The following is a 72,089-nucleotide window of genomic DNA, read 5'->3' on the forward strand; positions in this document are numbered from 1 at the left end:
TATCTATTTTGTTGAGAATTTTTATCATGAATGGATGTTGAATTTTGTCGAATGCTTTTTCAGCATCTATGGAGATGATCATGTGGTTTTGTCCTTCTTTTTGTTATGTGGTAGATGATGTTGATGGATTTTCGAATGTTGTACCATCCTTGCATCCCTGGGATGAATCCCACTTGGTCATGGTGTATGATCCTCTTGATGTATTTTTGAATTCAGTTTGCTAATATTTTGTTGAGTATTTTTGCATCTATGTTCATCAGGGATATTGGTCTGTAGTTTTCTTTTTTGATGGGGTCTTTGACTGGTTTTGGTATTAGGGTGATGTTGGCTTGATAGAATGAGTTTGGGAGTATTCTGTCCTCTTCTATTTTTTGGAAAACTTTAAGGAGAATGGGTGTTATGTCTTCTCTGTATGTCTGATAAAATTCCGAGGTAAATCCATCTGTCCCGGGGTTTTTTTTTTTTTTTGGTAGTTTTTTGATTACCGCTTCAATTTCATTGCTGGTAATTGGTCTGTTTAGATTTTCTGTTTCTTTCTGGGTCAGTCTTGGAAGGTTGTATTTTTCTAGAAGTTGTCCATTTCTCCTAGGTTTTCCTGCTTTTTAACATATAGGTTTTCAGAGTATTCTCTAATAATTCTTTGTATTTCTGTTGGGTCCGTCGTTATATTTCCTTTCTCATTTCTGATTCTGTTGATGTGTGTTGATTCTCTTTTTCTCTTAATAAGTCTGGCTAGAAGCTTATCTATTATGTTTATTTTCTGAAAGAACCAGCTCTTGGTTTCATTGATTTTTTCCTATTGTTTTATTCTTCTCAATTTTATTTATTTCTTCTCTGGTCTTTATTATGTCCCTCCTTCTGCTGGCCTTATGCCTCATTTGTTCTTCTTTTTCCAATTTTGGTAATTGTGATGTCAGACTGTTCAATTGGTTTTGTTCTTCCTTCTTTAAATATGCCTGGAATGCTATATACTTCCCTCTTAAGACTGCTTTTGCTGCATCTCACAGAATTTGGGGCTTTGTGTTGTTGTTGTCATTTGTTTCCATATATTGCTGGATCTCCATTTTAATTTGGTTGTTGATCCATTGATTATTTAGGAGCATGTTGCTAAACTTCCATGTGTTTGTGAGCCTTTTTGCTTTCTTTGTACAATTTATTTCTAGTTTTATAACTTTGTGGTCTGAAAAGTTGGTTGGTAGAATTTCAATCTTTTGGAGTTTACTGAGGCTCTTTTTGTGACCTAGTATGTGGTCTATTCTGGAGAATGTTCCATGTGCACTTGAGAAGAATGTGTATCCTGTTGCTTTTGGATGTAGAGTTCTATAGATGTCTGTTAGGTCCATATGTTCTAGTGTGTTGTTCAGTGCGTCTGTGTCCTTACTTATTTTCTGTCTGGTGCATCTGTCCTTTGGAGTGAGTGGTGTGTTAAAGTCTCCTAAAAGAATGCATTGCATTCTATTTCCTCCTTTAATTCTGTTATTATTTGTTTCACATATATTGGTGCTCCTGTATTGGGTGCATATATGTTTATAATGGTTATATCCTCTTGTTGGACTGAGCCCTTTATCATTATGTAATGTCCTTCTTCTCTTGTTGCTTTCTCTATTTTGGAGTCTATTTTGTCTGATACTAGTATTGCAACACCTGCTTTTTTCTCCCTGTTGTTTGCATGAAATATCTTTTTCCATCCCTTGACTTTGAGTCTGTGCATGTCTTTGGGTTTGAGGCGAGTCTCTTGTAAGCAGCACATAGATAGGTCCTGCTTTTTTATCCATTATATTACTCTGTGTCTTTTGATTGGTGCATTCAGTCCATTTACATTTAGGGTGATTATTGAAAGGTATGTACTTATTGCCAGTGCAGGCTTTAGATTTGCGGTTACCAAAGGTTCAAGGTTAGCGTCTTTGCTACCTTACTGTCTAACTTAACTCGCTTTTTGAGTTATTATAAACACAGTCTGATGATTATTTCTCTCCTTTCTTATTCCTCCTCCTCCATTCTTCATATGTTGGGAGTTTTGTTCTGTGCTCTTTTTAGGGGTGCTCCCATCTAGAGCAGTCCCTCTAAGATACCCTGTAGAGGTGGTTTGTGGGAGGCAAATCCCCTCAACTTTTGCTTGTCTGGGAATTGTTTAATCCCTCCTCATATTTAAATGATAGTTGTGCTGGATACAGTATCCTTGGTTCAAGGCCCTTCTGTTTCATTGCATTAAATATATCATGCCATTCTCTTCTGGCCTGTAAGGTTTCTGTTGAGAAGTCTGATGATAGCCTGATGGTTTTTCCTTTGTAGGTGACCTTTTTACTCTCTCTGGCTGCCTTTAATACTCTGTCCTTGTCCTTGATCTTTGCCATTTTAATTATTGTGTGTCTTCGTGTTGTCCTCTTTGGGTCCTGTCTCTCGAGAGTTCTGTGTGCCTCTGTAGTCTGAGCAACTATTTCCTCCCCCAGTTCGGGGAAGTTCTCAGCAATTATTTCTTCAAAGACACTTTCTATCCCTTTTGCTCTCTCTTCTTCTCCTGATACCCCTATAATGCAGATATTGGTCCTTTTGGATTGGTCGCACAGTTCTCTTAATAATCTTTCATCCTGGGGATCCTTTTATCTCTCTCTGTGTCAGCTTCTATGTGTTCCTGTTCTCTGGTTTCTATTCCATCAATGGCCTCTTGCATCTTATCCATTCTGCTTATAAATCCTTTCAGAGATTGTTTCATTTCTGTAATCTCCCTCTGGACTTCATCCCTTAGCTCTTGCATATTTCTCTGCAGCTCTGTCAGCATGTTTATGATTTTTATTTTGAATTATTTTTCAGGGAGACTGGTTAGGTCTGTCTCTGTAGCTCCTCTCTCAGGTGTTGTCTGAACTATCTTGGACTGGACTAAATTTTTTTGCCTTTTCATGGGGATAGCGGTGGCTGTAGGCAGGTTGTGGGTGTGTCAGCTGGGAGAAGAAAGTCCTTTCCTGCTTGCTGGATGTGTTGCCCTTCTCCGCTGCCTGTGATGGTTACCTACACTCCTGGAGCAGCCACTGGGTTAGTCCCCTACAGTGCTGTGGGCGGGGTCTCTGTCAGAGCTGTGCGGAGCCCTGCAGGGAGTGGAAGGCATGCGAGGTGCACTCCTCCAGCAGTGGCCTTGGGTCTGGCCCAAGTGGCTGTGCGTTGGGCTGGGATTCCAGCTGGCTGTTGGGAGCATGCCTGCTCCCTCTGGCTCCGCTGCAATTGCACGTGGGTCTCTCCCGCGTGGGCCTCTACTGGGCTCCTCTGGCTCCATTGCTGCGGGTGCATGCTAGCCACCCCCGGGCTGTTCAGTGGCCGCCACTGCGGGCTCGCATAAGCCTCTCCTGGTCCCTTCTGGCGTTGTTGGCACACACAATCTGCTTCTGGTCCCTTCTAGTGCTGCCACCCCCAGAATGTGCTGCCACTCTCCCGCTACTGGGCTGGTGTGTCGGGGTCTGCACCAGTTGGAGGAATGACTGGCAGGTTGCTTAATGCCATGAGGGGCTTCAGAGCTGACTGCCTCCCGGGGGTTTAGGGGGCCTAAGGTTCCCTGGGATTCCCAGGTGCTGGCTAAGTGTGTTGGGATGACTTTGTCTAGCTTTGAGGTCCCTGTCTCTTTAAGACTTGCAGAAAGCACTTGCTTTTCTTTTGTCTCAGGGGCACTGGTTGCGGGGACGTGCCCACAGGTTTTGCTTTTCCGTTTCTCTAATATCCAGCACCCCGTACACCTTGTGTCTGCGCTCTGGGTGTGGATTTCAAGAGCTGGTTGTTTAGCAGTCCTGGGCTTTCACTTCCTCCCTGTTCCAACTCCTTTCTTCCCACCAGTTTCTGGGGTGGGGGAGCATTTGGGTCCCGCCTGGCCATGGCTTGTATCTTACCCCCTTCGTGTGATGTTGAGTTCTCACAGATGTAGATATATCCTGGCTGTTGTACTGCATCCACTGGTGTCTCTTTTAGCAATAGTTGTATTTATTGTATTTTCATAAATATATATGTTTTGGGGAGGAGATTTCCTCTGAACTACTCACGCCGCCATCTTCCCGTGATCCTGTGCTTTCTTTTTGATCCAACCAAAAGTGATAGAGGATCCACATACGTGTTTCTCACCAGGCTGAATGGTATGGTATGAAGATACAAAGTAATTTATACATAATCACCTCATCAAAGATCTGTAGTGTCATTCTTTGGGGGAAAAAGGAAAAGAAAGAAGCAGGTGATAAATATTCTAACCAATAACTGCAAAAACAAGACAGTGATTGAGCAATGGCATGAAATGAAGCAGTGCTTACGGTGAGCTAATGAGTTAGCACAGAGTGGAAGTATGTCAGCTGAGGTTCTCCCGGAAGCGACACTGTGGTAGAAGTGGGATTACATGAGGTTTTGGAGGGAGGGAGAGTCCTGTGCATCATAAAGGGGAATGAATCAGGATTGGGTGAGAAAAGACCTCAGACCATGATCCACATATGACTCTGGTGATGGGAAGGAGGGAAGAAAAGCAGAATTGTCTTCGAAGGCTTCAGATCTGATAAAGATTGGTCCAACCCAGTGGGGGCTCTGGAGCAATGCTCCCCCCTGCAGAGAAGGCAGAGGTGGCCAGGATGCAGTACCCAAAGGTTTCTTAGTCACTGACTGCCTGGAGAGCCTGGCCTCTGCTACAGCTGTGGTTGATCCCAGAGGAACTGCATCCGTGCAGCTGAATATGAGGTTCTTTCTTCAAGGTAGACCCCAGCAGAGCACCTCAGATCTGCCACAGGAGGAGAGCTAGTGTTCTTAAAAAACACTTAAGAAATGTGGGGGTGGGTGGGGGGGCACAGGTGCCAGATGCAAACACAATAATGAAGACACAGGTGAAATCCTGGAGTTTCACTTACTCTGGTGAGGCAAGATGCATATGTGTAGTTCTAGATTTGAAAAAATCAGCATATAGTGATCTACCCAGAATGTTTTGTCAAAATTCAATGAGAAAATATCAGATTTTTTAGGGTGCATAAGGCATATCAGGCCCTCAATAAAAAAGCTGCTTTTTAAAAATATTAGGTATTATGGGAGTTTAGAGAAGCAACCAATAACATTCAATCTCAGAACGAGGTCAAAATTAAGGTAGAAATATCATAATAAATAGGGTTTAGATTAGGTACCTGAAAGGAAGAGCATTTCAAATAGAATAGATACTTGAGTAAAATGTACTCCTGTTGGGTGTTTAGAGGCAGGCAAACCCATCGGCTCACAGCATTGCCACCAAGAGAGTAGAGGGTAGCCTAATGTAAAGCTGTTCAGATGCCATGTGTGAAGGAGGATGTAAGGGCCAAGCCTTAAATAAAAGCCACTGTATGGAAGAAAGACCTGGTGTCTCAGGTCTAATAGATTCTAGGTGGACTAATTACGGACTGGGACTAGATATGTAATTTATGATACCCATCTTTTAATTTGCAAAATGGAGACAGCAGTTTATTCCTTTGTCCTTTCTCCACACATACAACACACACACACACACACACACACACACACACACACACACACACACACACACACAGACACTCACTCACTCACTCACTCACTCACTCACTCACTCATCTTTTAATCTTGTCCTAGAGGGTCAAACTGACAATATTTCTAATGTGTAGCACAATAAAGAAAGACAAAATGATATAAATAAGCAGTTCGGAATCTTAGGAGGGTTTTGAAATGGGGGAAGAACAGATTGGAAAACAGAGGAAAGAAGACAAATGTTGAAATAGCTCCCTAGCAACTCTCCCACAATGTACAACACATGCTGACGATGCAGTGCCCAGGTGAAGGAGATAGAATAAGTTAGTCACAGACAAGGTATGGACAAATTAGCACATTTTTTTCATTGGTCTTTAAAGTAGAAAATCAGCCATATGGAAATATAGTGAGTTTGAAACAGAGCACTAGAAGGGGAAGGAAGGCTTCTACTTAGTCAATGAGGGCATATGGGAAATCTCAGTTATTAGGATATGTACACAAAAATGGATGCTACCTCTGCAATCAGATGCAGTCCAGACAACATTCAAGTCCATTCCTATATTTAATCCTAGGAAACATTCTAAATGGTCTTGAGGAGCCACCTCACCATCACTGAGTTCCTCCTCCTTGGGCTGTGTGCGGACCCCAAAGTCCTGGTACTGTTCTGAGAGCTCTTCCTGGGCATCTGCCTAGCGACCATGATAGGCAGCCTGATGGCGTGATGATGTCCAGGACGGATCCCTGCCTCTTCACACCTGGGTACGTTTTCCTGAGTCACCTCTCCTCCCTGGATCTTTGCTTCTCTTCAATCACAATGCCCCAGCTTCAGGAAAACCTCTTCTAAAGGAAAATCACTTCAAAAGAGGGATGCCTGACTCAAGCCTTCCTTGTGCTTGACATCGGAGGGACAGACATCTTCCTGCTCTCTGCCATGGCTTATGACCCCTGTGCTGCTCTCTGCCAGCCTCTGCTCTATGGCCAGGTGATGAGCAGCCAGCTGTGTGTGAATCAGGTGTGGGCTTCACGGGGCCTGGGTTTTCTGCACACAGTTATTAACATCCCCCCCCCTGTGAACTTGAACTTCTGTGAGGCCCATACCACCTCTCACTACAGCTGCGAGCTGCTGTCCTTCCTCCCTTTGTCCTGCTTTGATATCTCCACCAACGTCACTGCGCTGGTTGGCTCCACATGCTGCATGGCTTTGGTACATTCTTCCTGATCTCCTACAAGCACACCGTGTCCACCATTCTGAGCATCAGCTCCACGACGGGCAGAAACAGGCCTTCTCCCCTGCTCCTCCCACCTCTCTGCAGTGAGCTTCTCCTGTGGATCTCATGCCAACCTCTGTTCACCTCTGGAGCTCACCTTCTCCATACAATACTGTGGTCACTCCTCTAGTAAATGCCCTCAACTTCAGCCTGAAAAACCAAGAAGTGAAGGCAGTCCTGAGAATAACCTTGGGGAAATGCCTGCAGCGGCACAGGGAGCTGGCCGCAGAGATGAGGAGCTGGGAAAGAACTGCGGGCTCCAGGTATCCAGTGAGTTGACACTAAAATCTGCCTGATGATCCACTGTTGTACATGCTGAAAGACACCACAGAAAAGCTTAAGAAAAAGGCACAAAGATTCTTTGAGGGTGGGGTCAGGATAGGAGAGAGTGGCTCAGATTAAATCCTGCTCAAAGGCAGATCAATAAAATTGATAACCAATATGGCCAAAAATTTTATTTCATCACAATTTATTCCTCTATTATTTCATTGACACTGAGTAAAAGTGTGTGTATAATGAAATTTTTAAAAGAATTAAGTGTACCTAGAGGCACTGAAAATCACAAGATTTTACCAAAGGGTTGATTCTCAAGGAAAGAAAAGTTATAGACGTGGGGGTTTGACCGTTGGCTGGGAAGCCCTTGCACATAGACAAAAGTGCGAAAATTCTGGAGAGAACAATGGTCAGTGAGTGACTTGGGTGATACTGAGAACTTTGTTCTATTACTTGGGAGATGGAACATGAGTGAAAATGTCACTCATTCTAGAGTAAGACAGGAAAATGTAGCCGTCCCTGACAATCCACTTCCTTTAAACACTGTTTTTTTCCACTTGAGAGTGCAAGGGTTCTCAGTCAATTGTTTTTGAGTAATTTCCTTTTTATGTGTTTGACCCTGGTTTTATGTGCAGAACATACTATATAAGTCACCAAATTTGTATTTTCTGAGAAAAATTTTCTAGACTATTTATGATTTTCCTTAAAATTAATTCTGTTTTAAAATATATCTTGCACACTTTTAATGTTATTTTCTGTATAGCAATAATGACAATAATACTGAATGTAAAGGATTAATAGATTTAAAACACTAAGTTTCATTTTTATTTTTTCATATGTAAAATATACGCACTGAAACATGCACTAATTCACAGCACATTTTTATATCCAATTTTTAAGAGTTATAATAAAGTATATATACTAAATGTTGATGATTATAAAAAAGAATTCCACCTTTTATATTTTGATGTATTTTCTTCCAACATTTGATGTACATAAAGATTTTAACGTCATCTCCCATTTGTTGAGCAGTCCCAACTCCATTGGATAGATGTATGAAACTATTTTGGGTTTTCACCATTTAACTGGGCTGTGTATTCTCCATTTCCAATTTTTAAAGACATACTAGGTAGGTCCTTAACGTTTTGATCACTGTTTAGTGAATATGTATTCTAGTTTAAGACATGTACTCCTGAAGTCTCGCTTCTCTCCTTCCCCAAATGCAGATTTCAGCTGGGATCTCACTATTTTGAAGAGGCTTATTATAGCCCAGAGACATACCCTCTACCACCTCTTTGAGGCCTGGTCCCTGTTCATGTACATGTATTCATGTATTCTAGTACCCTAATCTTTACAAAAGTAAAGAAATCCTTCCTTCCCCATGAGAAGAGAAGGAATGGCCTTCCACCACAAATACTAAATTCCCAATGAGGCCAATAAAATGAACCCCCTCCAACACTTGTTCTAATCCCAAACATTTTATACAGCTAGGAAAGGAGGGGTTTGGTGATAACTAATGGTAGCATCATAGCTTCTGCTAACTCTTACTACACTGTGAAAAGTGTGTCTGATGCCATAATTAGTAGACATTATCAAATGTAGGGTGTTTATGTTGTGGGAATTTAAACTGGTTCAGCCATTATGGAAAACAGTATGGACTTTCCTCAAAAAATTAGAAATAGATATACCATACAATCCAGCAATTCTACTTCTGGGTATATACCCAAAGGAAATGAAAACAGGGTATCAAAGAGAAATGTGGAATCCAAAGTTTATTGCAACATCATTCACAATAGCTAAGATATGAAACAACCTGAGCACCCACTAACAGATGAATGGGTAAGGAAGGTGTGGTATATATACAATGGGACATTATTCGGCCATGAGAAAGAAGAACATCCTGCCTTTGTAACAACATGGGTGGATCTTAAGTACCTTATGCTAAGTGAGATAGGTCAGAGAACAGTAAGTCCTGTATGATATGACTTATAATTGGAATCTAAAAAGCCAAACTCAGAAGAACAGAGTAAAATGGTAGTTACCAGGCATTGGGGTAGAGGGAGGATAGGAGAGATGTTGCTTAAGGGCACAACCTGCAACAAGAAGTAAGTAGGCCTAGAGACTAATGCACAGTATAGTGAATAAGGACAACAATGCTTTATTTTAATCATAAAACATGTAAAGACACTATAACTTAATTATTTCAACCATTAAAAGAAATTATAATTATGTAACATGATAGAGGTGCTGATTATCAGTACAACAGCAATCATATTACACTATATATCAAATTAACATGTTGTACACTTTAAATTTACACAGTGTTATGTGTCAAATATATTTCAATTTTTGAGAAATGAGCTGGATAGAGAACAGATTGGTGGTTGTCAGAGGTCAGGGGGTGGAAAGTGGGTGAAAGGGGTGAAGGGGGCCAAAAGGTGCAAATTTCCAGTTATAAAATAAATAAATCCTGGAGATGTAATGTACACATGGTGGCTACAGTTAATGATAATATATGGTATATTTGGAAGTTACTAAAAGAGTAGATGTTAATGTTCTCATCACAATGAAAAAAAAATTGCAAGTATGTGTGGTGATGGATATTAACCACATTTATTGTGGTGATCTTTTGGAAATATATACAAATATCAAATCATGTTGTACTACTGAAACAAATGTTGTATGTCACTTACATACCAATCCTTTTAACTATGTTACTTGTATTCCAAATATTCAAGCCTGACACAAAAAGTACAAGTCAATAAACAGAATCCAGGAGCAGATGACTTCACTGGTGAATTCTACCAAACATTTAAAGGAGAATTAGCATCAATTCTTCTCAAACTATTCCAAACAACAGATGAGGAGAAAACACTTCCAAATTCATTTTTCAAGGCTAGCATTATCTAATATTAAAACCAGTCAAGGACAGTACAAGAAAATAAAATGACAGGTTATATCTCTAATGAACATAGATAGCAAATCCTCAACAAATATTAAGAAATCAAATTCATCAATACAACAAGAGGATCATACACCATAATCCAGTGGGATTTATTCTCGAGTTATAAGGATGGCTCAACACTTGCAAATCAATCCATCATTAGCATATTAACAAAATGAAGGACAAAAAAATCATACGATTATCTCAATAGATGCAGAAACAGCCTTGGACAAAATTCAACCTCCATCCATAATAAAAAACTCTCATCAAAGTGGGTACAGAGGGAATGTACCTAAAGCAATAAAGGTCATATATGACAAACCACAGGTAACATCATACTCAACAGTGAAAAGCTAAAAGCTTTTCCTCTAAGATCAGGAGCAATACAAGAATACCCCGACTTGCCAGTCTTATTCATATAGTATTAGAAAACTTAGCCAGAGCAATTAGTTAAGAAAAAGAAATAGAAGGTATACAAATTGTACAGAAGAGTTAAAATTGTCCCTGTTTTTCCCTCCTGGAAAAAAACATAGGCAGTAAGCAACTTGACATTGATCTTGGTGATGATTTTTTGGATTTGACACAAAAGCAAAAGTTAACAAGAGGGACAATAAAAAAGAACTAAAAATCTTATGTACAGAAAAGGAAACCATCAACAGAATTCAAGTCAGCCTACTGAAAGGGAGAAAATATTTGCAACTCATATGATAATTATATTATGTATTATATATTGAGAACACTAAAGATTTCACCAAAAAAACCCCCTGTTGGAACTAATAAAGTAATTCAGCAAAGTTTTAGGATATAAAATCAATATAAAAATTAGTTGTACCTATATGCACTATTAACAAACTATCAGAAAGAGAAATTAAGAAAAGAATCCCATTTACAATTGACTCCAAAAAGAATACAATACTTAGGAATAAATTTAACCAAATAGATAAAAGACCTGTATACTGAAAACTATAAGACTTTGATTAAATAAATTGAAGAAAACAAAGATAAATAGAAAGATAATCCATATTCATGGAGTTGAAGAATATCATTACAATGTCCATAATACCTAAAGTAATCTACAGATTCAGTGCAATCTCCATCACAATTTCACTGGCGTTTTTCAAGGAAATAGAGCAAACAATCCTAAAATTGATATGGTGCCACAAAAAATACTGAATAGCCAAAGCAATCTTGAGAAAGAAGAATAAAGCCAGAAGCATCACTCTTCCTGATTCTAGACTACATTACAAAGTCTAGAGATAAAAATGTATGATACTGGCATAAAAACAGACACATGCATCAGTGGAACAGAATAGAGAGCTCAGAAATAAATCCATGCATATATAGTCAATTAATTTAGAGCAAAAGGACCATGCATATACAGTGCAGAGAGGACACTCTCTTAAATAAATGTTTGGGAAAACTGGAAAGCCACATACAAAGGAATGGAACTGGAATGCTGTTGCCCACCATACACTATAGTGAGTTCAAAATGAATTATGGACTTAAATGTAAAACATGGAATGATAAAACTCCTGGAATAAAGTTATAGGCAGTAAGCAACTTGACACTGGTGTTAGGGTGATTTTTTTGGATTTGACACAGAAGCAAAAATAAGCAAGTGGGACTACAAAGCTTAAAAAACCTAAAAATCTTATGTACAGCAAAGGAAACCATCAACATAATGACAAGTCAGCCTACTGAATGGGAGAAAATATTTGCAACTCATACATCTGATAAGGGGTTAATATCCATAATATATAAAGAAGTCATACAAGTCAATAGCAAAAAAAATAAACAGTCCAATTTGAAATGGGCGAAAGATGGGAATAGACATTTTCCAAGATAGACATACACATGAACAAGTGCACAAAAAATGCTCAACAACACTAATCATCAGGGAAATGCATATCAAAGCTACAATGAATATCATTTCAGACATGTTAGAATGGCTATCATCAGGAAGGCAAGCAATAACAAGTGTTGGCAAAGATGTGGGGAAAAGGGAATATTGTCTTCTTCTGGTGGGCATGCAAATTGGTTCAGCAACTATGGAAAACAGCATGAAGATTCCTCCAAAAATTAAAAAAAGAACTACCATATAATCTACTAATTCCACTTCAAGGTATATATTTAGAGAAAATAAAAGCAGAATATCAAAGAAATATACATACTTTCATGTTTATTACAGCATTATTCACAATAACTAAGATATGGAAACAACCTAAGAGTCCATCAATGGATAAATGAATAAAGGAAATGTGATACACACACACACACACACACACACACACACACACACACACACACACACACACACACACTCTATACACAATGGAATATTATTCAGCCATAGAAAGAAGGAAATCCTGACATTTAGACAACACAGATGAACCTCTAGGGCATTGTAGTATGTGAAATAAGACAATCAGGGAAAGAAAAATATTGTATGATATCACTTACATGTGAACTCTATAAAGCTCAACTCATAGAAACAGAGAGTAGATTAGTGGTTTCCAGATGATGGGTGGTACAAGAAATGGTGTAACCACTAGTCCCTTCTCTGTGTTCATGGATCTACTGCTCTTTTGTTCCTTCTGTTCTGCTTTGTTTTTATACTCTACAAATAAGTGGAATTGTTTTATATTTGTCTTTCTCTGCCTGGCTTATTTTACTGAGCATAATACCCTCCAGATCTATCCATGTTGTTGCAAATGGGAGGATTTCTTTTCTTTTTCTGGCTGAACAATATTCCATTGTTTATACATACCACCTCTTCTTTATCCATTCCTCTATAGATGGACACATAGGTTGCTTCTATATCTTGGCTATTGTAAATACTACAGCAATAAACATAGAGGTGCATATATCTAAATCAGGGATCTTGTTTTCTTCAGGTAAATTGCTAGAGTGGAATTACTAGATCAAATAGTATTTCTATTTTTAGATTTTTTAGGAACTTCCATATTGTTTTCCACAATGGTCTCATCAATTTCCATTCCCACCAGCAGTGTAGGAGGGTTCCCATTTTTCCTCACTCTCTCCAGCACTTGTTATTCCTTGTTTTTTGAATAGGGGCCACCTGAAATGATGTGAGGTGATATCTCATTGTGGTTTTAATTTGCATTTCCCTGATGATTAGCGATGTGGAGAATCTTTTTATGTGCCCGTTGGCCATCTGTATTTCTTCTTTGAGGAATGTCTGTTCAGTCCTCCACCCTGAACAGTAAATTTATTTGGGTATGATGGCCATTTTGATGTGTCACTTATATTTCAATAAAGCTGGACAAAAATTCCTTTCTTATTCATCCTTCCCCAGTCCCTACCAGTCTAATGGGAGTTTTCTTCTAGGCTTTAAACAAGTGCTTTAATTCAGGAATTTCAAATACTCCCTTGTGCCTCTTACTATTTAATTGGGTTATGTGGTTTTTAGGTGTTGAGGCATGTAAGTTCTTTATGTATTTTGGATGTTAACTCCTTACCAGATATATCATTTACAAATATATTCTCCCACACTGTAGAATGCTTCTTTGTTCTGCTTATGGTATCCTTTGCTGTAGAGAAGCTTTTTAGTTTGATGTAATCTCACTTGTTCATTTTTGATTTTTTTTCCCTTGCCAAGGAAATGTGTTCAGGAAAAAGTTACTCATGTTTATATCCAAGGAATTTTTGCCTATGTTTTCTTCTAAGAGTTTTATGGTTTCATGACTTACATTCAGGTCTTTGATTCATTTTGAGTTTACTTTTGGGTATGGAATTAGACAATTATCCAGTTTCATTCTCTTACATGTAGTTGTCCAGTTTTCCCAACACCAGTTGTTGAAGAGGCTGTCTTTTCCCCATTGCATATCCATGGCTGCTTTATTGTATATTAATTGACCATGTCTGTGTGAGTTTATATCTGGGCTCTCTAGTCTGTTCCATTGGTCTATGGGTCTGTTCTTGTGCCAGTACCAAATTGTCTTGATTACCATGGCTTTGTAGTAGAGCTTGAAGTCAGGGAGTATGATTCCCCCAGCTTTGTTCTTCTTTCTCAGGATTGATTTGGCTATTTGGGGTCTTTCGTGGTTCCATACAAATTTTAGAACTATTTGTTCTAATTCATTGAAGAATGCTGTTGGTATTTTGATAGGGATTGCATTGAATCTGTAAATTGCTTTTGGCAGGGTGGTCATTTTGATGTGTTACTTATATTTCAATAAAGTTGGATAAAGATTTCTTTCTTATTTTTCCCTCCCCAGTTCCTACCAGCTTAATGAGAGTTTCCTTCTAGACTTTAAACAATTGCTTTAATTCAGGAATTTCAAATACTCCCCTGTGCCTCTTACTGTTTACCTTTCTAGTTAATGGGGAACTGTGTAATTAGTGGGCCCACAATTTGGCTTTGAGCTAGGGAATATGGGGCATTGGCCCAGCTTCCCCCCAGGCACCAAACTCATGGCCTCATACGCACAGACGGCCTCCTGACTGGTTCTGTCAGATTGCTTTTTCTTTAAGTTATATTCTTAAAATAATATTCAGAATCACAGGGGAAATAAATGAAAAGATGACAGATTACTGGATCTGAGGTAATATGAGGATGTTTTAGTGAAATATAAGCCAGCACAAAATATGAGTTTCTTTAGAGAAATTATTCTTGCCCTTCCATGTAGTGGTCTGCATTGCAGAATGACACCACTCTAGGTTAAGGTATTCAGGAGATAATCTTGATATTGTGGTTTCCCCAGTATTTCTGAAGCTCAGACTATTCTAATGCCACGTACTTTTTGACAGTGAGAGAAAGCTATCTGCTATCAAAAGTCAGACTCCTGGGACATAGGTTCTCTTATGGGAGACTTTACCTATGATGTGTTTACCTGAATGGGAAATCCAGAACCCACAGCAGATGCCTCCTTCAGGAAAAGCCAGGGCTATGGTAATATCTTCCCACATATCTGATATTCCCATTTTTTTCCCTTGAAACTTCATATTTGTTTTAATTTTGCTGACTATCCTGTCTCTTGGTCCCATGTCCTGGAACTTCCTGACACATCCCACCAGTGCTAGATCCTGAGGCTCCTGTTCAAACCATTCTCCTTTCCTGTATTGTGCTGGAAACTTCCCACTCCCTGGTGGGCCATCTCCTTCCCCAGATAGGTCTCTGATGTCTCTGTTCCTGAAAACATTGCATTTGTGCCAGCTGCTTTGTACAGCTTCTGAGAAAGGTCTCTCTTCCCTCCCTCATAATCCTGAGGACAGCGGCATTTCACAGCCTGGGCAGAAATCCTCCTATGCATCAGGTTTCTAAATGATTGCAGAAGACCTACAGCTGAAATGGGATGAGGATTCAGAGGTAAATATTGGCTTGCTGAAGCTACTTATCTCACTGCCTGCACAGAACTTGTATTACTATTTTTTCTATTATTAAAACTACCTTCAGTTCTAGCCACCACTGTGATAATGTGAATATTGTAAAAGAGTAAAGGAGAGGACGGCTGTGAGAATAATTTCAAGTGGGTCGAGTTGACCTTTGGTCCCCTCCTGCTTCCAGCACTGATATCCTCCTCCTTAGTTCAAATTTCTCCCTCTTGCCTATAGGATGGGGTCATTGCATTCACGCGTGGAGAAACCTCAAGCCACCTTGGAAATTGACCTTCCAAATACTCCCTTCACTCACTTATTCCTTCCAAATATATCCAACAACCAGTGTGGGCAAGGGTTGACTAGGAAACTTCTGAAGTCCTCTTTGTCACATATTTTACCCTTTCAATCACCCCTTCTTTAATTTTAGTCTTTTGTTCTCACCCATGTTTAATTCTGACATCAGTTCCCCCATATGTAAGTATGAAATGAAGCCAATGTTTTTCATTCTAAGTAGTGAATGAAAGTTGAGATTTATTTTACATCTTAAAAATGACAAACTTCCCTGCTTAGAATATAATCTAGAATTGAATGGAAGACTTTGTGGACATTAAAGAAATCCCTGAAATCAGTCTGAGATCTCCTAAGGATGGTGTGAAAGTTTGAGCTCCTTCTTTGTGATACCCCCAAGATCATATGATAGAAATAGGTGCTGCCTTCATACAGACAAAATATGGATATCAGCACATGAAAGAAAAGTATTCTTCAGAAATGCTACACTGCTCTCGGATGAGACCCTGAACTCCCCAAAGACACTGTGTCAGTTTTCCCTTGTGAGTGTCAGTGGGAAAGTGGAAGCAATTTTCAGGAGAGTCCTATCCACAAATATTTGAAACTATCCAAATTCTTGAAGAGACTAAAACAAATGTATCATTTCACTTTGCTTGAGTAGATTCCAAGTAAAATGCTTGTTCTCAACAGTATTTACAATTTTACTCCTGCAGGATCCTCAAAAGTAAATTCTTCAGGCATTTATGCTTCACCACTACTGGATCTAGCTGAAGTCACACAAAGGTGAATGCTGCCCTGTTTATCCAGGCATACAGGTAACCTAGACTTGGGTCTAAGATGAACTTGAGCCTGCATTGATGGATTTGTTAACAGGATCAGTTTTTTAACTACACTTGGTGAGGAAATAGCAGGACATGACGTGAGGCTGGAAGGTAACTAAGGTTTGGGTCAGTGGAATGAAGGAGAACATCTGGAGAGAGGACCATGTAATCAAAGACACAAGTGAATAGGTCCTTCTAGTGCCAAAAGGGGCCAAAGGCTAAATACAGTTTACAGGCAGATGGGGAGGAACTCTGAATAAATCAGGCAGGTAAAGTGGTCTTTATTCCTTGGACCAGGCCTAGACATGGGTAAGAATTAGGGAAAACTATGGAATTTATTTCCTAATACTTCTATGGGTTCTCAACATGGCTCAATATCATATTTCTCAGGGATAAAGAGGGGATAGTTTCCATACCTAAATGCATCACAAAATTGCTGTAATAACACTTGGGGTAGTAAGTGAGAAGGCGCTCTGTACACAAAAAATTCTATTAAAGTTTATTATGGTGTTTAGGATATAAGAAGTCTTAGATTGCTTTGAACAAGAAGAATGAAGAGAAGAGAAATGGCTTAGAACAAGCACCCCATATATGTCATCTAATCATCTTTGAATATGACTGTAAGGATTTCTGAACTTTAGAGCACATGGTGAAAACTGAGTAACAATGTATGTGAGTGGGCCAGCAACATTATTTATCCAGTAAATCCCTGTGAAACAGGAATTGAATTCTCCAAAGTATGTGAAGACTGTGACATAAATTGGCAACTAACAGGAAAGGACAAAAACTTACTGAGATATAGTGAGGGCAGCTGTGAGATGTCTAAGCACTTCACCTAAACAGGGAGGGATGGATAAGTCAAGGTGAAACCCTATAGGTGGGAACAATGAGGCAACATCACCCTCTTTGTATTTTATTCCAAGGAAACATCCTCACAAATGGCCTTGAGGAACCACAGCACCATATCCGAGTTTGTTCTCACGGGGCTGTCTGATGACCCCCATGTCCAAGCCCTGCTCTTTGTGCTCTTCCTGGGGATTTACCTCCTGACCCTGATGGGGAACCTGACGCTGCTGCTGCTGATCAGGGCCGATTCCCGCCTCCACACGCCCATGTACTTCTTCCTGAGCAATCTGTCATTCCTGGACCTCTGCTTCTCCTCTGTCACTGTGCCAAAGCTGCTGAAGGACCTGCTGTCGGAGAAGAAAACCATCTCAGTGGAGGGCTGCCTGGCCCAGGTCTTCTTTGTGTTTCTCACTTCAGGGACTGAAGCCTGCCTGCTCTCAGTGATGGCCTATGACCGCTATGCCGCCATCTGCCACCCTCTGCTCTACGGCCAGGTGATGAGCAACCAGCTCTGTGTGAGGCTGGTGTGGGGCTCCTGGGGCCTGGCCTCTCTCAATGCACTTGTCATAGTGCTCTTGGGTGTTGACCTGGACTTCTGTGATGGCCATATCATCCACCATTATACCTGTGAGCTGCCTGCTCTTTTCCCCCTGTCTTGCTCTGATATCTCCATCACTAATATTATCCTGCTCTGCTCCAGCTTATTGCATGGGCTTGGAACCTTCCTCCCCATCTTCTTCTCCTACGCCCGTATTATCGCCACCATCCTGAGCATCAGCTCCACCACAGGCAGAAGCAAGGCCTTCTCCACCTGCTCGTCCCACCTCGTTGCTGTGATCCTGTTCTTTGGCTCGGGTTTTCTTTGTTATCTCATGCCTCCCTCTGGGTCCTCTTTGGATTTACTTCTCTCTGTACAGTACAGTGCTGTCACACCCATTTTGAATCCCCTCATCTACAGCCTAAAGAATGTGGAGGTAAAGGCAGCTGTGAAAAGGACACTGGGAGAATATCTATAAATCTGTAGGTGGTGAACAAAGACACAATTTATAGGCAAAATAGCAAAGATTGTGTTCTTTCATGTTTCCTCTTTTGTCCCTACCTCTTCCAACTGCAGTGTCAGATCATTTGGAAGAGAAATTTCCTAGAATGACTACACACCCAATTCTGTTATTCGAAGGTAGTAGCTCTTGATTTGGGCACTCTACATGGAAAGTCTATGCTCTGTTGGTTGGAAAAGAATGTAAGGACAATCTTCCATCAAGTGAATTGATAAGACACCATAATAATTATGGTGAAATGATACAAGGATCATCTCAGAAGATTCAGCACCTGACTATGAGGACTTGCAAAAAGGACTGTAAACAAGGGAAGAATTTGTTAAGTGGAAGTTAAGTTTTTCAAATTCAAACTACTTGTACATTTTTTTTACATCAAAATTTACTAAAAAAATCCTATGTCAACAAAGAAAAATTAAAACTCTACATAACATATTATGAACACAAGAACACTATATAATCAAGTTATAAAACATTACCAGTGCAGCCATTAGTAGAAACAAAATCAATTCTTAAATGAATAGATTAATAAACAAGAAAAAGTTTAAGTTTCTGAATGCTTAAATCAAAGTATTAGAAAGGTAGCAGACCTAACAAAAATAAGGAGGATAAAGGAACTAAAAGCGCAGAGCAATTAATTAGAAAACAGAAAACAGAATTAAGAAATAAAGCCAGTGTCTGGTTATTCAAAAAGTTCTATACAGTATAGATATGTAAAATATATTTAGAAAAAAAGAAATAAACTGATAATATAACTCTGATGTAAAGAATGAAAATTATAAGGAAATACTAAGATTCATCTCAATAAATTTAGAAAGTAGGATTTTGTTTCAGTTTAAAGAATATGTAACTCAATAATAAGAAAACTGAGCCATTATATGGTAAATAAGAACTGTCACCCCCAAAACCAAAGAATTAGCCCAAAAGGGCAACAAGCACTGGTAGTTTTTCAGCTGACTCTTACTTTAATATCATATGCTTGTTTTAGAGTACAGAATAATATGGAAAATTATCAATGTATTTCCTCAGCTAAAGTAACTCTGATTCAAAATCTGAAAAATTATCCTCTGATGATAGACAACAATTCTGAGAAAATATTAATCCATTGTGTCCAAAAGTATACTGAAAGAATAATAATCTAAATAATAATCCATGATTAAGTAAACATTATTATTAGTTTGATCCTCAAATTAATAGGTTAAAATGAGAATAATCATGTGTACCCTAAAAACTTCTTAATAGGCATAAACATAAAAGTCGACAAGTATCTTGATCTCAAATATTTAATAAAAAATTTTAAAAATATCTTGATCTCAAATATTTAATAAAAATTTTTAATGATTCTTTCTTTAAGTAAAACAGATTTAATGTTAATAATGTCAGCCAAATATTTCATGATTTAATATCAGGCTGGAGGAATTATAGTTAAACTAAGGAAAATAACACTATTACTCATATTACTTAACAAGATGATACAATTTCCCCCCAATGCAGTGAGGTGAGATTAAAATATGATATTTAAATTTGGAAGGGAAGGATCTACAAATATTTGAAGGTTGTAATGATTATCTACTTAAAAATCTAAGAAATCCCTGCTAGAAGTGAGAAGTTATATGTCTTCCAAGAGAGTTTAGTAAGGAAAAAGTTTTTAAATATTCCTACAATCAGCAGTTTTCAATATACCAACAACAATAGCTAAACAAAAATATGTATCTTGTAGAAAAAATCCATATGCTATGGAAAATCAATATAAAAACCTCAGATTAAACTTAAAAAACACTCACCGCCCATAGGAACAAAGCAACAAAACTGAATTAATTGACATTAAAGGTGCCTGAGTCAGTGGGGAATGTAATCATTAGGCATGCTTTCATCTTCAAGCAACCAAAATGTGATTGACAGTAACATAAACCACAAAAATACTTATCATTGATTTAATAAGAGGTCTGGAGATAGAGCGTCTCGGCATTGGTTCAGTAGCTCAACAGAATCACCAAGCATTCAGGCTCGTTCCACCCAGTGGCTGTGCCATCTCTACTGATTTTTGTGTCCCTGCTGCTGCTACTCTGGACATGACGTTCTTCAACAACTAAAGAGAAATGACAGGGACATACTAATTTTGCTTGCTCCTGAACTGTATAAAAATGGAATCACTCTAAATGGAAAATACCGAAAGTATTAAATCTTGACGAGGAGAGGGAGCATTGGACTCAATATACTCTTGTTCAGCCACTTCAGAAAACTGCCTGGCAGTATCTGTTAAATCAAAACCATACAACCAAATACTCTAAGGCCCAAGAGTTACACTCCTAGGCGTACACCCAAGAGCAATCATGTGTATATCCAGCAAAGACATTCCCATATTGCTAATGAGTACAGCCTGAAAACTGCAAATGACCTAAATGTCCATCAACTGGAGGATGGATAATAAATTGTAGTTCATTCATACAACATAATATTATAGTGCAATAAAAACAAGCTACAGATAACAGAAGCCAGACACATTTAATATGATTTCATTTATATAAAGTTCAAGACAAAAAAATTAATGAGTGATGTGAGGATAGTTGCTGCCAATGGGAAATGGGTTTACAAGAAAGAAGCACGAGGGAATATTCTAAGCTGATGAACGTTTCTGCATCCTGATCTGCGTGGTGGGTACACATGCGTACATATTGGAAAAAATCCATTGAGCACTACCTTTAAGATGAAGGCACCTTACACACTTGACTTGCATATTTTGTTTCAATATACAGGAAAACTTAACTGAAAGATCCATTCCCAGGCAGGTTTTCCCAGTTCCCATGGGTATGTATTATCCATGTGGTACAGCTGGCATGGTAAATAATCCCCATGCTCCCAAAGTAGGCAGCACTTCCCCTGACCAACTGTGCTGAGACTGACCCCAGCTACTGGTCTAGACACCACTGGGGCAGGTAAGGGAGGGTGAGGGACACTTCACTGGACAGCTGCCTCCAGTGAGAGGCTTCTGCATGGCATCAAAAAGAGGGAAAAACTGCTATACTCTCACCAGGGTTGGTAGGCCCATTCTGTGGGCCCTGATGATTCAAGGATTCGGGAACTGAAGCGTATCCACCCAGATGTACAAATCCCAAGTCTCGTGGTCTCACTCCTTTCCTATTAAGACTCTAAATATGGTATATTTGCTGAACTGTGAATTAAGCCTCCTTTTGAATTCAACTGCTCTAATAATCAGGTCCCAGGCCCTATTTTAAGCCCAGTCTACCTTTTGGTTACAGGAGAACTGTCTTCTCCTAAATTCTCATAAAGGCCTTCTGGCTCTCACACCACACCCTAGGCTAGTAATTTTCTGACCCAAGCCTGTTGTTTCTGTCCCTTAGCACACCAACTACATTTCACAATGGCAAACCAGAGGCACACTTCTTTTAATTGCCATTGTGCCCACATCTCTCAATTGCTAAAGATGTCGCACATGCCAGTGCGTCCCCCTCTGCCCGTATCTCACCCCAGTCTACCGCGGGTAAGAGCTGTGCGGCTGTGACGCGGGAACAAGGTGGGCAACAGTAACAGAGGCCTCAGGAAAGCAGTCCAGAGACTGACATTGTGAAGCTGGGCCTGTGAGCATTTGTTGGATAGGTTCCATCAACAGCTGCTACACTATGAAATGAAGTGTGAGAACGATAAATGTATAAAAATCCCAGGGAACATTCAGTCCAACATTGAGCACAAACAAATAAAGTATTTAAGAAAGTGAATAAGCATAGTAAGATGGTAAAGGTTTCCTCCATCAACAAGGAAAATGAGGCAACTGGAATGTACACCAAGGAATGTAAAGCAGAGGAGAGGGCCTGGTAGGCTTTCCTGCTACTGAAAGAGGGGATGGAGGGCTAAGGACGAGTTTGGCCTGGCAGACTACGTGCAGATTCCTTCACCCACCATACTCTTTGGAGGCAGGCGGTATCCAGGGACCCCTGTGTTCCCTGCTCCCTGACTGCTCCTCGCTCGCCTGCGAGGCCCCTGCATTTTGTGCAGCCTGAGGTGAGTCTGTGCTGCCTCCTGAAGGAACGCCTTGCCCCGGGTACCTGAGGAGGGGCCAAGGTGAAGCATGTTAATAGAGGGATTTATCAGGGTATTAAAACTTAACCCCTTTCTGCCCTGTGACCTGAAGAAAGCCTGAAATTATACATAAATGACATAAATAGCCATTCTGGGAGTCAACAAGAAAATAGACTTTTTTTACATCCCAGTGCAATGAATTAACCAAGTTAATAGTGTTGGCACTTCTTCCAGTAACACTTGGGGACAAACTCTTAAATTCTGGCCATAAAGTACAGAATAATGCTTTCTAATTCAACAATCATCTTCAGTCACCCTTTAACATATACGGTAAGACCTTTAAAACAAGTTAAAACACTGTTCACTGGTCCTCTTTCGAAAAAATGAAAGCCCAAGTCCAGCCCCCAGGCAACAATGTCCTGGGGCCGATTACCTTAGAAGTGCTCCCCTTCCTGGCCTCCCCAAAATCCTGTCTGATGGTGGAGAATGTGAAATTTCCATAAGGAAGGTATTTTGGGGTGACACACTGGTTGCTAAGTGGTGAGTTTATGGAGTATTTCATGAGAAAACAACGAATTTTCTATCAAAGAATGAAGTTAATGAGAGATGTGCAGGCTACAGCCTTCAAGCCACCCACCGGCTCCGTCAGGAGTGACCTGACAGGAAATGGAGTGCGTTTAGAGAAAGGTGCCAAGTTTTGTGGTAAATGCTGAGTGTGGGAAGGGAAGGAAATGGAGCAGGAGATCACGGTCCCACCTCTGATCTGTGTCTTCCTATGTACAATACCAGTGATTGTGGGCACAGAATTCAGTGGCTTTTACAAAGCACCGGGCTTTTCCACTATAACTCTGATGTATTGGATTAGACCCAGACCTCAAGTGGTTGGAATAATCAATATTTGTTATCAAATTATATATGCAATTTAGTATCACTTAATAAGATGTCCTCAAGGTCCATCCATGTAGTCACAATGGCAGGATTTCCTTCTACTCATGGCAGAATAATATTTTTTTATATATATACATAATAAAATATATATAAGATAGAATATATGTATCACATCAACTTTATCCATTCACCCCTTAACAAGAATGTAGGTTATTTCCATTCTTTGCCTATTGTGAATAATGCCACAATAAATATGGGAGTGCAAATATATCTCTTTGAGATCCTGTCTTTATTTCCTGTGGGTGTATACCCAGTAATGGGATTGCTGGATCATATGGTAGTTCTGATTTTATTTTTTCAAGGGACCTGCATACTGTTTCCCATTGTGGCTGCACCAATTTACATTACCACCAACAGTGTACAAGGGTTCCCTTGTCTCCACATCCTCACCCACACTTTGCTATCTTTTGTCTTCTTGAAAGCCATTCTAACAGCAGTGAGGTGATCCCTCACTGTGGTTGAACATAGTGATGTTGAACATCTATTCATGTACTTGTTGGTCATTTGGATGTCTTCTTTGGACAAATGTCCATTCAAATCCTGTGCCCATTTTTTAGTCAGACTGTTTGGTATTTTTGCTACTGAGTTGTATGAGTTCTTTACATATTTTGGATTTTAACCCCTATCTGATATATGTTTAACAATAATTTTCTCCCATTCTGTTGATTGCCTTTGCATTTTGTCATTTGTTGTCATTTGTTTCTTCTGCTGTGCAGATGCTTTTAAATTTGATGTAGCCCCATTTATTGATTTTTGCTTTTGTTGTTTGCGCTTGAGGTGTCAAATCCTAAAATCATTATCAAGACCAATGTCAAGGAGCTTCTTTCCTCCATTTTCTTCTAGGAGTTTTATGGTATCACTTCTTATATTAAAGTGTTTTTTCCATTTCAAAATAATTTTTTGTGAGTGACATAAGATGGGGGTGCAGTCACATTGTTCTGCATGTATTCATCCAGTTTTGTTGCAGAGACCATCCTTTCTCCATTGGGGGCTCTTGGCTCCCAGGGCCAAGTTCAGTTGACCGTATGTGCAGGGATTAAATATGGGCTCTCTATTTTGTTACATTGGTCTGTGTTATCTATTTTTATGCCAGTTCCACACTGGTTTAATTATTATAGATTTGCAGTATGGTTTGAAATCAGGAAGGATGATGTCCCTGGCTCTGTTCTTCCTCAGGATTGCTTAGGCTATTTGGGGTCCTCTGTGATTCCGTACAAATTTTAGGATATTTTTTCTATTGCTGTAAAGAATGACATTGGAATTTAAAAAGAGGTTCCATTGAATCTGTAGATGGCTTTGAGTAGTATGAACATTTTAATATATTAATTCTTCCAAGACATGAATGTAGGATGTCTTCCAATTTGTTTGGCTCTTCTTTGATTTCTTTCAACATCTTATAGTTTTCATTGTAGAGATCTTTCATTTCCTTGGTTGAATTTGTTCCTAGGTATTTGTTGTTTTTGTTGCTATAATGAATGGGGTAGGTTTTTTTATTTCTTTTTCAGATGTTTCATTATTAGTGCAGAGAAATGCAGAGAGTGAAATAGTGGTAACCAGGGGCTGGGGTTTGTGAGAATGGAGAGGTGTTGTTTAAAGGTACAAATTTGCACTTAGTTGAAAAATAATTCCTGGAGATCTAATGCACAGTATAGTGAATATAGATAACAATATTGTATTATAATCATCAAACTTGCTAAGAGACCAGATCTTAACCATTCTTACCACAAAAAAGAAATCATTATGTATGATAGAAGTACTAACTATAGCTACAATTGCAATCATATTATAATATGTATAATATATCAAGACAACATATTAAACACCTTAAATTTATACAATGTCATATGTCAAATATATTTCAATTAAAATTATTAATTTTAATTTTTTTTAAATGTGACCTTGAGTTAATAATTGGGCACACCTCAGCTCCCTTGTGAACTTCTAAAGGACATTTTTAGCCCCAAGGAGCCATCAGGAAAATGTACCTTTTCCAGCAGATTATATTTCTTAACTCCCTTTCTTATTCTTTTTTTATCCTATACAAACTTAATAGGAGTTCTTCTAGGTTTTAAATAATTGCTTTAATTCAGAAACTTGAAATGCTACTCTGGAGAGAAACCCCTGTGCCAGGAAGTTTAACTTTCTGGTTAACTGGAAATTGTGTGGTTAGTGAATCCAGAACTTGACTTCGGGCTGGGACTTTAGGGATACAGGGCAATGGCTCAGCTTTCCCTGGACACCCCACCCAGCTAATTGCTGCTTAAGAGCAGATGGCCTCCTGATTGGTTCTGGTACAGCGTTCTTTCTTTAAGCGACACTCTTAGAAGAGTCTTCAGAATCACAGAAGAAATAAATGCAGAGAAGGCACGTTGCTGCACCTGAGAACACGTGAGAGGTTTTTAAATTATTTGCCTGTATTTCAGCTTCTTTAGAGAAATTGTCTTGTCTTTCCATATAGTGATGTGCAGTGCAGAATGACACCACTCTAACATCTACTAACAAAGAGAAAATGCCTCCTGGTACACTGAGCTTCAGACTCCTGTGACACATGCTCTCTTAACTGGGAGACTCTAGCATGATGTTTCAACCCATGATGAGAAAGAGAACTCAAAAGTGACCCCTCCAGAAAAATCGAAAACATGGTAATGGCTTCCCTGATTCCTTTCTATTCCCTTATTTTCTTCATAGAATGATCTGCATTTATGTTCTCATCAGCTGGCCATCTTCTCCATTCCCCAACCTTTGCCACTTCATCATTCATTCCATTTATTGCCAAGCCTCAGGCTCCCACTCTATCCTCCCTGTCCCCTGATCTGGAGATGAAATCTTCCCATTCCCTGCATGTCATCTCCTGCCAGGATGGGGCCCAGAAATAGGCTCCTCCAAATGTTCCATTAACCCCAGCTGCCTGGGATGTTTTCTCAGAATGGCCCCTCTTCCTGCCTGTATAACCCTAAGGACAAGCACATCGTATAGCCTGATCTTATATCATCTCATGCTTTGGGATCCCAAAACTTATCAGAAAACTGACAGCTGGAATGAAAAGAAGACTTTGGAGATCAATATTGGGCCGTTGAAGCAACTCACTCCCCTACCTGCCCACAACTCCAATAAGAAACTGAAGTAAATATTTCATGTTATTTAAACTACCTGCAGATAGCCACTACTAAGCGAATATTATATGAGGGAGTACAGGACGGAACAGATTTGGTAATAATTCAGTTGGATCAGGTTGGTGCTGGTTCGCTCCTTTGCCAGCACTGGTATCCTTCTCACCAGTTCAGATCCTGCACCCATGAGTCCAGGGTCTGAATGTTGTTCCAGGATCCCTCAAGCCACCTTGAAGGCTGACCTATGACACACTTTATTTGTTTATTCATTTATTTATTCCAAGCATAGCTTTTAACAAAGAGTATGGGCAAGACTTTTCTAGGACACTTCTGAATCCTCCTATCACATCTTTTATCCTTTGCTGAGCTCAACTACCACTTCATTCATTTGTATTCCCTGGTCTCACTCATGTGAAAATCTGACATCAGACTCTCACACGTCAGGAAGAAATGAAGCCAATGACTTATGTTCCAAGTAGGGATGAGAGCTGAGATTCATTTTCCTGGCAAGGTCACCTAAATGAATTACAAGGCTTTACCATTTTTCATTCTAAAAAGTCTGTCCCCTCAGTTTAAAGTGATGTTTACGATGGGGAGGGAGGGTCCTTTCTCTGTAAATCACAGTAAATTGCTCCCTCAGGCACCCAAAATGTGAATGTAGGACCACAGAGAAAAAAAGATCCTCTAGGAAAACTACACTCAGAAATATGAGATTACAGAAATAGTCTCACTTAACCTGAGACCCACAGCTGCCCTGAAAAAGGTGGTCAGGTCTCCTTGCGAGTGACAGTGGAGAGAGGAAGCAACATATATCATAAAATATCCATGTAATTAAAATACATGAAAACATCTAAATTTTGTAAGAATAAGTCCAATTTATTGTTTCACTTGCTTGTGTACACTCCATGTGTAATGTTTTCTTTCAAAAGTATTTACAAATTTGTTTATGCAGGAACCTCATACTTAATTTCTCCAGCTGTTTCTGCTCCATTGTCACTGGATGTAAGCCAACATCCTGCAGGTACACAAAGGTGGGCATTTGTCTTTTTACCCCGGAACACAGGTAACTAACACTGGGGTCTAAGATGGGCCTAAGCTTTGGCTGATGAGTTTATTAATGGGATCAGAACTTAAGTTTTTCTTGATGAGTTAGCCTGGGGTCATATTTTGCTGGTCAGGCCTGAAGGACCACAAAGAGGTATTCTGTGATAAAGGAGTATTAAAACTTTTGTGAGTTCAGAACTCACCTAGGGTCCAATTGTGAACTGCTAAACAAAAACAGAACACCGCTAAGTCATCTTAAATATCCATGCCCCTCAGGAAACTTCATATACAACACTGGCTGACTACATGTGATCTTAACTACTTTTAAGATGTTGCTACTGTTAAGATGTGGTCTCTGTTCCCAATGAGCTTACAGTCTGGAGGGAAAAACAGAAATACACACTTAATATTGATGAGGAAAAAAACCATAATTCAGACTATGACATATGCTACCTGAGAACAGAAGCCCAGGGATTGAACAGAGGCTGTGGGTTAGAGGAGGGGCAGTCAGGACAAAGAACGTGGGAGCTGAGGTGGGTCAGGGGGCTCGTGCGATTTCAGATCCATAGATTAAAGTGGAGAACTTCTGAGTGGAGAATCTTATAAGCATAGATAAAGAAACAAACAGACCTTTCTGGTACCAAAAGTGGCCAGTTTGGTTGAAAGGTAGGTCGTGTGCAGACAAGGAAGAACTCTGGATGTCGGGTAGGAAAAGTGGTCTATGCACCAATGGATCTGGGCACTGATTTAGAAAAAGCTGTAGAGTTTATTTCCTGGGTTTCTACTGGTTGTCTACACGGCATTACAAAATCTCCCTGAATACTGGATTTCTCAAGAGTAAAGCACATATAAGATTGCCTGCCATGAAATCACATACAAAATTGTATATAAAATCAGTGTGAGAGATGTAGACACTGATAAAAAAAACTACTCTGAAAACAAAACAAGTCCTATTAAAATTTACTGGGCTGTTTAGAAAGTTAGAGGCCATTGGATGATTATAAACAAAAAGAGTAATGATTGGAAACCAGGGAGAGGAAAGAGAATGTGCTGCAAATATGTGTTATAATGTTTCCTAAAACCAAATGACTATAAGAATAAACTATAGTAAAATCCAGATGAAAATGAACTACCATGAATGTATAGGTGAGCCAGATGAATTTATTTTCCCAGTTACATTCCTGTAGAACAGGAATGGGAATCCATAAGCATGTGAAGACTGTAATCCAAGATAGCAACTGATAAACCATAATAAAACATCTTCCTCAGATTCAGTGAGAGTGACTTGGAGTGTCTCAGCACAGCCTCCAGACAGGGCGGGGGATGTGTGAGAAGATGGGTGATGCTCTGAAGGAGACAGGTGATCTCATCCTGTTTCTATCTTATTCCAGGGAAGCATCCTCACGAATGGCCTTGAGGAACCACACCACCAACTCCGAGTTTGTTCTCACGGGGCTGTCTGACGACCGCCACGTCCAGCCCCTGCTATTTGTGCTCTTCCTGGGGATTTACCTCCTGACCTTGATGGGGAACCTGACGCTGCTGCTGCTGATCAGGGCCGATTCCCGCCTCCACACGCCCATGTACTTCTTCCTGAGCAATCTGTCATTCCTGGACCTCTGCTTCTCCTCTGTCACTGTGCCAAAGCTGCTGAAGGACCTGCTGTCGGAGAAGAAAACCATCTCAGTGGAGGGCTGCCTGGCCCAGGTCTTCTTTGTGTTTCTTACTGCAGGAAATGAAGCCTGCCTGCTCTCAGTGATGGCCTATGACCGCTATGCCGCCATCTGCCACCCTCTGCTCTACGGCCAGGTGATGAGCAACCAGCTCTGTGTGAGGCTGGTGTGGGGCTCCTGGAGCCTGGCCTCTCTCAATGCACTTGTCATAGTGCTCTTGGGTGTTGACCTGGACTTCTGTGATGGCCATATCATCCACCACTACACCTGTGAGCTGCCCTCCCTCTTCCCTCTGTCTTGCTCTGATGTGTCTATGAATGTCAGCATCTTGTCCTTCTCTACTGTACTACTTGGGCTTGGAAACTTCCTCCCAATCTTCTTTTCCTATGCCCGTATAATACACAACACCCTGAGCATGAGCTCCACCACAGGCAGGAGCAAGGCCTTCTCCACCTGCTCCTCCCACCTCATGGCAGTGATCCTGTTCTTTGGCTCGGGTTTGATCCGCTACCTCATGCCTCCCTCTGGTTCCTCCCTGGATTTGCTCTCTTCTCTGCAGTACAGTGTGATCACACCCATGCTGAATCCCCTCATCTACAGCCTAAAGAACACAGAGGTGAAGGCAGCTGTGAGAAGATCATTGGAGAAATATTTGCAATACCTTAGGTGGTGAACTAAGATGCATTTACTCAATAAAATTGCAAGATTAAATTTCCTCTTATGTTCACTCCCCCTCCCACTCCATAGTGTCAAGTAGGGTGCACGAAAGATCCCGGGCTTCCCTGTGCACCCCAGTCTTTGTTCTTGCTTCCATAAATGTCGAGGTATTTATTTTTGACCTCCATTCTGTTGATTGGAAAAGAATGTGGAGACATTCCTCAGTAAGTACATTGATGAGATAACAAAAAAATCATGGTGAAAAGGTGAGATACACAGAGGTTTCTCAAAGACATAGAAGAAAATTCACAAAAATGACTACCTGACCACTTTAATAATAAAAGCTTCAGAAAGTCTGCCTGTATTTCATAAAAAATGATTAACATTAATCAATATTCAGCCACATGCTTCATGAGAAAATCAGATTGGAGGAATTGCAGTTCTAGTAAATAGCCACAGACAAATACCGTCACCCAAGTTACTTAACAGAACTACATAATTTCTCCCCAATACAGTAAGATACGGGTGAGATATGAAATTTAAATTTTGGTTGTGGAAAGAAAAATCTACTGTCGACTGAAATCAGCACAACTCTTATATGTAAGAAAGATAGAGTTTATTCGTAGTCTTACTGAGGGTTACGGCCAGTGAACTTACCTGGGAGGAGTTTTGGTGATATGCTCCAAAGCCCCTACATTTGGAAAAGCTTAAATACTTTCCTAGACCAGAGGATACATGCTGAAAAGAGGTTACATTTATCAATACATCAAGCAGTGTGGCTTGGACACATCTAGTTAGTGTCCTAAAAGATCATGCCACACCCATTCCAAAGCTATCTGTGTGAGGATGCAACGATAAAGGTCCCATTAGGTGGGTGTCCTCATCTTCCTTTGGGGATGGAGCGGACACATATGACAGATTATTTTATCAATGCTGATCAGAAAGTTCCTGACTGACTACATTTTGGGAGGAGGTTGAAACTGCTATTAGGTCATTTGTTAGGTCAAGAAAGCCAAAGAAATGCAGGAGTCCAGACTGATGACAGCAAGATTTAATAGAAGACTTGTAGTGAAGGGCTGATTCAGAAAGACTACAGCCCCAAAAAGAAAGTTTTGCGGTTTTATAGTAATCAGTCTTTAGCCAAGCGCCTTTCTCCAGGGATGTGGGCAGGATGCACGTGCAAGAATTTCCATCTCTTGGTTAGCAGAACTCGAGCCCCATGGATGTTCTCAGGGTCTGGTCCAAGTAGTTTCCAGCTACTCTCCAGGCCTGCCATTTCTCTAAGAATTAAACTGAAAATATCCAATTAGTTTTCTCCTTTCTGCCTTTTCAACAGTATTAAGCTCCGATTTGGTGACCTGGCCTAGCACGAGTGACATCATGGTGGGCCTGTGTCTTTCTTTTTAACACTACAAATATTGGCAATGATATAATTATCTAACAGCAAAGTCTGAATATTCTATCAGAAATGAAAAACACTTAGTACTCCAAGAGACTTTTATGATATCCAATCTTATATATTCATAAAATAAGTAGTTTCTATATAACAAAAATTGAATAAACACTAATTGAACAAACAATATGTATTTTCCTGCTTTTGCAAGAGCAATATCAAATCCTCAGGATTCAACCTTTCAATGAATAATGAATACCTAGAGCCTATATAAACAAAACAGCAAAAATGAAGTAGATGACAAAAAGATACTTAAAAATTAATGTAGGATATATTTATTAAGCGTGCATTCATGTTCAAGTGACAAAAAATGTGGTAAACATTAACAGAAATGAAAAGAAAAATCAGCCTAGGCTGGAGGTAGATGTTTCCAGAGTCGGCTGAGCAGCTCAGGAGAAACCCCAGTGAGTCAGGTTCCTTCTGTCCGTGTGCTCTGCCATCCTCATTCACTGATGTCCTCCTCAGCTTGGTTGCCGTGTAAGCCTGACAGTTGGGGCATTCTTTTTTCATTTTGTAATGAAGGGCCTGACGTTAGCTGTGATTGCCAAGGCGCCCATTATGAAGAGGCATCCACTTTAATGACTGACATCTCCAAGACCCACCTTGCCAGCCACTCAACTACAGAAAGAGCCGGGCCTCTGCATCACACTGAGGCTCCCGGTTTTTAGAGATCTTGGTCGATGTCAGTAACCAACCTTTTGGGACTTGTTTCTTTTTTTCCTCTTCCCTCCTTTAAATTCCTGCTGTTCCTGTTTTAAATTCACCAATAAAGAGTAAACCCTGGAAACCCTAGGCTCCACCCTCCATCCCAATTAAAGAGACCACACCCTAACCCCACCTCGATGTGTGGCCCCAGGGTGCTGTGTAATTTCTAGTCTTGGAAGTAATAAAAAAGTTAATTTTTTCAAAATTTCCTGATGGTTGTTGCTGAAGGGCATCTTGCCCCCCACAAAGGTCGGTCCAGCCTTAACCTTGGTTTGGGAAGGAGAGATGTCAGGGGGAAGCTCACACCCCCACCCGTCCCCGCCTCCCCACAACCGCTAAGAACCCCCAGGCATTTCTAACCTGGCTTTACTCAGTTCTAGGTACCATAGTCTTAGACAACACAAACAGATCCGAAAGATGGGAAACTACCCCTTTTGCTGTTCTTGAATTTTATATAAATGAAACCATCCTAAATGCTTAAAATTTTAAATAGTCAAAGTATTCAAGTCTTAATAGGGAACTAATATAATTGAACTCACAGACATTGGCATTGGGATGGTAAATTAGTTCAAAAACTTCTGAAATATTTTTGGCACTGTCTACCAAATCACATCTAAACGTATGATGAGGAATCTCCATGACCTCAAACTCTTGCTCTTCTCCAAGAGAACTTTTTGTTCAAGACAACCCTCCTTAAATTTCTTTCTAAAACTTAAGAAGAGCTGATTTTCCCTTTTTTAAAAAAAATCTTCATGCCTGCCTGTGTTTTGCCATAGCGTGTTTGTTCTGAATTTCATTCCTATGTATATATGAAGAGAAATAAGAATACTGTCCACCTTCAAAATAAAATGGCCCATTCTTTTACTAGCAAGACGAGTTTATTCAGGAATAACAACGGAATTTGGAACAGTTGCAGAACAAGCAGGTACACACAAGCCACAAAGGGGTCTGCGGCTGCAGCAGCAAGTCATATCGGCGCCCACTAGTGGCAGCACGGTGCGCAGCACCGGGCTTGGCCACCCCCATGGAGGAAGGAGCTCTCCAAGCTGTCTCCTGCAGGTGCGTCCGGTGGTTGTGCTGAGACAGGACTAAGAAGGCTGGGAGAGTCTTCCTCTGCCGACCAGAGAGCAAAGTCTGACACTGCTGGGCTGGGTAAGCTGCCGTGACAGCAGTGCCAGGGAAGCAACTCGGGGCTGAGCCACCAGTGAGTGGGAGGGAGCACCTGGGTCCTCAAGAGAGTGCCCAACCTTTTGGCCATGGGACGGCGGGGGAGGTATCATCTATCTGCCCTTTCTCCTGAGGACAGAGCTCCATCCAACGCTCGCCCTTCTGGCACCCTTCCCACTGCTGGCAAGTCTTTCCAACTGCTGCCTGTGTTTTGGGTGTCATCAGGACCAGCAGAGTATGCCTGTCTGCCACAAGCAGCTGGAGTCTCTGCCTCCCAGACTGTTCCAGCTGCCCCTGGTGTCCAGCCCCGCTAATCACCAGAACTCAGTGTAATGTGGACTCTGGGTGCTGGAGCAGATCTCAAGGGCCAGGTGTGCAGAGTCCCTGGGCTCCTATCCCCACCCCACTCTGTTCCTCTTCCTGTGCCTGCCCATTACCTTCAAACTACCTTCTGCAAAACTCGGACTTTTCTCCTACAAGATATTTGTCTGGAAGTCATCATTATGGACAGTTTTTTATCAATCGTAATCATGGTTGACTTTTTGTCAGTATCAATTCATCTTTCAAAACACTTTGTTAAAATGTATAACTGCCAAACTTTAGAATTTCACATAAGATAAACATGTACATTCTTACTTCAACATTTTGTTTATTTTTAATCTATTTTCTAGTTTTGATTTTTTGAGAAGATTTTACGCAATTTATCTATTCCTTTTATTGGCATGTTTTAGCGGGTTTTATAAAATTAGCACTATTCGTTTGTGATTTTTCTATGCTTAGGATACTTATGTCTTTATGATGTAGTGCGTCCTTTATACTTACACTATCTCCCTGATGACCACTGATAACATATCTTCTAAAACCGAATTTCTCTAATACTCATATACTCATTCCAACTTTGTTTTAGTAACTTGCATTGTTAATTCTTTTCATCCTTTATTTTTACTCTATGTGATAACAGATTTTTTTGTAAAGACTTTTTTAGAAAAAAAAATATTAGGTTCACAGCAACATTGAGAAGAGGGACAGATATATACCCTGCATCCGCACAGACACGGCCTCCCGCGCTACCTACAGCCCCAACAGATGGTACATTTGTTACAGGATGAACCTATAATCACACTTTATACTCATCCAGGGTCCATAGCTTTTAATGTATTTTTAGACATTTTGGAAAAATGTTCTGAAAACCATTTTTAAATCAAAAAGTTTTGCAAAAGTAGTACAGAAAGTGCCTGTGTACTATTGACCTAGGTCTCCTAAATGATACTGTTCTACACAGTCAGAACACAGTTATTAGCTAGGAGAGTGACAGTGACACAAAACCATTAAGCTTATTCTGATTTTACTACTTTTTACATGTAGTCTTCTCTTGAGGTGAGTTTATTTTTAACTACAACCACTACAATATTAGGAATGGCTAAAGTTAATAAAAGTACAATAACAGTATGGTCAGTGTTGCCGAGTAAATGAATCCCTCAGATATTTCAAGTAGGAATGTAAAATGGTACAGACATTCTGGAAAACAGATTGGAAAAAAATATTTTTATTAAGTTAAACTAACATTTACAACAAGCCACAGCAAATCCTCTCCTGCGTGTATGCTCTCATAAAGTGAAAACTTATATTCACTCAAAAACCTGCACATGTATGTTTGTAACAGTTTTAATTGTAATAGTCAATAACTGTAAATAACCTGATAATGTTCCCAGCCTGGTAGTGCATAGGCAAAACATAGAAAAGCCTTAAGATGGAACACAACTCAGTAAGGAAAAGAAGCATTCCTCCCTACCATTCTTCATATTGGTCTCATCAATACCTGAGTAGCTCTATGAATTTCTAAGATTCAGTTCTGTATCCAATATCTTAAGCAATTAGGAAGAACACTTACTGTCAAGTTACCAGAACATCTTGCTGTGGTAAACTAATTCTCCGCCATCCTCTGACTATGGTCAGCTCCTGAAATATTGGCGATATTTTCTAAATGTCCTTCTCACAGCTGCTCTCACCTCATTGTTCTTCAAGCTGTAGATGAGGGGATTCACTAAGGGAGTGACCACACTGTACTGGACAGAGAACAGTAACTCCAGGGGCGAACCTGAGGTTGGCGTGAGATAGCGAAGGAAAGGTGAGCCGTAAAACAGGAGGACAGCAGTGAGGTGGGAGGAGCAGGTGGAGAAGGCCTTGCTTCTGCCTGAGGAGGAGCTGATGCTCAGGATGGTGGAGACAAAAGGAGTATAGGAACAGACAGTTAGGACACAGGTTACAAGCCCATGCAGGAGGCTGGAGCAGAGCAGAATAGTAAAGTTGGTGGAGACATCAGAGCAGGACAGAGGGAAGAGAGAGGGCAGCTCACAGCTGTAGTGGGGGATGGACTGATCCTTACAGAAGTCCAAGCTCACAGCTGGAAGGATGTTGATGAGTGCGTCCAGAAATCCCAGGCCCCAGGAGCCCCACACTAGCCCATTACAGAGCTTGTTGGTTATCTTCTGGCCATAGAGCAGAGGGTGGCAGATGGCAACGTAGCGGTCATAGGCCATCACTGAGAGCAGGCAGCCTTCAGTGCCCCCTGAGTCAAACACAAAGAAGACTTGGGCCAGGCAACCCTGGACAGAGATGGTTTTCCTCTGAGACAGGAGGTTCTCCAGCAGCTTGGGCACTGTAGCCGAAGAGAAACAAAGGTCCAGGGAAGAGAGGTGACTCAGGAAGAAGTACATGGGGGTGTGGAGGTGGGAATCAGCCCTGATCACCAGCAGCAGCGTCAGGTTCCCCAGCAGGGTCTGGAGGTAAATCATTAGGAACAGCTCAAAGAGCAGGGGCTGGACACGGGGGTCTGCAGACAGCCCCAGGAGGATGAACTCGGTGATGGCGCTGTGGTTCCCCAGAGCCATTCAGTTCCTTTGTTCCTTTGGAATAAGACCAGGAAGTGGGCAGAGCTTTCAGTGCCCCTGCCAAAGTCCCAAGACATGCCCATCCTCTCCCTATAGAATGTTTTGTTTTAAGATTTTTAAACTCACTGGCTCCCTCAGGTATTTTTTCTCCCCCAACCATCCCTCCATCCACCTCACAGGTCATGAACTCCTATTATCAGTCCTCCTATATTTGAGCTCTTCTTATTGTCTGCTCTAAAAGCTATGCCCATCTTCTCTACCTTCTTCAACTGGGCCAGCTGCCCTCAGCACCATCATCTTTCACACACTCTAGTGTACTTCTGAGAGTGGCCTGCCCTCACCCCTTCTCTGCTGTTATCCCTCATTCAATTATTTGTTCAATGTCTCTCCATATCTAATTAGTGCGAAGAGCAAATTGTTTACTTAGATTTCATCATTTTTGAAAGTATTATGGCTGTTATATATATTGTCAGTTTTAATTCTCAGAATCAGATTGAGATGCCAGTGTGTGCAATAGTATGTGTGGATACGTGGACAGGAATTCAACTGCAATGAAAGAGACTGTCTATTTTACAGGTGAGAATATTGGAGGTGCCTGAAAGAAATCTAACTTCACACCTTAGTTGGTTTTGCATTTATGTGATGTCTCTATGCCCTCAGTCCCTGCCCATGGATGTCAAAATACCTCTCAGTCCCTGCCCATGGAATAATTTTGAACTTGCTGCTTGATTTTTAAGAGCCTCCATCATCTAAGATTAACTTCTTTCTCCTGTCAGAACTCCCGCCACTCCCCCAATGGCCTCACAGCCATCCCAAATGAGGCTCACCCAGAATAATCGCCATTGGCAATGGCTAAAATTCAGCCACTAGAGGTTCGTTCCATTAAAATAAGTGTGGCCCTACAGAAAAATTGGAGCAACACTTGGAGACACAGCACATGAATCTGGGTTCACATGTAACTCCTTCATGCACAGAAGATGTATATGTTTCCCAAGGCATCAGGCAGTGAGGTTTCCTTTTTGGAAAAGAAATACAACAATTGTTTGCTCCTTCATCCACTTAACTCAAAAAGTGCTAGAGACCCAGAAAGTGTTAATTAGTGATTGAATGAGTGAATTAATAGCAGACCTGAGGTCTGGGGGCTAAGGAAAGTGAGAACATCTCTTCTCCCAGGAAGGGCTGGACCGATTGACCAGAATGGGGACTTTCAGGGGGGCGGTGTGCATTCCTATGTTCATGGGGGCAGGGATCCATAAAGAGGAGAAATAGGAGGAAGCTGGTGCTAATAGAGTAGGGAAGACAAAGTTTCATGCAGTCGATTCCCCACCCCCAAACCTGCAGTGGCTCTTACCCTCTTTCCTGGTCCCTCCACCTCCTCCCTCAGCAGAGTCCATGGTTGAGGTCAGCAGTAGTGGTTTTCAATAACATTAGATTCTGGGTCTCAGAAAAGAGGATACACGTGGACCACCAGGAACCCACTATTGGTTCTTACATGTTCTACCCTCTTCTACTAAGAACGGAAGTTTAAAGGAATTTCATGCTGCCTAATCATCCAGGGCCTCAGGCCAGGCAGCTTTTGCACAGAAAACAAAGAGTCTCTGTTGCCAATGCTCAATGTCACTCAGGAAGGAGACGCGCGCTTCCTGGGCAGCTGAGCACAGAATCCCACCTGATGGAAGGCAGCAGTGTACTGAGGCAGAGAGAGATGGGCATCAGGAGGCACGGAGGGAAGAAGATTCTGGGTGAAAATACATACCTTTAGAGGCCAGGAGGAGACCTGAAGAGGAGAGAAGAACAGAGCCAGAAAAAGCTGGGAACATGGAAGGAAAAACCTTCAGAGAAGTATCTGACCCACTGAGTTGCCTATTTTTTCTAGTACAGAAGACATCCGTTTCTCTCTCCTGCCCCAGATGAACTTGTCTCAAGCCACTAAGTCTTCACACATAAGGGAACCAGTTCTTCTAAGAACAGCACAGATTATTTTCTTTCTCATAGAACACCACAAATGAGCAAGAAAACACCGTGGCCAAACTCTGGATATACTCGGGGGAAGATCTCCCTCATCCTCATCCCCGCAATACCTCTCCACAGGCCAGTCTCCACCCTGGGAGTGCAGATTCCTCTCACCTGATCCCAGGTCCTGCCTCGCAGACGTCTCTGCATTTATTTCTCACTGTGAATCTAAATACAGTACTACAGCTCTCTGCAAATGACTACTTTAGGATCCAGTCTTTTGGGATGGCATCTCTGTTTAGGAGGCCATGTGTTGACCACTGGAGCCTGGCATTTCAGAGACATCTTGCCAATGACGTCTGTTCCCTGAAGTCACAGCCTGAAGCCAGATCCAATTCAATGCCTGTGTAAAATTAACTTTCTAACCCACAGGGAGTTCTTTGGCATGGGGGACTTTTGGAGCTTCTGGGTTGACATCACAGCTTTAACCTTGGGTAACGCTCCTGAGGACCCGTTGCCCTTCAGAGAGGAGGCGGGGCTGGAAGAATTTCCCTGTGATACAAGATCTCATACATAGTAGCTGGATGCCCCATGTGTGAATTCCCTAGGAGCTGGCTGTGCACCCTCGTCGCATCCATATTATTGTCCTGTGGTCACATGAGCTGCATTTCTGAATATAAACAGCTTGATGCAAATGACTGAAGCAATGGATAACACGGAAATCTGTGTGTAGAGATTTTATGGGAGAAGTCAGTGAACCCTCAACCTACCCTCTGGTGCTGAAAAGGGCAGGTGGGAAACCAGCCTTTAAGCTAACACGCCTTTCAAGGAAAAGCCTTATCTTCAGGAATGAATTATCATCTTAAAAATATGCATCTTCATGGGCAGCAAAAATTATATTTTTAGATTTTTTTTTGACATGACTATTTGATGGCAGAAATGTCAAAATGTGTTGTTATGATTCAAATAATTAACACACATAGGACTAAGTGGCTGCATTACTTAAGAAAACAATGGAAGAAAGTTTTTTTAATGTTAACTAAAAAAGCATATGTTTCCTTCCCAATATATTCTTAGTCCTGTAAAATAAATTGGAGATTCTCAGTAACATAACATATGCTTGTACCTGGAAAATTTACCGTCTAGGCAGATCACTAAGTTTACTGACCCAGATCACTAAAATGTTATTCTTCAGGAGAATAAATTCTATCCCATTCTTCTGTTTAATGTCTGACTTTATCTCACTGTGTTGACTGAATGGATTAGTTCAAACATTTTTCTATAGGTGGTCCTTTAAAAAAATGCTATCCTGTTATCAATTTACATTATATGGTGCATATTAAGCTTTGAAGATGGGTACTACCTTTGTAAGCTGCTCTGCAAGTGGGATCTCCTATCTGATGATTTTGAAAACTTTCAAATGATTGAACTTGGTGACAGGATTGGCCTCGTCCAGCTGAGCCGGGTGAGTGACACACTGGCTCATAAGGACCTGTAACGGATGTTTGGAAAACTGACACAGTCTCCTTCTGAGTGAGCCCTTCCCACTTCCTGTTCCGGTCACTCAAGTACATATCTTGGGTCTAGATAGAAGAAATGACTGGTCCTAACTTATAACTTATGACAGAGCTAGGACCACATTTTCTTACATTATTTTTCTAATTTCCATTATGTTCCTTATGTGTAAAGAGCCAGGTACAGTACCTAGCTGCCTCTAAGCATTTAGATGTATAATTCTCTAATACACTTATATTATAAAGCTAGTTTCAAATTATGATGTTTTATTGTTTTTGGCAAAGATCATGCTGACTGACAATAGAGGAATTGGAAATAGTAGGTAAATATTTGAAACAGAATAAAGAGAGAACATGCAAAAGATAAAGATACATGTATATATAGATATAGATGTACACATACACACATACAATTTTTCAGCACATATGTTATCTTCCTCACACAAAAGCTATTTTCATCACAATTAAGATATTAAATTTTTACTGGAGCCAAAAGAATAAAAATCTGAACTTGTGACATCTCTCTACGATAGTAGGGTTTATAAAACTGTTTAATTTGGGGACTTGAATAAGCTCCCAATGAGCACACTGTCTTTATGGCTTAAAAATATGCTAATAAGAACTTAGTCAAGGGTCATAAGTAAATATTAGGGACTACAGTTTTATGTTGAAATAGAATTTTAACTATGATATTAAGAGAATTAAATCTCAGTTGTAGATGGTGTAGCATTTTACCTTAATAGCATTTTTACGTGCATTTATTAATAGCTATGCAATTGGCTTTAAAATTAGAGAACTTAATATAAAGAGGTATTTTCTGACTCATGTATGTGAAAGAAATTACTTTTCTTAAGTCCTCTGGTGCCAGGATATCTTCCTGGGCATCTATATAGCAAAGGACATTTCAATGCCCAGAATGAGCTACAAACACAATTGCGACAATGGTTATGGCAGAGTCCCTGGCCTACAGAGATTATAACAGTACAATGCGGATCATAGGTGTGGCAGAGCAGGGGTGAAGGAGCATGCTACCTACTGAAGGGCAGTGTGCAAATGGCAGTATTGATGCAGACAAGACACTGCTTATCCAACGTGCTGAAGATGAGCAGCCACATGGGCAATTTTAACAAAGTTTATATAGATGAAGAATCATGATTCCTGAATTTAGTTATTTGAAACTGAAATCAATTAGAGATGAGGCTCTAGACATACATTGAGGTTGATTTTCTGTGGTTGTATATGTCATGCTAAGTAACTTACATTCCTTATGAATTTAAGATCTTTGATTCTTTTTTCAGGAAATTTCTAGTAAGCACCAGAATAATTAAATAATAAGGATTTGAAGTTTGAAGGACATGGACATTTTTCTAGATATCATTGTATCACAGGCATAGAAGACAGATTTGAGTGGAGCAGAGCTGTGGGCAAGGAGATTGACTAGGAAGATGCCTATAACTAAATTATGAAATAATGAAGGTCTGAACTAGGGCTGTGTGAAAGGAAGATAAAACTAAGTAGTTGAGTTCTGTTATGGATTGAGTTTATTCTCCCCACCGCAACAAAGAATTGAAAGGCAGAGACCTAGTAGTGAAGAAGAGAGAAAGTTTTATTTGAATACACTCCAAGGGAGGAGCAGCCTAGAACCAAGGTAGACAAAGGCAAGAAAGGGAAGCTCACTGAACTCCTGCTCTGCATTGGGCAAATCCATCACCAACTCCTAAATCCAGGGCCATCTAGCATCTAGTGCCCACCTGAATCTGCACAGCATGGGAACTGAGTCCCACCACACCAGGATTTGGGAGAGCCACAGAGCACTAGATGAAGTGAGATTATGTTCTGAGAACTTCCCAAAGGCAAAGATTTTCAGGCAGGCTATGAAAGAGCATGATTGCACAGCTGCAGTCTTGTCTGGGCCACCCAGGTGGTGGGATCTTGCAAGCCCAAATCAGAGCTCCCAGCAGCCCCTCCCTGTTTAGCTGGAGTAGAACAGGGAGAGTAACACACATGAAGAAAGGGGAGTGCCGGCAACCTCAGAGAGGAGAGGTGACTGAGATCCTTAGGGTCTGAGGTTTCATAGGGCCTTTTTGGGTAGGAGTCTGCAGAAGTCATGACTTTTACAGGTATTTATAATTCTTTGAAGTTTTGTCTTAAGAATAAGGTTATTTAACTGACTGTGTTGGTTTGCACTTAAGCATTCTTTGTTTCCATAGGCTTATTTACACTTCTAAGGTCTGTCTCCTGCCCTGGTTACAAAGTTACTTGATTAAGGGGCTAGAAGAAGAGGAAGAACTGCATACAGAGTAAGTTAAAGAATAAGATGGGACATTTTGCAGGCTAAGTGGATTTTTCAATGGCATGATCTTATTGGTACAAGGAAGACATGCACTGAGCTCTCATACTTTTCTTTATCTGGGGATTATCAGGACATTCCAAGTCACTCAGGGCCTTTGAAACTTCAACTAATTAAGTCATTACCTCTGTGGGTCTTATCTGGATCTCTGCTTTATCTGGTTAATTCTTTGAGTCCCTTCTAGTGGGCTCTACAGGCTTTATTCTCTCACCACCCAGTCATGTCTATTTTTCTGCCTAAGAGTTCTATCCACTTTGGGATGCTTATGACAAATGAGAGAGGAGTCAGTTACAGTTTTAAACTGAAGGGATCTGATGGAGGCTAGTGCCATTGTGTATCACAAATATTATTTCCAGCAAAGTAGTGAACTTGAAATCTCAAAACACTACTGCTCCATAATTTCTAAATCTGCTTAATCAAATACAAAACTGAAAAAAACCTTTAAAGGAATTGTGTTAAGAAGCAAAGTTCAATCAAGTACATTTAAAGATCTAATTGTTACTAAGCAATTCACGAATGGGGTGCATCCTATCTAGCTAACAGAGGTGAGCACTGAGGAGCTGAACAAAATGGAAGATTTTTATAGGAAGGAGGATGGGGCAAGACATTATTAACAAAAGAAAAGGAAAGGTTTCAGGCAAGGTCACCTTCCTTTAAAGGAAACCCTGTAAAGAAAGAGATTTCCTTGTCTTTCTGGAGGTGGGAAATGAAAAGGGCCATGTGACAGATTAACTCATTAGTGCCAACCAGAATTTCCTGAAAAAAAATCAAACAAAAATCTTAAATGAATTGATAAGGAAAGCAAAAGAAATACTCTGAGGACACAGTTAATGTAAAAGGATCTGACCAGTGGAATAAGTATACACAAGGCATCTGATATCCTAGGGCACTTTGGACCTGAATAGTGTAACTCTGGAGAGAGGAAATCCCAGGGCAAAATACCTTTAAAACCAAAATCAGTCAAGGGAGAAATAAAGTTTAAAACCCATTTATTGGTTATAAACTGCAGTCAGGGGCTGTCTCTTTCCTGCTCTGTCAAAAGCAAGCAAGACCTCCCCCTACCCTCGGTTGCCAAGGAAATTATCCATTGATATGGAGATAAACCTTTCTCCACCCCTGAGGAACACCTGTTAGTACTCGGATGCACTAAATGCAGACAAGATATTCTGGAAATTTTCAATTCTACCTACAGATGTTTAGGGCAGAGGTTGGCAAAGTGGCCATGGACCAAATCTGGCTCACTGCCTGTGCTTTGTGAATAAAGTTGTATAAGAATGCTCCCAAGCTCATTCATTTACCTACTGTCTGTGGTTGCCTTTGCAGGAAAATGGCAGAGCTGAGTAGTGACAACAGGACCTGTATAGATCTCAAAGTCTGAAATATTTACTATCTGGCCCTTTACAGAAGAAATTTGCCAACCTCTGCTCTGAGCTGCATTGCCCAACATGGTAGCCACTAGCCTCAGGTGTTCATTTCAATGAAAAATAATTGAAATTAAATAAAATGAAATTTTCAACTCCTCATTTGAATTAGATATATTTCAAGTACTCAAGATGCTCCACACAACTTGTGGTGACTTTACTGTACAGGCCACATGTAGAACATCTCCATGATTATAGGAAGTTCTACCGGATAACACTGGTCAAAAACACAGGTGGTCAAGTAGCACTGGGCACAGAACCTTGGGTCCACATTGGGAGACACACAGGTTCCTTCCTCCTCCCCTTTCTTGTACTCCTTTCCCACCCAGTACCCTCAAATCACTTTCTACAGAATTCCCTTCCCACCACCTCCTTGAATTTTCAGAAGCTGAACAAATCATCTAGGAACAATTCAACAAGAGGACTTTTTCTTAAAGAAGAAAGTTTTTCTTAATCATCACCTCTTTTCCTGAGATAATCATTTCCACAGCATACACACAGCCTCGGTTATATACACAGAACTATGAATGTATGTGAACTTGTATATTCCAAGCAACACTGGTGCTTTTCAAAGCCTACTCTGGATATCTCATTCCGCACCTACTCCTTTTTTAGCTTTTGATTAGCCTATTGTTTTCCCCAGCTGTTATCCATTGCCTTAGGCAGCTGTATTTCCTAATTGCCTCTGACTTTCATCAACAGACATTCCCAAGGAAAATACTGTTCACACTTGACCACAAAGCATTGCAAGTGGGGTCTTTCAGGGTATAACCAGACAGCTAAAATAATGACTGTTGACCACAGTGGGGGTCTGGGTGGGTCTGAAGGAGAGCCAACCCCATTTCTCCAACTCCACAGGTTGCTGGCCTGCTGAATTTTACCATAATAAGGGATGTCACTTTTCACATCTACTGCAGAGCTGCAAAGGGTTAGATGAGAATAGGGCAAATCAAAACACCACAATGTCTCTGTTCTTACCAAGATTCAGCCAATTTTCTTCATTAAATATTACAAGAATAGCTTCAAACCTTGGGTTAATTTCCAGGGTTTTGAAAGAGCTGATTTTGACAAGTTTTGCCTATCCTCTTTGTTTTTATGAAAGAAAATTTTAGGAGGTCCTTACTCCACCATTTTAATAGGCTTTCCTCCTCAAGTATTTTGTGTATATTGCCTTTGAATTCCTTGACCTTGGTACATTTACTAAGTAGTTCTAATAGTTTGTAAACTTGTTTGGATTTTCTGGATACTCAATAAAGTCATCAGTAAATTAAAACCAGTTTTTGCTTTTTCCTTTTTCACTTCAATGCTCTCCAGTTTTTTTTCTTTCTTTCTTGAACTAAATATAGATGCCAGGACAATGTTGAATGGAACTGGCAGTGGTACAATTCTACTCTTGCTCTTATTTCAATGCTTCACAGTAAAGTATTATATTAACCAAAGTTTTGTTACAAATACCCTTCATGAAATAGCGGGGTTGTTTTCTATGACTAGTTTACTGAACGTGTTGGATTCCCCTGAGGAAGGCGCCACCCCAAATCACTCACCAAAGACGTTTCTTGATGCAACAAGCAAGAGGAATTTATTCAGAAGCCAACTAGCTGGGGTCCACGTCAGCCCGTCGCAGCGGGTCTCAACGAGGACCCCGAGCACACTAAGGCAGAAGGTTTTATAGCATTTTCAAAAGGGGTAAAATTTTCCATAATCACAATACAGGGTTTTTTTCTATAGGCTCATAAATCTTTTGCTGGCGCCACATCCTGGGGTCTGATTAGAGGAGATCACCTACGGAATGTCTAGGGTGGTTCTAGTAAGATAAGCTAGGCGTGTATGATTTACTGATTTACGGTTAGCTAACTAAAGGTCACTACAATTGACACAGAAAGGTCACTACAATTGACACAGGCTAACTAACTTGTTTTTCAAGATTCTAATGATTTTCCTTCTTTTGGGTTAGGGGGTGGTATTTAGGCCTTAAGATGGCTGTACTTATGCTAACTTTTGATTCTTCAGATCCTACATTTCCCCACTTCTCTTTTTGGGGCATTCCAATCATGGAATGTTTGTATCTTCTTGTGAGTTGAGTGAGTGGTATTGTTGCTTCAACATTAGTACATGAACGGCACTCACTCTTTCTCTAACAAAAGTTATTAACCGGTTTAACATGCAGGGTCCTAAAGTTAGAAGCAACACAAGGATGAGTAGGGGCCCAGCCAGAGTGGATATCAGGGTTGTAAACCACGGGGACCTGGTGAACCAAGATTCAAACAGTCCTTGGCCTGCTTCTCGCTCTCTCTTCCTCTGATCTAGCCTCTCTCTAAGTTTTGACATTGAATCTCTTACTATCCCGGAATGATCTGCATAAAAGCAGCATTCTTCTCTTAAAGCTGCACACAGTCCTCCTTCTTTTAGGAACAGTAGATCCAGCCCTCGTCTATTCTGTAAGACTACCTCAGAGAGGGAAGTTAGAGATTCTTCAAGTTTTGTAATGGATTGCTCTATTGTTTTTAGGTCTTCATCAATAGCAGTCCTTAGTCCTTCATAATGCTGGTTCCCTTGAACAATAGCAGCTGCCCCCGTTCCCACTCCGGCTGCAACTCCTATCCCTAACAACACGGCTAAGGTCAGCGAGACCGGCTCTCTTTTATATCTATGCCTAGGTTCAAATTCAGTTATGAATGAGAGATCATCATGATACATTAACCTGGGTATTAGCTGAACCATAATACAGAAATCGCGAGAGGAATTGAAGGCAGAAGTAGAGACACATGGGGTCACTCCAGTATTACAAGCCCACCATCCCTCGGGGGGAGGGACTAGATACTCATTTTTACCTGAGGGGGTTATAGCTACGGTTTCATTACACAAGGCTTTATGGGTGGGGGGGACTGTACCTGAACATTTTCCTTTTCCAGTTACTTCAGTTAGAGTTAGTTTCCGGTGGCTTCCCCAGCTACAGATCTCGTGACGGGTTGTTTTATTAAAATTGCCTAACAATCCTAATCCTTCATAATAAGGCGGCCCAGAAGAGAAACACAACCAACAGGATTCAGTAGTTTTAGGATTGGTGGTGTTTAAGGCCTGAAAAGCTCCTTCAAGGAGGTTAAGGAGGCGTCGTCCTGTGCTAGGGAAAGGGGCAACTTGACCAGGAGTGGAAACAGAGGGAGCAGCGGTAGAGTCTACAGGAGGGGCTGGGGTCTGCTCGGGGGCCGGGGCTGGGAGACGCGGCCAGTCCTGCAGGACAGTGTTGGGTCCCACTGGGATAGCCAGGAGAGTTTCTACTTTTAGCCTGAGCATAAATAAGACTCCATTGTCATACCCACTCTGGTACAGTCTTAGTCCCCAAGTAAGCCCCTTTTCCCAGTTTGCTGCCCTTTTTCCTGCATCTGTGAAGGAGATATCAATGAGATTGCAGGTGGGATGAGTCTTGCACTGGGCATGAGTGGCACCTCGTTGGATTTTTATAAGGCCTGGAGGGGGTCTCCCTGCGCTTCCTGTCAGCCAATGGCATGTCCCTGTCTGTTCACAACCCCAATTCTTACAGAAAAAATCTGTCTGCCCTCCACATTGTGAGACCTCGGCATCAGTTGAGGGGGCCGGGCATACATAAAAGCAGGCACTTTGAATTTCTTTCATAGTCCCAGAGCCCCAATGCACTATATAATCCCGAGTGCTACATCCGGGTACTCCAACTGTGTCCTCATACCTAGGGTCTTGCTTGAAAAGAGTGCATACGTCTACAGTGAGGGTAGGCCACCAGGTTCCCTTAGGGTGTTGTCCTGTTATCTGGACTACTATTTGGCGGGAAGCTGGGGTAATGATTTGCCATGTCAGTAACCTGGGCTCATGAGGGTTAGGGTTCTGGTGGGTTGGAGGTAGCAGAAACATCAGAATTACTAACAGCATAATTCTTTTTACACAAGCGAAGCTTAAGGGGGTTATCAGTCCGAGTTACTCGCCAGTCTGGGTCCGGGGGTGCCTTCTTTAGATGTGAAGCGTGTATCCAGGAAGAGACGCCGTCCACTTTTACAGCTGTGGGAGTAGTCAGGAGGACGACGAAAGGCCCCTTCCACCGTGGCTCGAGGTTTCCTGTCCGGTGCCTTCTTACATAGACAGGGTCTCCCACCTGGAACTGGTGAGGCACTGAGAGTTCCTCTGGCCGATAGGCTTCCTTGATGGAGGCCCACACCTCTTTCTGCACAGCTTCCAAAGCTCGTAACCTTTCAAGCAAAAACTTATTAGTTGCACACTCAGGGAATACATGAAGATGTGCTGACTGAAGCGGAGCTGGGGCCCCAAACATTATTTCAAAAGGCGTTAGTCCAAAGCGGCCGGGAGTGTTCCTGACTCTAAATAGGGCGAAGGGAAGGAGGACTAACCAATCACATAAGCCAGTCTCTATGGACAATTTAGTCAAGGTCTCTTTTAGAGTTCTGTTCATCCTTTCTACCTGTCCTGAGCTCTGGGGCCTGTATGCACAATGCAATTTCCAGTCCGTCCCCAGGATCTTGGCCAATCCCTGACTTACCTGGGCAACAAAAGCAGGGCCGTTGTCGGAGCCAATTACCTTTGGGATTCCAAACCTGGGAAATATTTCTTCAAGGATCTTTTTAGACACCGTCTGAGCTGTCTCAGTTTTGGTGGGGAACGCCTCTGTCCATCCTGAAAATGTGTCTAGAAAAACTAGAAGGTACTTATATCTATACTTGGCAGGCTTAATTTCAGTGAAGTCAACTTCCCAATAAGCTCCTGGGCAATCTCCTCGAAGTCTTTTCCCGGATATTGCTTGATTTTTGCTCACGTTTACTAATTGACAGGGAACACAATTTTTTACAATCTCATCAGCTAATTTTCCTAATTTAATAACATGATAAGGGGAGTCTCGAACTAAGGTCTTTAGGTTTTTTGCTCCCAAATGTGTCAGTTGATGTAATTGCCTTAAGTATTCTGCTGCCTCTCTCTGGGGCAGGACAACTTTCCCTTTTTCAGACTTGTATGTCTCTTGGGGCGAAGAATTTTTGAACCCTAATTTGTCTATACAAATGAGATCTTCAGGTGTGTACTGGAAGCTCTTGATGTGAGTGGCTTCCGGACACACTTGGAGGGGCAAAATGTTCATTCCCTGAGCCGCTTGCTTTGCGGCTTGGTCTGCTCTCCGGTTTCCTCGAGCTATTGGAGAGTCATTTTTCTGGTGTCCAGGGCAATGTATTATTGCTACTTCTTTAGGCCTATGGATGGCTTCTAGCAAATCTAAAATTTCTTGTTTGTTTTTAACATCTCTCCCGGCAGAAGTTAACAGCCCTCTCTGTCTATAAACAGCCCCGTGTATATGAGCAGTGGCAAAGGCGTATCTGCTGTCAGTGTAGACGTTAAGTCTCTTACCTTCTGCCATCCTTAGGGCCTGAGTCAGGGCGATGAGTTCTGCTCGCTGTGCAGAGGTGCCCGTTGGGAGTCCACTGGCCCATACAACTCGGTCATCATCTACTACTGCAGCTCCAGCCATTCTTTTACTATCCATGATGTAACTGCTCCCGTCCGTGTACCAAGTCAGGAGTCCTGTGCCCCTTAAGGGCTGGTCTTGCAAGTCCTGGCGGGTTCCTGTCTCTTCAGCCAGGATTTCCTGGCAGGTATGAAGCACTTCTTTCCCCAACTCGGGGAGCAGAGTGGCCGGGTTTAGGATGGCAGGGGGGGAAAACTCTACTCGATCACGATTCAGGAGTAAGGTTTGGTAGTGAGTCATTCTGGCATTCGACATCCATCTCTCGGGTGGCTGCCGAATTACACTCTCCAACGCATGTGGAGCAACCACAGTAAGTTTCTGTCCCAGTGTCAGTTTGTCAGAATCTTTAACTAGGAGGGCCACAGCCGCCACTACTCTCAAACAGGCAGGCCATCCACTACTTACTGGGTCTAATTTTTTTGACAAATAGGCGACAGGTCTCTTCCAAGGTCCCCATTGTTGGGTCAACACTCCCCGAGCTACTCCACTCCGTTCATCCACAAAAAGGACGAACGGCTTAGATACGTCTGGGAGGGCCAGAGCAGGTGCCGACAGGAGGGCCTTCTTGATCTCATCAAAGGCCTGTTGCTGTTGAGGTCCCCAAACAAACGGGGCTGCCCCTTTGGTCAGGGGGTACAGGGGGGCAGCTAAGGTGGCATATCCGGGTATCCATAATCTGCAGAACCCTGCTGTTCCCAGAAATTCGCGGACTTGGCGCGGAGTAGTAGGGACCGGGATCTGCGTCACAGTCTGCTTCCGGGCTTCAGTAAGCCACCTTTTCCCTTCTCTCAGGGAATACCCTAAATAAGTCACTTGTTGTTGGCAGATCTGTGCTTTTTTGGCAGATGCTCTATACCCCAGCCTAGCAAGTTCAGTCAAAAGGGCTTCAGTAGCCGCTTGGCAGACTTCCTGTGTAGGAGCGGCTATCAGTAAGTCATCAACATATTGTAACAAGGTTACCTGCGGGTTGGAGGCTCGGTAAAAGGCCAAGTCCTGGTGTAAAGCCTCGTCAAAGAGGGTAGGTGAGTTCTTGAATCCTTGTGGCAAGCGAGTCCAGGTCAATTGTCCAGTAGTTCCTGTGGAGGGGTCTTTCCACTCAAAGGCAAACAGCGGTTGGCTACTCTGATGCAGGCGCAAACAAAAGAAGGCGTCTTTTAAATCTAAGACTGTGTACCAAGTGTTTTCTGGGGCCAGAGAGCTTAGCAGGTTGTAAGGATTTGGCACAGTGGGATGAATGTCCTGTGTTCTCTTATTAACTTCTCTTAAATCTTGCACTGGTCGATAATCTCCTGTTCCCGCCTTCTTTACAGGCAGCAAGGGAGTGTTCCATGGGGATTTACATTTTACTAATATCCCCTGCTCTATGAGCCTCTGGATATGGGGCCTAATCCCATCTCTGGCCTCTTTACTCATTGGATATTGTCTCACAGTTACTGGTGAGGCTGAGGCTTTCAATTCTATGACTACCGGGGGCTGGTTTACAGCAAGTCCCATACCTGCCGTTTCTGCCCAGGCCCCTGGAAACTGGTTGAGCCACCTCTGATTAACTCGGGAGGGTTCTGGTTCTTTAAAAAGGCGGTACTCGTCTTCTAACTTTATGGACAGGATGCTTAGGCCCAAGGGTCTCTTTTTTCTGTCAGTTACTTGGGTATCTTCAGTCTGAAAGGATATTTGGGCCCCGACTTTGGTCAAGATGTCTCTTCCCAACAAGGGTGTAGGGCATTCTGGTATAACAAGGAATGAGTGGTTTACTTGTCCCACTCCTAAGTCTACTGTTCTTTGGGTAGTCCATGCATATTGTTTCTGACCCGTGGCCCCGAACACCCAAGACTTTTTACTAGAAAGGGGGCCTCTAGCTTGGGTCAGTACTGAATGTTGAGCACCGGTATCTACCAGAAACTCAACGGGTTGCCCCTCCACTTTCAGAGTTACCCTAGGCTCGGGGAGGGGCTCCGATCCCCGTCTTCCCTAATCTTCATCTTCTAGCAGGGACAACACTTTCTTCGGAGGTCCCCGTGGTGGTTTCTTAGGGCATTCTTTCACCCAATGCCCCTTTTCCTTGCAGTACGCACACTGATCTTTATCTAAAGGAGGTCGGTTGCCCAGGGACCCTGCCTTACTAGTTTTACCACTAGAGGGCGGTCGTCCCCTTACTTTCTACTATTGCGGCCAAGATCTTTGTTAAATTTTTCTCATGCTTTCTATCTCTCTTTTCTTCTTTACTTTCCCTCTCCTTCTCTTTCCTTAACTCTTTCTCTTCCTCAGTCTCTCTCTTATGATAAACTTTCTCTGCTTCTTTCACTAAATCTTTCAGCGACAAATCCTGTAAGCCTTCCAATCTCTGAAGTTTTTTCCTAATGTCGGGTGCCGATTGCCCGATAAAAGCAAGGGCCACTGAAGCACTATGCCCCTCAGAAGTGGGATCAAAGGGAGTATACCGCCTGAAGGCTTCTATCAGGCGTTCTAAGAATACTGCAGGTGCTTCAGTGGCTCCCTGGCTGACCTCTCTTACCTTGGCCAAATTGGTGGGACGTCTTGCGGCCCCACGGAGACCTGCCACCAGAGCCTGACGATAGATGGTTAGTCGCTCCCTACCTTCTGGAGAATTAAAGTCCCAGTTGGGTCTAGTCAACGGGAACCCCCTCTCTATGTCATGAGGGAGTTGCGAAGGCCGTCCGTCGGTTCCAGGCACATTCTTCCGTGCCTCCAGGAGAATCCTCTCTCTCTCTTCCGTGGTGAAGAGCACCTGTAAAAGCTGCTGACAGTCATCCCAGGTGGGCTGGTGGGAAAACATCAGAGACTCTACTAAACCAGTTAATTTCTGTGGCTCCTCTGAAAAGGGCGGGTGGTTAGCTTTCCAATTATACAAATCAGCAGAGGAGAAGGGCCAATATTGCAGAGGTTGGAAAGGCGGTTCCCCTTCTTCTCCAAGGATGGGAACTCCATAAGACTGGAGAGGAAAGATACCCGGTGGGTCCAAGATGGCCCCTCGGCGGCGCCGGGTGCCCTGGGCAGGTCCCGGAGCCGGCCCTACTGCCTCAGCATCAGGGACTGAGGGTGCCGGAGCTGGGGGTGCTGGGGGTGCTGGGGGTGCTGGGGCCGGGGGCACCGGGGGTGCCGTGGGGGCAGGAGGGTAAGGAGGGGGAGGGGGATCATCAATTATAAGCGAATCTTGAGTATCAGGGTAAACTTTGGTAGTTTCTTTTTCTTTTTTCTGAGGTTGAGTCTGGGCAGCTAAAACTCGAGGGCCCATTTTCTTTTGCACCCAGGGCTTTACCCAGGGTGGTGGGTTCTCCACCAACTCTTGCCAGACTACAATGTAGGGTTGCTGATCCGGGTGTCCTTGAGACGAATCCTGAAAAACAATAGCTTTTACTGCTAGTAAAGTGGGGAGATCAAAAGTCCCCTCCGAGGGCCACCCAACATTGAAGGTGGGCCATTTGGAGGAACAGAAAGTCTGCCATGGTCCCTTTTTCACTTCTACTGACAAGTTACGTGCCCTCGCTCTAACTTCCGTCCAATGATCTAGTGTCAGGCTAAGGGGGGTCGTCACTGTCTGTCCCATTGTCAGTATAACAATAATTAGACACGTAAAGGACACAAAAAACAAAGACACACACAGATTAGACACACAGCGGCCGCTTTTGGTTCTTTTCAGAGCCTCGAACAGAAACCGAAAGGAATCAGAGGGTTGATATTCTCGGCGCCCAAAAATCAACCCTATCTCATCAGGTTCAGTTTGCCGGAAAAACAGACGGGAGGCTACCAGGCGTCCCTGGCCCCCCAACCTCCCTGAGGCGTCCCCCAGGGTTGCAGCCTGCGGTGCTCTAGTACGTCTACCGACCGCAGTCACAGCCCCTGTACGGGATTGAGACGGCTGCCAGACAACGGGTACCCTTCAGAACTCCGACCGGTCTCACTGAAACAGAAAACAGAACACAAACAACAACTCGAGGCGCCACCAATCTTACCTCTTCCTCCAAGAGCGACTTCGGGAGTGAAGCGGGGTGGACAACCGATCCCGGACGAGCCCCCAAATGTTGGATTCCCCTGAGGAAGGCGCCGCCCCAAATCACTCACCAAAGACGTTTCTTGATGCAACAAGCAAGAGGAATTTATTCAGAAGCCAACTAGCTGGGGTCCACGTCAGCCCATCGCAGCGGGTCTCAACGAGGACCCCGAGCACACTAAGGCAGAAGGTTTTATAGCATTTTCAAAAGGGGTAAAATTTTCCATAATCACAATACAGGGTTTTTTTCTATAGGCTCATAAATCTTTTGCTGGCGCCACATCCTGGGGTCTGATTAGATGAGATCACCTACGGAATGTCTAGGGTGGTTCTAGTAAGATAAGCTAGGCGTGTATGATTAACTGATTTACGGTTAGCTAACTAAAGGTCACTACAATTGACACAGAAAGGTCACTACAATTGACACAGGCTAACTTGTTTTTCAAGATTCTAATGATTTTCCTTCTTTTGGGTTAGGGGGTGGTATTTAGGCCTTAAGATGGCTGTACTTATGCTAACTTTTGATTCTTCAGATCCTACAAACGCATGTTTTATTTTCTAAATCACGAATTGGTGTTGAAGGTCAAGGATTTTTCAGCATCTATAAGATGACTTCTTCTGCTGCTTACTAAATGTTATATTAAATTACATTGATTCATTTTTTTAAGTTTTTTGGTGTGGGTAAAAATGCAATATTTCCAGAATCTCTCACCTGGCCTTAGGGCATCTCCATATCAATAGGTGCTTCAAAGGGGTGGAGAGAAGTAGTCCTTCTCTATATCAATAGGTAATTACAAGGGGGAGTGAGAGCATATCTGGACTGGAGAGGTTAGGTGGGGCCGTTTTGCAGCAGGTGGCAAGAGACACAGGCGAGCAGAAGTGGACAACTACTTGTAAACAATAAATTGGTTTCTCCCACGTTATATCTCCCTTTGACTGACTTTGGTTTCAAAGGTAATTTGTCCCAGGCTAGGAACATATTTTTCCCCAGAGTTATACCAGGAACTAGTCGGCCGGACCTCTGAACCCAATATCAGTCTTCATGGGTGTAATGCTTGGGCAGGCTGCCCCTAGAGATGGTGCCGAGACACCCAGAAACCCCTCTGTGGTTGGTGGGAGGCCCCAGTGTCTGCTGTGGTAGAGGGTGCAGCTTTACCCAAGGGCCTCCTATCTGTGGGGCTTCAACTTGGAGAGCCCCTTGTGGAAAACTGGTCTAGGGTAAAACACCTCCTAGATGGGTGGGCTCTTCCCCAGAATTGGGAAAGTGTGGAGACACCAGGAGCTGTGGAATTAGCCTTCAGTGAGACAGAAGATTACTTAGAGGTTCTGAGTGGCCATGTAGCAGCTGGGATTGTGGGATGTTTGTATCTCAAGATAGTGGAAAGGGATATCAAGGAGAGAGACAAACTTCAGGGCTGCTTGGAGGAGCTGGGTACCCTTAAGAGAGACAGTTATTCAGAAGTCATGTTGCACTACAGGAAGATACATCAGCAGTGAGGGAGGAGGCAGCAAGAGAATCTGCGTTGAGGAGGCCTTAGGGGAGGTGAAGGAAGGAGAGGTGCCTTCAGCCCCAGACATGGTAGGAAAGATGGGGGGTGCATATGAGGGGGAGGGGCCAAGAGCAGAACTGTTGACGAGGAGGCACCAGCCTCTCCTATATTAAAGACCCACCCAGGTGTAGTTAGTCAAATAAAAATTCAACAACCGTGGTCTCCTCAGGGGGAGGTGCAGCTCCTTCCCCAGGTTGAGGAGCACTCCATGCTCTGGCCCTATACCCATGGTGAGCTGGTGGGCATGAGCATCTGCTTTCAGCAGAAGCCATCAGAACCTCTTCCTACATGGCTTCTGCATCTCTGGGATATGGGAGTGGAACACATTGGTGTACCTGCTTCTGAAATAGGTAGACTGGCTACATTCAATTTCATGTAATATGAACAAGAACAGGCTTATCACAACATTTTGTTTTATTTTTAATATATTTTCCAGTTTTGATTCTTTGAGAGAATATTAGCCAATTTATTTCTTCCTTTTTTGGCGTATTTTAGCAAGTTTTATAAAATAAGCACCACTCGTTTGTGATTTTTCTGTGTTTGGGATTATTATGTCTTTGTGATATAATAATTTCTGTATATGTTATCTCTCTAGATTATTGGTAATATATCTTCTTCTGAAGCTGAATTTGTCTAATATTAATATACTCATTCCACCTTTTAGTTTGACATGCCTTGTTAATTCTTTTCATCCTTTATTTTTGCTCTATAAGATATCATTTTAAGACTTTTTAAGAAAAAAATATTTTATACTCAAAGCAAAATTCAGAGAAAGGTACAGAGATCTCCCATGTACACCCTGCATCCACACAGACACAACCTCTCCCATTGTCTACAGATGCCAACAAACACATTTGTTACATGATGAACCTAAAGGATACATAATAGTCACTCAGAGTCCATAGTTTTTAACATATTTTTCAATGTTTTATTCTCAAGAAAAATTAGAATTTAAAAACTTTGCAAAAATAATACAGAAAGTGCCTGTGCACTATTCACCTAGTTTTCTTAAATGATATTTTTCTACACCATCAGAGAGCAGTTTTTAAGGACAGGAATGTGACAGTGAAACAAATTATTCTTACTTCATCAGTTTTCACATGTACTCTATTTTGCGGTATAGTGTATTTCTAAGTACAACCACTGCACACTTAATTAAGAATGGCTAAAATTAATAAAAAGATATAATACCAGTATGGACAATGTTGCAGAGTAACTGAATCCTTTATATATTTCTGGTGAGAATGTAAAATGGTACAGACATTCCTGAAAAGAGATTGGAAAAATAATTGTATTAAGTTAAACTTATATTTACAACATGCCACAGCAAATCCTCTCCTAGGTATATGTTCTCAAGAAGTGAAAACATGTTCACACAAAATCTTATACATGAATATTTATAGAAGTTTTATTTGTAATAAACAATAACTATAAATAACCTAAATGTTCCTAACCTGAATAGAAAAATAAACATGGACCAGTGTTATGATGAAACACTGCTCAGAAAGGAAAAGAAGCATTCCTCTCTTTCATTCCTGATACTGCTCTCATCGCCATCTGGGTAGCACTATGAATTTCTAAGATTCCTTTCTTGGATCCCATATCAGAAGCAATCAGAAAGTACACTTACTGTCAAGTTACCAGAACATCTTGCTGTAGTAAGCTAATTCTCCACCATCCTCTGATTATGGTCATCTACCAGAATACTGGAGACATTTTATAAATGTTCTTCTCACAGCTGCTTTCACCTCATTGTTTTTCAAGCTGTAGATGAGGGGATTCACTAAGGGAGTGACCACACCATACAGCACAGAGAACACTAACTCCAGGGGTGAACCTGAGGTTGGTGTGAGATAGCGAAGGAAAGCTGAGCCATAAAACAGGAGGACAGCAGTGAGGTGGGAGGAGCAGGTGGAGAAGGCCTTGCTTCTGCCTGAGGAGGAGCTGATGCTCAGGATGGTGGAGACAATAGGAGTATAGGAACAGACAGTTAGGACACAGGTTACAAGCCCATGCAGGAGGCTGGAGCAGAGCAAAATAGTAAAGTTGGTGGAGACATCAGAGCAGGACAGAGGGAAGAGAGAGGGCAGCTCACAGCTGTAGTGGGGGATGGACTGATCCTTACAGAAGTCCAAGCTCACAGCTGGAAGGATGTTGATGAGTGCGTCCAGAAATCCCAGGCCCCAGGAGCCCCACACTAGCCCATTACAGAGCTTGTTGGTTATCTTCTGGCCATAGAGCAGAGGGTGGCAGATGGCAACGTAGCGGTCATAGGCCATCACTGAGAGCAGGCAGGCTTCTGTGCCCCCTGAGTCAAACACAAAGAAGACTTGAGTCAGGCAGCCCTGGACAGAGATGGTTTTCCTCTGAGACAGGAGGTTCTCCAGCAGCTTGGGCACTGTAGCCGAAGAGAAACAAAGGTCCAGGGAAGAGAGGTGACTCAGGAAGAAGTACATGGGGGTGTGGAGGTGGGAATCAGCCCTGATCACCAGCAGCAGCGTCAGGTTCCCCAGCAGGGTCAGGAGGTAAATCATTAGGAACAGCGCAAAGAGCAGGGGCTGGACACGGGGGTCTGCAGACAGCCCCAGGAGGATGAACTCGGTGATGGCGCTGTGGTTCCCCAGAGCCATTCGGTTCCTTTGTTCCTTTGGAATAAGAACAGGAAGTGGACAGAACCTTCAGTGCCACTGCCAATGTCCCAAGACGTCCCCATCCTCTCCCTATACAATGTTTCATTTTATCAAGATTTTAAAGATCCTACCTGGTTTCCTCCAGGCATTTTTCTCCCCCAATCTACTCACTATCCACATCACAGGTCCTGAACCTCTATATCAGTCATGCTAAATTTGATTTCGTGCCCTTATTCTGCTCTAAAAGCCATGTCAGTCTGCTTAACCTTCTTCCTCTGGGCCTTGGGCCCTCAGCTCCAGCATCTCTCATGCACTCCAGTGTGCTCCTGAGAGTGGCTGCCCTTCACCCCTTCTCTGCTGTCTCTTATCCATTATCTCAATTATTTATTCAACACCTCTCCATAATTAATTAGTGCTTACAAAGAGCAAATTGTATTTGCTTATATTTTATTATTTTTATTGCAGTTATATTTACTGTCTGTTTTAATTCTAGGTATCAGATTGAGAGGCCGGTGTGTGCAAATATGTGTGTGAAGAGGTGGACAGGAATTTGGTAGCAATGAAAGAGAATGTCCGTTTTACAGGTGAGAATATTGGAGGTCCCAGAAAAAATTCCAATTTCCTACCTTAGTTGGGTTTGTTTTTGTGAGATGTCTCAATGTCTCAGTCCCTGCCCATGGAATACTTCTACACATTCTGCTTGACATTTAAGACACTCCATCATCTAAGATTAACTTCTTTTTCCTGTCTGAATTCCCACCCCTCTCCAATGGCCTCACTGCCATCCAAAATGGGACTCATCCAGAATAATTGCCATTGGCAATGGCTAAAATTCAGCCACTTGAGGTTCATTCTAGTAATTGAAGTGTGTAGCTACAGAAAAGTTAGAATAATTCTGGGACACACAACACATGAATCTGGGTTAAAATGTAACTCCCTCATTAACAGAGGATGTGTAACTTTCTCAAGTCATCAAGCAAGTGAGGTTTCATTTTTGTAAAATAAGAAATATAACAAGTGCTTGCTCCTCGGTCCACTCTGCTCAGAAATTGTTAATGACCCAGAATGTGTTAATGAGTGCTTACATGAATGAATTGATAGCTGGCTTTGGTCTGGAGGCTGAGGAGGGTGAGAATACCTCTGCCCCCAGGTTGAACGACTAGACAAACTGACCAGAATTTGAGCTTCCAGAGAAGCAGTGTATATACCTCTGTTCATGGGGGAAGGGATCCATAAACAGGAGAAATGGGAGGAAGCTGGTGCTAATCGAGTAGAGAAGACGAAGTTTCTTGAGTTGATTTCCCACCCCCCCAAACCTGTGGTGGCTCTTGTCCTCTTTCCTGGTCCCTCCACCACCTCCCTCAGCAGAGTTCATGGCTTAGGTTGGCAGTGGTGATTTTCAATAACGTTAGATTCTGGGTCTTACAAAAGAGGATCAAGAACCCACAATTGGCTCTGACTTGTTCTCCCCTCTTCTCCTCAGAAAGGAAGTTTAAACTGAGGGATTTCATTCTCCCTAGTCATCCAGGGCCCCAGGCCAGGCAGCTTTTGCACAGAAAGCAAAGAGTCTCTATTGCCAATGCTCAATATCACTCAGGAAAGAGACGTGCTCTTCCTGGGCAGCTGAGCACAGAACCCCTCCTAAATGGAAGGCAGCAGTGCGCTGAGGCAGAGAGAGATGGGCCCCAGAGGGAATGGAGGAAAGAACATCGTCAGTGGAAAGACATACCTCAGAGAGTCAGGAGGAGACCTAACGAGGAGAGAGGAGCAGAGCCAGAAGAAGCTGGGAACAAGGCAGGAGAATATCTTCAGAGAAATAGCTGACCCACCGAGTTCCCTGTTTTTTCTGGTATAGAACACATCCGTTTCTCTCCGCTGCCATGGATGAACTCGTCTTGAGCCAGTAATTCTTCGCACATATGAGAACTGTTTCTTCTAAGAACAGCACAGAATATTTTCTTTCTCATAAGATACCACAAGTAGGCAGAAACACCATGGCCAAACTCTGGATATACTAAAGGGAAATCTCCCTCATCCTTATCCTTGCATTTCCTCTCCACAGGGCGATCTCAACAATAGAATTGCAGAATTCCTATCACTTGATCCTAGGCCCTGCCTCAATGACATCTCTTCCTTTATGTCTTGCTGTGAATCTAAACATAGTACTACAGCTCTCTGCAAATGGGTGACTTGGGATCTGGTCTTATGGAATGGCATCTCTGTTTAGGATGCCATGTGTTAGCCACTGGAGACTGGCAGTTAAGAAACATCTGTCCAATGGCTTCTATTCCCTGAAGTCACAGCCTGAAGCCAGATTTTAACTTGTTGCCTGAGTAAAGTAAACTTTCTAAGCCACAGGGAATTCTTTGGCATGTGGGACTTTTGGACCTTCTATGTTGACATCACACTTTTAACCTTGCGTAAATGTTCCTGAGGGCCTGCTGCCCTTCAGAAAGGAGGCAGGGCTGGAAATATTTCCCTGCGATACAAGACTTCATACTTAGATAACAACAAAGCAAAAACTGAAGGAACAAAACAGCAGCAGACTCACAGAACCCAAGAATGGACTAACAGTTACCAAAGGGAAAGGAACTGCGGGAACTGGGTGGGAAGGGAAGGATAAGGGGATTAAGGTGCATTATGATTAGCACACATAATGTAGAGGGGGCACGGGGAAAGCAGTATAACACAGAAAAGACAAGTAGTGACTCTATAGCATCTTCCTATGCTGATGGACAGTGACTGTAATGAGCTATGTGGTGGGGACTTGATAATAGGGGCAATGTAGCAACCACAATGTTGCTTATGTGAAATCTGAGCATAAGATTGTATATCAATGATATCTTAATTTAAAAAAAGATTTCATACTTAGTAGCTGGATGCCTCATGTGTGAATTCCCTGGGAGCTGGCTGTGCACCCTCCCTGCATCCATACTACTGTCCTTTAGTCACACAAGCTGCATTTCTAAATATAAACAACCTGATGATGAAATGACTGAAGCAACTGAAAACACAAAAATTTGTATTTGGATATTTTTGGGAGGAAGTCTATGAACCTTCAACCCACACTCTGGTACCAAAAAGGGCTCATGTGAAGATCAGTCTTTAAGCAAACACATTTTCACGGGATAGCTTTATTTCCAGGAATTATTATCAACTAAAATATACATCTGCATGGATAGCATAAATTACATTTTTAGATTTTTTTCAACATGACCATTTTGATGACAGAAAAGTCAGATGTATTTTATATGATCCAAATATAATAATTAATGCACTTAGGACCAGGTGGTTACATTGCTTAGGAGAGCAATGGAAGATTAATTTTAAAAATGTTATCTAAAGAAGCATATATTTCCATCCCAATATATTTGTAATTCTGAAAAATAAATTGGAGATTATCAGTAAGATAACATATTCTTGTGCCTGGAAAACTTACAGTCTAGGAAGGGGAATTACCCTCATCACTAAAATGTTATTCTTCGGGAGAATAAGTCTGTCCCATTCATTTCTTTAATGTCTGATTTTATCTCACAGGATTGACTGAATGGATTAGTTCAAACATTTTTCTATAGGTGGTCCTTTAAAAAATGCTAGTTTGCAATCAATTTACATTGTATGGTGAATATTAAGCTTTGACGATGGTTACTACCACCATAGGCTGCTATGCAAATGGGCTCTTCTATCTAATGATTTTTGAAACTTTCAAATGATTGAACTTGGTGACAGGATTGGCCTAGTCAGGCTGAGCCTGGTGAGTAACGCACTGGCTCAGAAGGACCTGTGAGGGATGTTTGGAAAACGGATACAATCACCTTCTGAGATGAGCCCATCCCTCTTCCTGTTCACATCATTCAGTAAATATCTTGGGCCTAGATAACAGAAATAATAGATCCTAACTTGTTAGTAATTTATGACAGAGCTTGGACCATAGCTGCTTATATGATTTTTAAAAAATCTCATTATGTTCTGAATGTACAAAAAGCCAGGTACAATAACTAGCTGCTTCCAAGTATTTAGATGTATAAATCTCTAATACATTTACATTATAAGGCTGGTTGTCAAAAATGTATGATGTTTTATTATTGTTGGCAAATATCATACTGATTGATAGATATTGATACATATACACACACAAATAATATTTCAGCACATACATGTTATCTTCCTCCCACAAAAGATTATCTTCATCACAATTAAGATACTAAATTTTTATTGGAGCCAAAAGAAAGAATCTCATCTTGTGAAGTCTCCCTTAGATAGTAGTTTTATATAAAACTGTTTGATTCAGGGATTTGAATAAACTCCCCATGGGCACAAAGTCTTCATGGCTTATAAGTATGCTAATGAAAATTTAGTCATGGGTCAAAAGTAAATATTTGGGACTAAAGTTTAAATTATAATAAAGTCTTAAAATACTGTATTAAGAGAATTGAATCTGGATTTTTGATGGTGCAACACTGCATTAATAACACGTGTTTTGAAATGCATTTATTAATTGCTATGCAATTAACATTAAAATTAGAGAATTTAACTTTAATTTAGAAACATGAAGAGGTATTTTCTTGTAATATCCTGTCTTAGTCACACATACTATCATTTGTGTTTGAGCAGTCCACAGATCAGCTTTGTTCAGGCAGCTGATTAGCTTGATTATCGGCCTTGGCAGCCCAGGGCATGGTGAGAGCAACAGCTTTCATACTATATAGTCACAATCTAAAGTCGGAAATAATTTTAAAGCACTGTTTTCAATATTAAAAGGACCAATGGGATGTCTTACGTGAGCTTTCGAACATCTCAGTGATGCAATGACTCATAGTCATCTTTTCTAAACTCTTTTCTGAGTTTAGTGGAGGTTGAATATAGAAAGTGTGGCCGAAGGGGTATCTGCCTGATTACCCAAGCAGGAAAGGAATAATCTGTAATTGACAGTCTAAGGGGTGCATCTTCTCTCTGGGACGTTTCAGGCAAAATCACCTCCTGTAAATTTGCTGTGTAAAAGAGATTTGTTGACCAAAGATGTAAAGCAAAAAAAACAAGTTAACAGACACACTGAAATCATTATGCTGTATATATAAAACTAATACAGTGTTGTATGTCAATTATAGTTCAATTTAAAAAAAGGAAATAGCAGTTTCTCTTACAAAATATATGTCTTTTAATTTAACAATTATGTTTAAAAGAAAAATATCCTAAAGCACAGTCATTCCAATAAAATAAAAATTGGTATTAACCAAGACAGGTTAGGTTTAGCGCATTTACCACAGCATTCAAACTTATAAGAAAAATCAGTAACTACCATATATTGGGGTGGGTAAAACAATGAAAAAAGTATTTCCAGAAGAATAAGTATAATTAATAAACATAGACAATGCTTCATTGCCACTAATCAAAGATATATGAATTTATAAAAATTCATACCATCTCTTGCTTTTCAAACCAGTAAATTTTTTTAAGGGAATGGTTATAAGGGAAAGGAGAAACAGACATGTGCATCCTTTCCAGCATCAGAAACTTTACTAGTTTTACTAGTTTACTAGTAAATTTTACTAGTTGAGTAAACTAGTCAACCCTTTTGGAAAGCTATGTGTTTATGTGCAACAATAGACTCATTAATATTTTTAACCAAAAAACTAATAACTACAGCTCAGAAATTACTTTAAATATTTTAAATATGATCATAGAAATGTTCTGTACAAAGTAGTTTAATACAATGTTATTTATGAGAAGGAAAGCCTATTCTAAATGACCTGAAGAAATCAAATATAAAAGTTTTCTATTCAAATTCTATTCCAAGTGACCTGAAGAAATCAAATACAAAAGTTTAACAAGTAAACATGTCTAATAGCAGTAAACCATAAACAAACTCAGTTAACTTTGGGGAAGATGCTGACAGGACTTTTAAATAAATAAAACAAAGTTTTGCAATGCATTGCATTAACATGGAAAAATACTTATGATATAATATTTAGTAGGAAAATCTAGATACACTATCTTGCATGTTGTATGATTGCTACCAGACATAAAATGTACAATATTGTAGAAGGTGTTGATTTGGACTTATCCTGCTGTGCCAAGGTGGATCATAGAGCTCACAGAGGGGTGTTTATTTTAAGGGAGGTTGGTAGCAACTGGGGCCAAAATCTTTTTTTTTTTTTTTGAGAGGGCATCTCTCATATTTATTGATCAAATGGTTGTTAACAACAATAAAATTCAGTATAGGGGGGGTCAACGCTCAATGTACAATAATTAATCCATCTCCAGCCTAATTCTCATCAGTCTCCAATCTTCTGAAGCATAACGAACAAGTTCTTACATGGTGAACGAATTCTTACATAGTGAATAAATTCTTACATGGTGAATAGTACAAGGGCATTCATCACAGAAACTTTCGGTTTTGATCATGCATTATGACCTATAAACAATCAGGTCAAATATGAATATTCGTTTGATTTTTGTACTTGATTTATATGTTGATCCCACATTTCTCCTATTATTATTATTATTTTTATTTTTAATAAAATGCTGAAGTGGTAGGTAGATGCAAGATAAAGGTAGAAAACATAGTTTAGTGCTCTAAGAAGGCAAATGTAGATGATCAGATGATCAGGTGTGTGCCTATGGACTAAGTATTAATCCAGGCTAGACAAGGGCAGCAAGACATCCACGGATGCAGAAGATTTCTCTCAAAGCAGGGGGGGTGAGGTTCTGAGCCTCACCTCTGTTGATCCCCAAATTCTCACCTGATGGCCCCCCTGCAACTGTGCCTGTCTTAGGTTGTTCCTCCCTTGAGGAATCTTACCCGTCTCTGGCTAACCAGTCATCTTCCGGGGCCATACAGGGAAATGTAAAGTCGGTAAGTGAGAGAGAAGCCATATTGTTTGCAAAGGTTAGCTTTTTACTTCTTTGCAGATTTATGCCCTGTGGCTTCTATGCCCAGCACTTGTCTCGAGGTATCTTTACCACCTGGAGGAATTATGGTACTCGGCAAATTCGATATGAGGCACGAATTCTATTTAAGTGTTGTAATTAGGAAGGAAGAAGAAAAGCTATAGATGTAGCATATGAAGGAAACATGGGAGGATTGATTATGTTTTTGACATATCTTCTTGTATAGTACCTTAAGTATGTATAGGTTTTAAACTACTAACTAATTTGCACACACATATTAACATAATAGGAATACAGTGACATAAACAAAGCAAATCTATAATTACCATCCATCTCCAGTGAAGCCAAGAAAACCATTTAGGCACCCTAGGCGTTTGTGAAAATTTGTCTATGATATGATGGATATTGTCCAACTGTACTTGAACCATCAGACAAAATAAAGCAGCCCATTTCTGGGATCTGTTCACATCCCATATGTTCTTTTAACCATAGATAGTCTATAGTCATGAGATTTTGGAGTGCTACAACTTGCACCCCTCCCAACTCCTGGTTGAGTTCCAACAGTACAGATCCGGTCAAATTCGTTGTCTCACTGTATGCACATGCCAGCCTAGACATCTCCCTCCTCATTCCTATGGCAAGTCCAGGAGACGGTGGGCTGGATGCAGCCACAACCGCAGCATCGTCCGGATCCCTGTGGAGGCTTTTTGATGATCATCCCCCGGCACAAGTCCTCCAGAGAGTGCTGATGCCGGAAGCTCCTCCTCATATCGTATCTTAGTTCATTTTCTGGGTATCCAAGCTAGGCCTTGATCTTCTGCGTAGAAACAAACAGACCCTTTGCCCACACTTTGACATGCCCTCTATACCACTGTGCAGAACTCATTGGAGGTCAGCACACAGTAACTGATTTTTTTTTTTTAATTAAGAGAAAGGAATATTATCAGAAAAGAGTACCTCCATAGCTGATCATCTGACACCCTTTAAGTGATCAACATTAAGGATATTTAAAGCATGCGTTGATCTTTGATTTTCCAATAGTTTTATACTGTTAAGGAGTAATCCCCCTTTTCTTTCTTTCTTTTTTTTTTTTTTAGTTTTTAATCTATACTTACATGAAGAATACTATGTTTACTATGCTCTCCCCTATATCAGGTCCCCCCTAACAACCACATTACGGTTACTGTCCATCAGCTTAGCAAAATGTTGTAGAGTCACTACTTGTCCTCTCTGTGCTGTGCAGACCACCCTCCCCTTTCTCCCTCCCCCCCATGCATGCTAATCTTAATACCCCCCTTCTTCTTCCCCCCCCTTATCCCTCCCTGCCCACCCATCCTCCCCAGTTCCTTTCCCTTTGGTACCTGTTAGCCCATTTTTGGGTTCTGTAATTCCACTGCTGTTTTGTTCCTTCAGTTTTTCCTTTGTTCCTATACTCCTCAGATGAGTGAAATCATTTGGTATTTCTCTTTCTCCGCTTGGCTTATTTCACTGAGCATAATACTCTCCAGCTCCATCCATGTTGCTGCAAATGGTTGGATTTTTCCACTTCTTATGGCTGAGTAGTATTCCATTGTGTATATGTACCACATCTTCTTTATCCATTCATCTACCAATGGACATTGAGGTTGCTTCCAATTCCTGGCTATTGTAAATAGTGCTGCGATAAACATAGGAGTGCATCTGTCTTTCTCAAACTTGATTGCTGCATTCTTAGGGTAAATTCCTAGGAGTGGAATTCCTGGGTCAAATGGTAGGTCTGTTTTGAGCATTTTGATGCACCTCCATACTGCTTTCCACAATGGTTGAACTAATTTACATTCCCACCAGCAGTGTAGGAGGGTTCCCCTTTCTCCACAGCCTCACCAATATTTGTTGTTGTTTGTCTTTTGGATGGCAGCTATCCTTACTGGTGTGAGGTGATACCTCATTGTAGTTTTAATTTGCATTTCTCTGATAATTAGCGATGTGGAGCATCTTTTCATGTGTCTGTTGGCCATCTGTATTTCTTTTTTGGAGAACTGTCTGTTCAGTTCCTCTGCCCATCTGTTAATTGGGTTATTTGTTTTTTGTTTGTTGAGGCGTGTGAGCTCTTTATATATTCTGGACCTCAAGCCTTTATCGGATGTGTCATTTTCAAATATATTCTCCCATACTGTAGGCTTCCTTTTTGTTCTATTGATGGTGTCTTTCGCTGTACAGAAACTTTTCAGCTTAATGTAGTCCCACTTGCTCATTTTTGCTGTTGTTTTCCTTGCCCGGGGAGATATGTTTAAGAAGAGATCACTCATGTTTATGTCTAAGAGGTTTTTGCCTATGTTTTTTTCCAAGAGTTTAATGGTTTCATGACTTACATTCAGGTCTTTGATCTATTTTGAGTTTACCTTTGTATATGGGGTTAGACAATGGTCCAGTTTCATTCTCCTACATGTAGCTGTCCAGTTTTGCCAGCACCATCTGTTGAAGAGACTTTCATTTTGCCATTGTATGTTCATGGCTCCTTTATCAAATATTAATTGACCATATATGTTTGGGTTAATTTCTGGGGTCTCTAATCTGTTCCACTGGTCTGTGGCTCTGTTCTTGTGCCACTACCAAATTGTCTTGATTACTATGGCTTTGTAGTAGAGCTTGAAGTTGGGGAGTGAGATCCCTCCTACTTTATTCTTCTTTTTCAGAATTGCTTTGGCTATTCAGGGTCTTTGGTGTTTCCATATGAATTTTTGAATTATTTGTTCCAATTCATTGAAGAATGTTGCTGGTAATTTGAGAGGGATTGCATCAAATCTGTATATTGCTTTGGGCAGGATGGCCATTTTGACGATATTAATTCTTCCTAGCCATGAGCATGGGATGAGTTTCCATTTATTAGTGTCCCCTTTAATTTCTCTTAAGAGTGACTTGTAGTTTTCAGAGTATAAGTCTTTCACTTCTTTGGTTAGGTTTATTCCTAGGTATTTTATTCTTTTTGATGCAATGGTGAATGGAATTGTTTTCCTGATTTCTCTTTCTATTGATTCGTTGTTAGTGTATAGGAAAGCTACAGATTTCTGTGTGTTAATTTTGTATCCTGCAACTTTGCTGTATTCCGATATCAGTTCTAGTAGTTTTGGAGTGGAGTCTTTAGGGTTTTTTATGTACAGTATCATATCATCTGCAAATAGTGACAGTTTAACTTCCTCTTTACCAATCTGGATTCCTTGTATTTCTTTGTTTTGTCTGATTGCCGTGGCTAGGACCTCCAGTACTATGTTAAATAACAGTGGGGAGAGTGGGCATCCCTGTCTGGTTCCCGATCTCAGTGGAAATGCTTTCAGCTTCTCGCTGTTCAGTATAATGCTGGCTGTGGGTTTATCATATATGGCCTTTATTATGTTGAGGTAATTGCCCTCTATTCCCATGTTGCTGAGAGTTTTTATAATGAATGGATGTTGAATTTTGTCAAATGCTTTTTCAGCATCTATGGAGATGATCATGTGGTTTTTGTCTTTCTTTTTGTTGATGTGGTGGATGATGTTGTTGGATTTTCGAATGTTGTACCATCCTTGCATCCCTGGGATGAACCCCACTTGGTCATGGTGTATGATCCTTTTGATATACTGTTGAATTCTGTTTGCTAATATTTTATTGAGTATTTTTGCATCTACATTCATCAGGGATATTGGTCTGTAATTTTCTTTTTTGGTGGGTCTTTGCCTGGTTTTGGTATTAGGGTGATGTTTGCCTCATAGAATGAGTTTGGGAGTATTCCCTTTCTTCTATTTTGTGGAACACTTTAAGGAGAATGGGTATTATGTCTTTTCTGTGTGTCTGATAAAATTCCGAGGTAAATCCGTCCAGCCCCGGGGTTTTGTTCTTGGGTAGTTTTTTGATTACTGTTTCAATTTCATTGCTCGTAATTGGTTTGTTTAACTTTTGTGTTTCTTCCTTTGTCAGTCTTGGGAGGTTGTATTTTTCTAGGAAGTTGTCCATTTCTTCTAGGTTTTCCAGCTTGTTGGCATATAGGTTTTCATAGTAGTCTTTAATAATTCTTTGTATTTCTGTGGAGTCTGTCGTGATTTTTCCATTCTCATTTCTGATTATGTTGATTTGTGTTGACTCTCTTTTTCTCTTAATAAGTTGGGCTAGAGGTTTATCTATTTTGTTTATTTTATCAAAGAACCAGCTCTTGGTTTCATTTATTTTTTCTATTGTTTTATTCTTCTCAATTTTGTTTATTTCTTCTCTGATCTTTATTATGTCCCTCCTTCTGCTGACTTTAGGCCTCATTTGTTCTTCTTTTTCCAGTTTCAATAATTGTGATGTTAGACTATTCATTTGGGATTGTTCTTCCTTTTTCAAGTGTGCCTGGATTGCTATATACTTTCCTCTTAAGACTGCTTTCGCTGCATCCCACAGAAGTTGGGGCTTAGTGTTGTTGTTGTCATTTGTTTTTATATATTCCTTGATCTCTATTTTGATTTGTTCATTGATGCATTGATTATTTAGTAGCATGTTGTTAAGCCTCCATGTGTTTGTGAGCCTTTTTGTTTTCTTTGTAGAATTTATTTCTACTTTCATATCTTTGTGGTCTGAAAAACTGGTTGGTAGAATTTCAATATTTTGGAATTTACTGAGGCTCTTTTTGTGAGCTAGTATGTGGTCTATTCTGGAGAATGTTCCATGTGCACTTGAGAAGAATGTATATCCTGTTGCTTTTGGATGTAGAGTTTTATAGATGTCTATTAGGTCCATCTGTTCTAGTGTGTTGCTCAGTGCCTGTGTGTCTTTACTTATTTTCTGCCCGGTGGATCTATCCTTTGGGGTGAGTGGTGTGTTGAAGTCTCCTACAATGAATGCATTGCAGTCTATTTCCCTCTTTAGTTCTGTTAGTATTTGCTTCACATATGCTGGTGCTCCTGTATTGGGTGCATATATATTTAGAATGGTTATATCCTCTTGTTGGACTGAGCCCTTTATCATTATGTAGTGTCCTTCTTTATCTCTTGTTACTTTTTTGTTTTGAAGTCTATTTTGTCTGATATTAGTACTGAAACCCCTGCTTTCTTCTCACTGTTGTTTGCCTGAAATATGTTTTTCCATCCCTTGACTTTTAGTCTATGCTTATCTTTGGGTTTAAGGTGAGTTTCTTGTAAGCAGCATATAAATGGGTCTTGCTTTTTTATCCATTCTATTACTCTATGTCTTTTGATTGGTGCATTAAGTCCATTTACATTTAGGGTGACTATTGAGAGATATGTACTTATTGCCATTGCAGGCTTTAGATTCGTGGTTACCAAAGGTTCAAGGTTAGCTTCTTTAGTATCTTACTGCCTGACTTAGCTCGCTTATTGAGCTGTTATATACACTGTCTGGAGATTCTTTTCTTCTCTCCTTTCTTATTCCTCCTCCTCTATTCTTCATATGTTGTGTGTTTTGTTCTGTGCTCTTTTTAGGGGTGCTCCCATCTAGAGCAGTCCCTGTAGGATGCCCTGTAGAGGTGGTTTGTGGGAAGCAAATTCCCTCAGCTTTTGCTTGTCTGGGAATTGTTTAATCCCACCATCATATTTAAATGATAGTCGTGCTGGATACAGTATCCTTGGTTCAAGGCCCTTCTGTTTCATTGCATTAAGTATATCATGCCATTCTCTTCTGGCCTGTAGGGTTTCTGTCGAGAAGTCTGATGTTAGCCTGATGGGTTTTCCTTTATAGGTGACCTTTTTCTCTCTAGCTGCCTTTAAAACTCTTTCCTTGTCCTTGATCCTTGCCATTTTAATTACTATGTGTCTTGGTGTTGTCCTCCTTGGATCCTTTCTGTTGGGAGTTCTGTGTAATTCCATGGTCTGTTCGATTATTTCCTCCCCCAGTTTGGGGAAGTTTTCAGCAATTATTTCTTCAAAGAGACTTTCTATCCCTTTTCCTCTTTCTTCTTCTTCTGGTATCCCTATAATACGAATATTATTCCTTTTGGCTTGGTCACATAGTTCTCTTAGTGTTGTTTCATTCCTGGAGATCCTTTTATCTCTCTCTTTGTCAGCTTCTGTACGTTCCTGTTCTCTGGCTTCTATTCCTTCAATGGCCTCTTGCATCTTATCCATTCTGCTTGTATATCCTTCCAGGGATTGTTTCACTTCTGTGATCTCCTTCCTGACATCTGTGATCTCCTTCCGGACTTCATCCCACTGCTCTTGCATTTTTCCCTGCATCTCATCCCACTGCTCTTGCATTTTTCTCTGCATCTCATCCCATTGCTCTTGTATTTTTCTCTGCATCTCTGTCAGCATGTTCATGATTTTTATTTTGAATTCTTTTTCAGGAGGACTAGTTAGGTCTGTCTTCCTCTCAGGTGTTGTCTCTGTGATCTTTGTCTGCCTGTAGTTTTGCCTTTTCATGGTGATAGAGATAGTTTGCAGAGCTGGTACAAGTGACCGCTGGAAGAGCTTCCCTTCTTGTTGGTTTGTGGCCTTTTCCTGGGAGAATAGCGACCTCTAGTTACTTGTGCTGGGCAGCTTTGCACAGACAGGGCTTCTGCTTCCTGCCCAGTTGCTTTGGGGTTTATCTCCGCTGTTGCTGTGGGCTTGGCCTGGCTGGGGCTGTTCCTCCAAAATGGTGGAGCCCCGTTGGAGGGGGAGCGACCGGGGGGCTATTTAACTCCGTAAGGGGCCTCTGTGCTCCCTGCTGCCCAGGGGTTAGAGTGCCCAGAGATCCCCAGATTTCCTGCCTCTGGTCTAAGTGACCTGTCCTGCCCCTTTAAGACTTCCAAAAAGCACTCTCCAAACCAAAACAACAACAGCAACAATGAGAGAGTGAACAGAAGAAAAAAAAAGGAAAAAACACGCGATTTTTTTTCTTTTTTTTTGTCGTCAGGTGCCGGTCCCAGGCACCTGCTCACTGGTCCTGCTGCCCTGTCTCCTTAGCACCAGGGTCCCTGTCCTTTGAAGGCTTCCAAAAATCACCCACCCACTGGTCCCGCAGGGAAGGAATGCTCAATATTCTTTGTCCTCAGGCGCTGGTCCCAGGCACCCGCTCACCAGTCCCGCTGCCCTGCCTCCCTAGCACCGGGGTCCCTGTCCCTTTAAGGCTTCCAAAAAGCACTCGCCAAAAAGAGAGAAAAAAAGGGGAAAAACACTCGATTTCCTCCGTCCTCAGGTGCCGGTCTCAGGCACCCGCCCACCGGTACCACAGGGAAAAACGCGAGATATTCTTTGTCCTCAGGCGCCGGTCCCAGGCACCCGCTCACCAGTCCTGCCACCCTGCCTCCCTTGCACCGGGGTCCCTGTCCCTTTTAGGCTTCCAAAAAGCACTAGCAAAAAAGAGAAAAAAAAAAGGGGAAAAACGTGCAATATCCTCTGTCCTTAAGTGCCGGTCTCAGTCACCTGCCCCCTGGTCCCGCAGGGAAAAACGTGGGATATTCTTTGTCCTCAGGCGCTGGTCCCAGGCACCCGCTCACAAGTCCCGCCACCCTGCCTCCGTAGCACCGGGGTCCCTGTCCCTTTAAGGCTTCCAAAAAGCACTCGCCAAAAAAAACCCACTCCGGTTTCTTTCCACCCGCCGGGAGCTGGGGTGAGGGGCGCTCGCATCTCGCTGGGCCGGGCCTTGTATCTTACCCCCTTCGCAAGGCGCTGGGTTCTTGCAGGTGTGGATGTGGTCTGGATGTTGTCCTGTGTCCTGTGGTCTCTATTTTAGGAAGATTTTTTTTTGTTATATTTTCATAGCTCTATGTGTTTTTGGGAGATTTCCACTGCTCTACTCACGCCGCCATCCTTGCTCCACCTCCACAAAATCTTTTAAAGTGTCAGTACAGATCTGCCCTCATCAACCACCACACCACACCCATTTCCCTGTCTACAGAAAATCTAGGCAGGGAAGAGAGGAATAACGGAGCCTATGATGTCTTCAACCTGGGAAAGTGGAGTTTTATTTGGCACAAAATTCTTCCTCACATATCCTTCCCCTGCCTGAGTCAGACAGATGACTGACAGTACAGTAGAATGAAAATCTTTCTTCTATTTGTAGACTTTAAAAAAATTTTTTTAAAGAGGCATGTTAGTATTAGAGCATCAAATTACTATACTTTAAATACACCAAACATTAAATAAAAGGCAATATCAAATAATCGATGTGTACAGTCTAAGTCCCCTGGCAACAGAGGAATATCTCACTACTTAGAAATTAGTATTTGGTAGGTGCTATGATTGACACACTGCTGGACAAAAAAGTAGAATCAAATGTGAATAGAAACAGCTTAAAAGCAACAAAGTTTCAGAAAACACACTTAATATATCATATAACAACA

The 72,089-nt window shown here is 41.5% G+C and overlaps 4 protein-coding genes across 4 annotated transcripts; 2 read left to right on the forward strand and 2 right to left on the reverse strand.

Annotated features, from left to right (window-relative positions):
- Nucleotides 1-17,353: 17,353 nt before the first annotated feature.
- On the forward strand, nt 17,354-18,277 carry LOC108395193 (olfactory receptor 8S1-like). Its single transcript, XM_037003515.2, has one exon. The coding sequence runs from the start codon at nt 17,354-17,356 to the stop codon at nt 18,275-18,277; it is 924 nt and encodes a 307-aa protein (XP_036859410.2).
- Nucleotides 18,278-28,863: 10,586 nt separating this feature from the next.
- On the forward strand, nt 28,864-29,802 carry LOC108409391 (olfactory receptor 8S1-like). The gene has a single exon (XM_037003548.2). It carries the CDS (start codon nt 28,864-28,866, stop codon nt 29,800-29,802), a length of 939 nt encoding a protein of 312 aa, XP_036859443.2.
- A 5,261-nt stretch (nt 29,803-35,063) lies between these two features.
- Nucleotides 35,064-36,002, reverse strand: LOC140843797 (olfactory receptor 8S1-like). The gene has a single exon (XM_073214229.1). The coding sequence runs from the start codon at nt 36,000-36,002 to the stop codon at nt 35,064-35,066; it is 939 nt and encodes a 312-aa protein (XP_073070330.1).
- Nucleotides 36,003-55,987: 19,985 nt separating this feature from the next.
- LOC140843798 (olfactory receptor 8S1-like) lies at nt 55,988-56,926 on the reverse strand. Its single transcript, XM_073214230.1, has one exon. The coding sequence runs from the start codon at nt 56,924-56,926 to the stop codon at nt 55,988-55,990; it is 939 nt and encodes a 312-aa protein (XP_073070331.1).
- Between the last annotated feature and the right edge of the window lie 15,163 nt (nt 56,927-72,089).

This window comes from Manis javanica, chromosome 10 (genome assembly GCF_040802235.1).
Source record: "Manis javanica isolate MJ-LG chromosome 10, MJ_LKY, whole genome shotgun sequence".
NCBI classification, from domain to species: Eukaryota; Metazoa; Chordata; class Mammalia; order Pholidota; family Manidae; genus Manis; species Manis javanica.

What these genes read in the sequence shown, in the direction of transcription:
- LOC108395193 (XM_037003515.2), top strand. Translation starts at nt 17,354, where the DNA reads ATGGCCTTGAGGAACCACAGCACCATATCCGAGTTTGTTCTCACGGGG.
- LOC108409391 (XM_037003548.2), top strand. Translation starts at nt 28,864, where the DNA reads ATGGCCTTGAGGAACCACACCACCAACTCCGAGTTTGTTCTCACGGGG.
- LOC140843797 (XM_073214229.1), bottom strand. Translation starts at nt 36,002, where the DNA reads ATGGCTCTGGGGAACCACAGCGCCATCACCGAGTTCATCCTCCTGGGG.
- LOC140843798 (XM_073214230.1), bottom strand. Translation starts at nt 56,926, where the DNA reads ATGGCTCTGGGGAACCACAGCGCCATCACCGAGTTCATCCTCCTGGGG.